General features: G+C 41.8%; 3 protein-coding genes and 3 pseudogenes across 3 annotated transcripts; 2 read left to right on the forward strand and 4 right to left on the reverse strand.

The window, feature by feature from the left end:
- Window positions 1-11,638: 11,638 nt before the first annotated feature.
- LOC133918013 (plasmodesmata-located protein 8-like) lies at window positions 11,639-14,151 on the forward strand (annotated as a pseudogene).
- A 379-nt stretch (window positions 14,152-14,530) lies between these two features.
- On the reverse strand, window positions 14,531-17,681 carry LOC133918015 (asparaginyl endopeptidase Rep2-like; annotated as a pseudogene).
- Window positions 17,682-33,969: 16,288 nt separating this feature from the next.
- LOC133919415 (hsp70-Hsp90 organizing protein-like) lies at window positions 33,970-37,954 on the forward strand. The gene is made up of 7 exons (XM_062363800.1): window positions 33,970-34,996; window positions 35,416-35,704; window positions 35,865-35,950; window positions 37,004-37,227; window positions 37,329-37,395; window positions 37,484-37,543; window positions 37,631-37,954. Exons 1-7 carry the CDS (start codon window positions 34,088-34,090, stop codon window positions 37,742-37,744), a joined length of 1,749 nt encoding a protein of 582 aa, XP_062219784.1. The 5' UTR covers window positions 33,970-34,087; the 3' UTR covers window positions 37,745-37,954.
- Window positions 37,955-39,524: 1,570 nt separating this feature from the next.
- Window positions 39,525-45,254, reverse strand: LOC133919416 (autophagy-related protein 13a-like). Its single transcript, XM_062363801.1, has 3 exons — window positions 43,778-45,254; window positions 40,184-40,353; window positions 39,525-40,014 (listed from the first exon to the last, which is right to left on the reverse strand). Exons 1-3 carry the CDS (start codon window positions 44,921-44,923, stop codon window positions 39,723-39,725), a joined length of 1,608 nt encoding a protein of 535 aa, XP_062219785.1. The 5' UTR covers window positions 44,924-45,254; the 3' UTR covers window positions 39,525-39,722.
- Window positions 45,255-55,549: 10,295 nt separating this feature from the next.
- LOC133917620 (RING-H2 finger protein ATL79-like) lies at window positions 55,550-56,293 on the reverse strand. The gene has a single exon (XM_062361498.1). The coding sequence runs from the start codon at window positions 56,239-56,241 to the stop codon at window positions 55,708-55,710; it is 534 nt and encodes a 177-aa protein (XP_062217482.1). The 5' UTR covers window positions 56,242-56,293; the 3' UTR covers window positions 55,550-55,707.
- A 9,722-nt stretch (window positions 56,294-66,015) lies between these two features.
- On the reverse strand, window positions 66,016-71,895 carry LOC133919417 (kinesin-like protein KIN-7C; annotated as a pseudogene).
- Window positions 71,896-72,089: the final 194 nt, after the last annotated feature.

Genomic DNA, 72,089 nt, shown 5'->3' on the forward strand with positions numbered 1-72,089 from the left:
AAACATCCTCCCAAAATCTTATTTGAGTCTCATTATTCAAGTTAAAGGAGTCCAGCCTGAGGAAATCATGTTTGACTGCCATATGGTCAATCCAAAACTGGGAATCTCTAAGCTTATGCTCCACTTGAGCAATTGTTTTGTTTCTCAAAAAAAAATTCTTAATAAATCTTGCCACACCTCTTCTTCATTTATCAGCTTAAAGAGCCATTTACTAAGCAAGCATGTACTAAGTTAAGGATACCTAATCCGTCTTGATCCTTAGGCGTGCAAAGAATGCTCTATTTCGCAAGTCTATACTTTTTCTTTTGCCCATCATATTGCCAAAAGAAATGAGAACAATAATAATCTAGTTTCTTTATAATCCTTTTAGGCACTTGAAAGAAAGAAAGTATAAACATAGGTATGCTACTTAAAATAGAATTTATAAGAACAAGACGTCCTCCATAAGATAAATGTTTTCCCTTTCAACAACTCAATTTTCTCTAGCATATATCTTCAATTTTTTTCCATTCCTTGTTCAGAAGTCTTTTATGATGCATCGGAATGCCTAAGTATTTAAAAGGGAAAGATCTAGATTTACATCCAAAAATCTGTGAATATTCGGCCTCATAATCTTTGGCTTTACCGAAACAAAATACTTCACTTTTATGGAAATTTATTTTTTTTCTCAAAAGCACACAACAAAAACTTCATATTATTGGCCTGGTCTAAATTATGATCGATAAAGATAATTGTATCATCAGCGTATTGTAAGATAGAGAGACCATTTTCAACAAGGTTAGGGATGACACCAACGATTTGCCCCTCATCTTTAGCTCGCTCAATGAGAATGGCCAACATATCCATAATCACATTGAACAAGATTGGATATAGGGGATCCCTTTGTCGCAGACCTTTTTTAGAATGAAAGTAGTGTCATATGTCATCATTGACTTTTATCCCTAGAATTCCTCTAGAAACCACCTGTTCTTTCCATATGCACCATCTAGGAGAGAAACCTTTCATTCGTCGGGTCTGTTGTAAAAAGGTCTACTTTACCTTGTCATAGGCTTTCTCAAAATCCAATTTAAGAATAACACCATCCCTATTTTTCCTATGCATCTCATGGATAGTTTCATGCAAGATTACTACACATCCATAATAAACCTCCCAGGTAAAAAAGTGGTTTGAGTTGCTCTAATGACTTTTGAGCTACTAAAGTAATTCTATTAGTCAAAACTTTTGCAAAATTCTTGAAGCTGACATTTAATAAGCACATCGGTCTGTATTGCTGAATTTATATTGCTTCACTACTTTTTGGTAGCAAGGTTATTACCCCGAAATTTAAGCTAAAAAGAGACAATGCACCAGAGTGGAACTCTTAAGTAAAAGCAACAAGTCTTCCTTAATTACTTCCCAAAAATTTTAATAAAATTCTGCAGGAAAGCCATCAGAGCTAGTTGCTTTATTAAGTTCCATCTGAAAAATTTCATCTTTAACTTCTTTTTTGATGAACAAAGAAGTTAACAAATCATTTTCAACTTCAGACACTTGAGGGATGCCATCTCGATACAATTCATCCAAGGTGAAATCATTCTCATCAGGTGGACCGAACAAACATTTGTAGTAATGTGTAATGTACTTTTTCAAGTTTTTCGTCTCCTCTATAAACCCTTCATGTTGTTCAAGTTTTAAAATTCTTGTTTTTCTATGCCGACCATTTGCTACCAATTAAAAGTATTTGGTATTATCATCTCCTTGAAGCAGCTCAATTGGTTTTGAATGTTGGAGCCATTTAATCTCCTACTCCCTCAGCAATTGAGCTAACCTTGTTTTAAGATGATTTTTAACTTCCAATTCCTGAGGTAACAAAGGTGCAACCTCTGCCTTCTTATCCAAGGAATCAAATTTATCGAACAACGTTTTCTTTTCTTTTATAAAAGATCCCAAATGATTTTTAGCCCAACCCCACAGGTATTGTCTAAATTTTCTAATCTTATTTTGCCACCTATCCAAGACTGTAGCAGCCTTATGTGTAACCAGCCTAATTCAAACTTGACCAAAGGTTGATTACCACTAAAAGTGGCCTCCCCTATGTCCAATAAAAGTGTGGTGTGATCGGAGATGTCATGATTTAAGGCTCGGACAGTCGTCAAAGGATATTTCTATTCCTATTCAATACTTGTTAAAATATGATCTAACTTCTCAAAAGTGGGAACTTCTCTATTATTTTCCCATGTGAACTTACGACCAGATAGTTCGAACTCCCTCAAATCCAAACTATTTATTATAGCAAATAAGAAAGAAAATCTACTATTGAAGTTGTCGTTATTTTTTCAGATGCGCTTCTAATAATATTGAAATCCACGCCGATTAACATTGGCAACTTTTTAGAGCTACAAGAATGAACAAGTTCAGTCAAAAAGCTTTCTTTGTACTCTAGTTGTGCCGCACCATACACAACCACCAAAATCCGACGAAAGCCATCCGCCTTGTTACGTAGTGCAAACTTGGTATAAAAGTCGCCAAAAAGACAGTCCAGCAATGTCAGAATACTCTAAATTTATTCCTAAGAGAATACCTCCGGATCACCCATGCGGTTCATTCCGGTGCTAAAAAAATTCTTGTTCCCCACAGAAAGTATTAAGACATTCGTTTGAAAAATGCTTTCTATTAGTTTCAAGAATAGCAATGAAATCAAGATGTTCCTCTCTAGATGACTCAGAAGGAAATTTGTATTTAGCGAAGTCGCTAAGACCTCTACTATTCCAAAAAAATCCTTTGATTTAGAACTTAATCTGCTTTTTGGGTTTTTTTTTTTTTTACTGAGAGACTTCCTCCCCTTCAAAGACTTAGTCGTCTTCTTTCTAGAGATGTCTCCTGATTCACCACTCAATAGATCATTGGCATCATCCATAACTTCCTCCATTAAGTCACCGCAAAGATGACCAAGAGCCAAGTTATTAAGATCACAATCATTATCCTCATCTTCATTTTCAAGAGCTATTTTATCTAGTTTAGAAATTTTTTCTGGAGTGCAGACAAGTCTATCCAACTCAATCATTTTAATCAGAGCTACCAATTTATCTATATCATGGCCCATAGTAACTCCAATACTATGAATATTGCTCGAAATATGCTAATAGGAGAAAGAAAGTATGGTATTTTGAATTGTACCTTCGACGAGCTCCAAATAATTCTTGGCCACCAGCCGTTCCAACGAGTCCTCATTAGTGGAGTCCTCTCTCCTCTTGCTGCGCCTAAAAGTTGTTGAAACTGAGCTTGCCAGAGTCACCACTGGTTTGGCCCCTCTACTTGCATGCCATGTAGTGTTGTCCTTAGTGCCCTTCTGATGTGGTGCTGGCCAACTGTCATTGGGCACTAGCGTGCCAGGCCCCGTCAGACCAAGCAGCTCTAGAGGAGTATTGTCGTCTCCTGCCCAAGGATCTGTGTTGCCCTCCAGAGGTGTAGCGTCATCAGTCCACTGCAAGGCATCAATCGAGTTAATGCCACCGCAAGGCACCAACGCGCCACATCCCTCCAAGACCAACGACTCCATTGGAGTAGCATCAGGCACCAGAGGAGCCACATCAGCCACCAGAGTAGACACCAGAGCAGTAGCGTCACTATCCATCTACAAAACAGCATTAGTGTTATGGTAAATCCCTGCCTCCAGCACCTCCTGACATACATCTTCATCGTCCTCCACCAAGACCTTGTATGGGAACTCACCCAACACCTTGTCCATGGCCATCTCAATAATCTCATCAACTTTTCCTTGGATGATACTCTGCAAATTTGGTGCCTTAGAAATAACATCCAAGGAAAGGTTTTGCATCATCTTACCTCCCAAAGCACTACCATCATCCTTATTATCTTCTTGAGCATCACTCCCACTGTCACTTTTTTATCTCTTTGTGCTTCTATCTTGCATATCCTTATTCGAATTACCTCCTTTATTCGCATCATCTTCTTTATCGTGGTGGTCTTGATCAGTCTCCATAAAGGAAGTGTCCATATTTTCTTTATCTTTATCCCCCTCTGCCTCAAACTTTAGTTCACAAAAGCGATCACCAATTACAACATCCATCTAATTTGGAATAAGATCTGGACTAAGGACAACTATGAAGAATTTGCCATAAGAGTTCCTGTTAGTGGCCACCATGTACACTTTTTGAGTAGCTCCAAACATCGTGCCAATTGCCCATAGAATCTAAAAAGTGTGTAATTCTTTCAGAAGGCCCATAACCCGCAACCAAAATTTAGGCAAGAGCATGCCCTCCTGTACTGTAGCAAATTCATCAAACTTAAGATGCAGTGCCAACTCCTTTATTTCAGCACCTCCATACGCCATAGTTCTCTGAAGCTCAGCCTTAGATGGGAATGGAACCACATCTTTGTTATCATGTTCCTTTACCTCCTAGCTCCACTTCCCAGGAACAAGCAACTAAAGGTGTGCAATAAGTTGGGCAGACATTATACATCCCCCCAGCACCTTAACCAAATCCATCTTGTGGTCCGTTCTAACATTCGCAATCGGTGCATGGGGTATGTAATAGAAACCAAGACCATCAGCTGCATATCTGACCGAATGAGCTATCATCTTTGGCTCCTTAAGAACAAGAAACTTTGGATCAGCATGGTCACCCCCTCACAAATTTCACAAAACAAAACCACAGTGCAATCTATCAGATGTTGTCCTTTAGTGCAACATCTGAAATAATACTTTTTGGGGGTTTTCTGCATTTTTGGGTGTCCTAGCCTCCGTATATGTAGCTACGGTATTCTCAATTATCTTTGAATTAGAACACAGGAAAACTGAGGAAATTTTTGTACCTTATTTGTGCCCAACATCCCCTCTAATCTTGGTCACAGCAGGTATGTTGGAGCTCTCATTTAACACCACTGCAAGATCGACCCTCTATTCCTGAGATGCTGAAGCAATCGAAGTAGCGATCCCCGTTGTTGCCTACGATGTATCTGTAGGCCCAGCTGCCGGCATCACCTGAGGCAAAGGATGCCCTTGTTGCTGGTTCATCTGTGGCACATGTGCGGTGGGCACTGGAGGAGTGGCCTGTTGAGCCACCAGGGGAGGTGCTAGATGATGAGACGCCAGATCCATCAGCCCAGTTGCGAAAGCCAGCCCTGCCGGTTGAACCAAGCTGGCCATCACGTTGCTACACAGGTGGCTATGATGGAATGTAGTGTTCACCGTGGCCCAAGTAATGGTGGCCACCAAAACCACGATGCAGAGCAGCACACGTCGACCACGCCCACGTGAAGAACCTCGACCACATTGCCCTCTGCCATAGCCCGGGCCACAGCCCCCAGTAAGGATTGAAGGCATGTCTGCTAAAGTACCTCATCCGCCTCTGCCGCCATGTCGACCACCAAAACCGCCACCACTTCCAAATCCTCTGCCATAGCCATAGCCAGGATCATCAAATCCAGTATTGATGCCAAAGTTCCCTCGCCTGACACCAAAACCTCCACCATACTGGCCATGACCACCGCCATAGCCACCAGCAAAATTGCCCCTGTAGCCACCATGATTTCCACCGTTGCCACCTCTTTCTATCGCCACTCGGTCTCTCACCTAGCCAGTGGCCGGCCCACCATGGTCTCCACCGAAGGCCATGTCATATCATAGAACGTCGACGTAAGTTGGTGAGGCCATAAATCAAGCTCCTAGAAGCCTGAGATCAGCCACCCGCTTCACCACTGCCTTCTCCCTCCAAACCCTAGGAAGTTTTCCGGTGCGTGTGAAAAAACAACCAAGGGCAAAAGAACATCGAAAGGTTACAGGTGTGGGTCCGCCTCAGATTAGCACAATCAATGTGGGGCCAGAGTGATTAATGGGCGAATAATGAGGATCAAGATTTTTTGAAATTTGAACATCTTCTTCAACCTCCCGCATCGCCATGGCTGTGCCCGTAGAGTTTTGCTTGACCCCGGCGGACTTCACCAAATCTCAAAGTCTAGTCTCCTACAGTGACATGTGTGGTCGACAATTGCGGACAACCATGTCGGCAAGTATTTCCACCGAAGAATGCCTTGGTGAGAGTGGGCTTCTCCATGGCCGACCCCTGGCCATTTGGTGATGAGCGATAGCCTTCACAATTTTGAGACAACGACTCTTTAGAATTGATGCTTGCCGGAGAATCTACCGAGCTAGCCTTGGCCTGCGCGAAAGGCCGCTGCAAGGCCGCCTCTACCTTAATGACCTCATCCACCGTGAAGCCCTCCACCGTAGTGCTCAGTAAAGTCGATGGAGATATAGTCACCGGTGTTGAGGTCTCATCTTCCTTCAAGACATCATCATTTTCAATCGCCAGAAACGCAATCGTGAGCCAACCGGCCTTTGGCCAACTAAAGGGTCCGACTTAGTCATGGCCGCCGCATGAATGGCAACCGACGTCCACCCATTATCTTCCGCAAGAGAGGTCGACGTTGTGGAACTAACGCCTTGGATATGCTTCCCTGGTGAAACACGCGCCACCAGATACTCCATCATCGCCTTCATTTGCGCCTTACAACACCTGATTCTTGCCTCATCTGCCTCCACCACACGATCAACCATGGCCATTCGCTTTCCAACCCATCGCCGGACCACCGGAGCCAAGGTCAACTGTCACCCTCTCATATTGAACTCCACATATATCAAGAGAGCTACACTAAAATGTAGGTGTCCAACTAAGGGATATGCATGTCATAACAAGGTGCATAGCTAGTCAAAAACTATACTATCGTCCCATCGACTAATGGGTAGGACTAGCATCATTTTTTTAGAAACTAAGTTGAGATGTGTCTTGATTTGATTGTGATGAGTCATTGACAACGTTGGATTTGAGCTGAACTTGGTTGGCATGAACTTGGTTGTGCGTGATTTTGTTTATGGCTAACCCAAGTTGGAGTTGGAGTTTCTGTTTTGTGTCCAGGAAAAATGAACTCACCGAAATATCCAGTGTTTGAGAACTTGGCTTCACCGGATGGTCCGATGTGGTGCTGAAATTGACATTGGAACAATTATGTGCTCAAGAAAAAATAAAGATCAAGGCACCGGATTGTCCGACGATGGGCTTACACAGCACCAGACTATTTCCTGTAGAGAAGTAATTTTCGGTGAAAAGGGGAAGATCTCATCGGATGATCCGGTGATGCAATGCTGGTAGCGTCAGAGTATTTTCCATTGCGAGGCAAAATTTGAAATTCGAGTTTGGCACCAAATCTAAAGAAGTCACCGGATAGGGCGGTGTGGAAGTTTGTGAACACTGGATAATACACTGGACTAATTTTTGTAGAGAGATTGCAGAAGTAGAGTTTGGCGGAGATAAAGACATCGGATGGTCCAGTGACAGGAAAGTGAGCACCAGAGCTTCACACCAGAGCATTTTTCATTGCGCTGAATGGAAACACACTCACCGGATGTTCCGGTGCTCAGTGAGTGAACACGCTGGAACATTCGGTGCTCACATTTTCTGCAGAATGAGTTCTGAATTTAGGATTTGTGTTATGGGATAACTAGAGATATCCTCAGAATTTGGAGATATGTGTTTTCTTTTTTCATGGTGTGCAGGTGATAGATGCAACTTGACGGTCGACAGTGAGATGATCGGGGCCAAGCGGGTGCTTGGTGCCAGATGATTAAGAAGACCAGGCGAAGTCAAGGGTGATCCTAGTGGTATATGTGGAGTTCAAGCAAAGCCTGGAGAGGATGAAGGATGAAGACGACATGTTACAAAGTCAAGCGAAGGGGGTGCTGGTGCAAATGACAAGACAACTCGATGGATCGAGAGCAAGAGAGACTTGCCGGTGATCAAGATCGTAAGATAGAGGACACACGTCGACATCGGAGCGCTTTCTTGAGTCAAAGCAAGTGGTGGTTAGTCATGCTTTGAGAAACATGCTAGGGTTTCGCGATTTTGCCACAAAACCACAGGATGACTGGAGGATCATATGTCACCATCGCGAAGCTTGCATCGAGGCAAAGCTAAGTCATAAAGAAGTCATGACCGTTCGATGGAAGGAGCAAAATCTGAACTAAAATACCCCGTGGTAGGTAGGAGTGTACTACCAGTGAAGGGTATTTTGAGAATAAGGAAACTTAAGGGCCAAGGAAGATCCTTAGGGCTATAAATAGAGGGGTAGAGCTATGGGAGAGTCTTGTGCCAGCCATTTAAGAGCCTAGTGAAAGATTTTAGAGGAGAGAATAGACTTAGTCTTTGTAATAGGCTAGAGCTTTTGTGAGAGAAACGACTTTGTAATCTGTCAAAAATAGTACTGACCTATGTGCTTAATGAAGTTTATTTTCTCACATGAGCTTGTGTTCATCTCCTTATTTTGGTTCCCTTGCCTTCGGTGCAAGTTTTTTTTATTTTCTTGTTGATTTTCGTTTTTGCCTTTGAGTTACAAGTTTTTAACCTTGGGAAGTTGTTCTTCTTGTTGCTACAGGTATAAATATTCATATACTCATGTATTTGAGAGGTTTTAAATCCTCTTGCCTCTAGATCATCAACTTAGAGAGTTACTTCTTTCGGTGTCTGTCTTTTTGCTTTGTTCTTCGTTCAAGTTTCATACTTTTGTGCTCAAAGACATATAGAATGGTCTTGAATAGAGCCTATGGTTAATATTTTATTCGTGGAGTCATGTTGCCTTGAAACTTTCCTTCTCCCTTTGTCTCTCAAAAATTTATGCTTCCATTTGTGTGTTTGTTAGGAGCGTTGGGTGAACAAAAAGTGCATCATCTATTTCATAAGAAATTTATAAGGCGTCTATTCATCCCCCTCTAGTCGCCTATCTCGATCCTACAATGGTATCAGAGCTGATTTGATCAATAGTTAACCTTAACCTGTTTTGTGATCTATAGGCGACATGGAGAGAAGTGAAAACATTTCGTTATTCGATGGATGAGACTTTTTGTATTGAAAGGTGCGTATTGAGGCTTATCTTTTAAACCAAGGAAGTACAATAAGGGAATTAGTTAATTCTAATTACGAGATCACTGCTGGTCGCATGACTCAGGTTCAAATCAAACAATATGAGGCCAACAACAAGGCTAAAAATATTTTATTTATTAGCATGAGTCAGAATAAGTTTGATAAGTACCAGCACCTCCGTACTGTCTGGGAGATCTAGACTACTATAAGTGTATTATATGAAGACACTAATCAAATTAAGACAATACGTCAAAGCACATACAACTAAGAATACCAAATGCTTGTGCAAGGGTTCAGTGAATCTCTGGATGCTATGTTTGCTCATTTTAATAGAATTTTGAGCAACCTTAGATCCACCGGTGTTTTATCCTACTCTGACCATGAGAGGGGGATCAAGCTTCTCGCATATGGGAAGTGAAGATCTCGAGCCTCTTTATCTAGTAGATTTTCTTTGTCGTCCCTTGTCTCTATCACAAAGGAGCAGGTGGACGTAGTTGATGATAAGGACATAAATAAGAATCATCTATACAAATCACACAGTTTAGACGGGTCTCAACTGGAGCTGTCCCACACGTTCACTTTTCAGATAGGTCTCAACTAAAGCGTCTCACGTCCCACGCGTTCACTTTACAAACGGATCTCAACTGGAGCGAGCATCCCACACATACATTATGTCCCCAAAACCTTCTTCAACCCCGATCCCTATCAAGTACTACAGCGAATGTGTGCAGAGACCGGTCCTCATCTTCTTCTTAGGTTTCCACCACCGCCGCCACCTCGGTCCCCCTCCTCCCTCCCCTTCGGTGAGCTTGCCAGTGGTGAGGAGGAGCGGGGACCGGTCCTCTTCCTAGATCTAGGCTGTATAGGCTTGTAAGAAGTTGTTCCAGTTTAGTCTTTCGAGTTTCGTCCTGGATGGGTGTCTTCCCCCTCCGAAGCCTTGCCCTCGCTGCCACCATCGTCGTCGCCATGTCCGTCGTCGCAACCGTGTCCGTCGCCAGATTTGTTGTCTTCGACCCCGAGGTGGGGAGGTAAGGAATAAAATAAATTCCCTCCCCTTCACCTACCTGGATCTATCCGAGCCCACCTTGGATATGGGCTTTTTCCACTCGTCGTTGCTGTCTCCTACTCCGGTCAGCCATCGTGGAGAAGCGGACAACTTCTCCGAGTGCTCCAAGAACAGAGAAGAAGCAACACGAACAAGTAGAGAAGTAGCAGCATGAACAAGCCGTCTCTACATCGACTCTCAACGAAGATCCGTGGATTTTGCACAAGGTAAATCAATCCTTTGCTTACACACGTGGGACTCGTGGGGATGGTTCATTTGTGGTTGATTTGGGTCTGATTGATTGGTTCGTGTTGGTGCAGGGCGCAGGTGGTGGGGTGGCCGTCGGTGAGCAGGAATTGAAGGAACGCACTCCGCAGGGGTAAGTTCATCAAGGTGGCCATGGCCGGTGCACCGTACCAGGAAAGGTGGACCTCGAGGCATACACAGGCTACGAGTAGCTGCTCGCCGCGCTACAGGACAAGTCCACCTCCCACTTCACCGTTCGTGAGTGCATCTAAGCTTGCTGCTCATGCATGCCTTGCGCTGTCGTTGTATGGGAAATAGGGATTAATCCCCTCAATTGGATATTGTGATTATTTGTGGGCAAAGTTTTCCTTTACTGAGTAGTAGAATCATGATATGGCTTATCGTTTTCTCCTGTAACAAGATTACAAGCTATCTCTTGATTTGTTTGTCGGATCTTACTAGTATTTTTTGGTCTAGGATCCATGAACTGTAGGATTTATACTTGTAATATTGTTTGTGCTACATTTTTTAGTTAGATTTCAACAAACCAGAGCATCATAGGAACATTGAGATTACTTGAAAGATACGTTCTCTCTCTCTCTCTTTTTTTGAGTAAAATGTTCTCTCAAAAGTTGACTCCAAGTCTGCAAGATGATTCTGACCTCCCAAATTTCTCGCTACAGAATGTTTGTGGAGACCTGCCAGCGTCTTCGTCTCATGAAAAGCTCTGAGGTGGTTAACTTAGCTATGTATCTGAACCTTTGTTTTGCGGAGCTTTGGTGGTGACTTGCTACATAGTTTGGTTCGGTGTTTTGTGGATATGAGTATAATTTTCCCTATTCCCTGCAGCGCCAAGAGCTGCTGAACATATCCACACTCCACTTTTCTACATACTGCTTCGAAGGGAAAGACAACTTTGCTTGCTGAGGTTCTTCTTATGTGTGAGAAAAACGTGTACAGCCATCGACTTCTGCTTTCGTTTTTGGTTTCAGCATGCTATTGTGTTTAGGAAAAGATTGAGGGGACAGTATGCACATTCTGTTGGCTGGTTTGATGCGGTTGTTTTCCACTTTCTTGAAGCAAAAACATGTAGATGAAAATTGTAAAGCTTGCTATTATAGTATTATAAACCAAGTTTGTTAATGTTCTTTTTTATGTGATGACCTCAGCTGATAGAAAGCAGATGAATGCAATTTTATTATTTTTATCTTAGTACAGACAGTTCTAAATTGAAATTATATATACTAATAATTTGTACAGACGGTCTGTACAAATTATTAGTATACATGGTTACAGTTTAGAACCGTACGTACTAATTATTATATAGAAAGTTCAAAAATCATATATACAAATTTAATTTGTATAAGCTTTTTTCACAGTGTTTCGAAAAATTATTTTGTACGAAGTTTTCAAACCGTTTGTATAGTCCGATATGTACTGCGTGCGGTACGACGCCAGCGACTTCATCGGCCACACCGACACCTCCGTGGCGTACAGTAGGTGCAGCTCCGGCACGAGCGGCGAGGCTGGGTTCCTGAGAGACCGCGATGCCGTCCTGGCGAAGCTGCAGGACGAGACTGCCGCCGCGGTGCCGACCGGGCACTGCAAGGTGAGCACCTCGGGTACGGTGCAACGGTGGTGCAGTGCCTCGGCGACATCGCGGCCGTCGACTATACTGCCTGCCTGGCGCAGGCGGTGGCGCAGCTAAGGGCACGTGCAGCAACGCGTTTGCCGCCGACGTGTACTTGGCGCTGTGCTCCGTGAGGTGCTAGGCGAACGGCAACGACTTCCGCTCTTCGCAAGGTTGCCAGGTTGGTGTATGCAAATGCAATGAACATACTGTCACGTACTAATCATCGTTAAAGAGCATTTTTAGGAGCTGAAACAGACATGTTTTGGCTGTTTTAACTTCTTTTGTTTATTTTTTTTAAAGATGCTATTTTCACACTTTTCGATTGATAAATTTCGAATCGCGCGAACTCGAATTTGTGGGACTAAAGAATAGTGATCACCCAAATCTTTAGAAGAGAACATGCGCAAGGGCCCTACTGATGTTCGAATTAGTCGCTGGTTGCAACCAGTGTGACTGATGAGTGATGGAACTGAGAATTGATTCCGAACTGGTAAACTTCCAAAGCTAATAAAGAGGACAGGGAGAATATAAACCCTGTTTCCCTGCATAAACTTTTCGCCCTTTTGGATCGATGTTACAATCAAGCACACCAAGCTTACCTAGCCACTAAGGTCCCCTTTGGAACAAAGAAAAAATGGAGAAAATTTAGAGGATTTGAATTCTATAGGAAACTTTCCTATGAGGCCTTTTAGAGGCTGGTTCCTATTGGAAATTCCTATTGGAAACTTTCCTACAAATCCTTTGAAATGACTTGTTCCATAGGAATTTTAGCAAGAGGTTCAATCCCGTGGAAAATTTTCTTTGTATCAATCTCTTCTCAAATTCCTTTGTTTTTCATGCGCCCCATCCAAACGCTCTATTAGAAATATTCCTGCATTGTGGATTCTTACGGGATTTCATGTGTCACGAAACTTTAATCATACGTTCTTCTTATTGCTGCATTTTTAAAAATCTTGCTTCCAAAGAGGCCAAAAAGGAGCAAAGTTGGAGCTTGCCCGGCGAACAGGGTGCGTTTTCATGAAGAGAAAGGAATACAAGGTAATTCCCTATTTTTCATCGTATGAAACAAATTGCCTTATTTGTTACTGCTCCTAATTTTTATTCCTTCCTCATGCACCGCTATTCATTTGACCTATAGAAAAGATACATTTATCCTTAGGGAGGAGTATGTCAGCCTTAATGTAGGCGTCGGTAGCTAATAGAAGTTTATGAATCTTTAGAGGTTAAATCTTAGAATGTGATATAGTAGGGAGTTGTATAATTTTTTTTATGTTTTCATAGGATTTTTGAACGTTGAATTTGGATGAATAGATCAGGAGATATATATTTCTGAAGTTGAATTGTTTGCAGACCATTAGGGGAGCTACATGGTTACATTGTGACTATAATTAGGTATAACAAAGACAAAATTAATTTTTATAGTGAATACTAAAGTTGTAGAAAATTTTGTATAGATAATTTTAGTGTGCTTATTTGTTGTGTTTTCCTATTATAGAAAAATAGATATGAAAATAATAATGAAATTGAACTGTAGTGGATGTATTAGTGCCATGGTTGTTTTGTAATACGATTTAGTTTAATATTCACAATACTTTCTAACTAGAAAATGTGGCATATTAAGTATGATTTCTGAATATAATTTCACATATAAATATACTTCTTGGTTGCAAGTTTTATACCAAGTGGATAATAAGTCGTTTAATATGTGTGGTGGAGAAACAATGTGTTTAACATGTGTGTTCAATGCCGTCATCCTCCTTCCTAAGAGTAAACGTGTCTTTTCTATAGATCAAATAAACGATAATGATGAGAAAAAAATAAAAATTAGAAACATTGACAAATAAAAAAATTCATTTCGTAGGATGAAAAATAGGAAATTATCTTATCTTCGGGTGACAAATAAAGAATTTTCTCTTTCATGAACCCCATTTGGAGTTCCAGTGACGACGTAGTGTCTGAATCCCCATTTGGATCGGTATGACCGTAGGAAGTATGAACAGCGGAATCTATTGCTAAAAAATCCACATTGAATCATCGTTTATAGTTACTATATCGTAGTCTAGTTGATTATACATCGTGCCTCTGTTTGGTGACAGATTATTCAGGAGGTGACGTTGGGAGGACCGTGGCAATAATAATCGGTATCTTGGCCGGGGTTAGTGCTCCTCGTGGTGTTCATCGCTTTCCTCAGAAAAACATGTAAGCCGTCTAGATCAACTTCTCTTCTTGCCTTGCTTTGGGTCTACTCGAGTCAAAATATGAACAGAAGAGCAGAATCTTACAAAATTACTGATGCTTCCAACGCAGGCTAGCTATCTCTCAATGTAGAGACTTACACAGAAGGAAACCGGACAATCTTAGTTGTGGTGAAGCCGTCGAAGAGGAGTACCAATTGCACGCAACTGCTTCGATTCAATCAGTAATGCCTGAAGCCATGATCACAATGAAGCTTGTAACCGTCACATGCATTTTATCAGTAACGTAGATTCACTAATCTTCTTGGATTTGTCTGAGAAGCAGTGTCATGTTCCTGTCGGTCCACTAAATATGGGCTTGTGAACTATTACTCCGGATTGCCGCCCTGCAACAACATTAGTCCACATATTGTTCTGGTTTCTGAACTGACGAAATATACACAAACAAACGATCAATATACACGACAACTGCATAGTACACAGGATGCAGGGGCGCATTCAGGTATATATTTTTTTTGAAAGGATTCAGGTATAGTTTTTGCAGTTCTTACAGATGGACCAGTCGTACATACGCATTCAGATAAGTTGGGGCAGAGTAGACTAAGTATTAATAGTGCTCCCCAGAGCTGCAGAAGATCAAGCCCTGTACCCCTGAACCAACGGGCTCAATCTCGCCGAGTTGAAGCTGCCGCAAGCACTGATGCTTGCTTGCTTCATCGCGATGTCAGTGATGCCGCTGTTGCATATGTTTGCAAATGCCCGCATGTGCTTCATACCGTACTGAGTGAGTGATCCACAATGGGACTCGAAAATTCGTACCTGAAGAAGCTCATTAAAATGAGTCAATTCATTAATTCAACACAAAAAGCGGAAAGCTAACTCTCAGAAAAATGAACTGTCCCAAAATGTCAGTGACTTATGGTACTTTATATCATCCTCAGTAAAACAATGCATTGAGTCTTGGAAGGAAGAGTGTCTTAATTACCATTCGCTTCAAACAATCCCAATCATCAACGAGAGGCTGGCCAGAAGGTCTAACGGCTTCAAGCGTTGAGGGCCCATTCTGAACCCCAAAGAGAAGCTTCCCGACAAAATCAACGCTGCCGTCCAGATGCTTCCTATGCGTTACTGTCTCACTGATCTTCCTCAGTACTTCCAGCTTCTCTTTAGATTTTTCATGTAACAGCTCATACTGAAACGAAGCCAAGAAATTGTAAGCAGCCTCAAGGCAAAAGACAGTACTAAACAGGCATTCACAGATTGTAACGCAAATGTGAATCCCCTTTATAGATTACATCCTTTTAGTCCGCTGACAGGATATGGGAATCCTCTACATAGATTACTATAGCAAGCTGACAGGATATGGGAATCCTCTTAGTCAGACGATAGCAAAAGACAGTAAACAGGCATTCACAGATTGCACGCATATAGGAATCCTCTACATAGAATACTTGTGTGGTATCCTCCTAGTCCTACTTAGTCAGCTGACAGGATACCAACAGACCAAAAATCCACTAAGTAAAACTTCAAAAGTTTTCCTGTGCTTCTTGAAAACAGAGACTAAATGTAGCACGTACACAAATAAACACAGAAAATAAGAAGTAGAAAAGAAGTGATATGTCCACATGCTACAAAACCATGTTACCTTAGTCCAGAACTACCCAAATTATTCGTAAAAAAGAACTACCCGAATTATCCATGTAAGAAACAGCTTTAGTTAGAAAAACTGGTTGGTTGTAAATTCAAACCATTTAAAGGTGCAAACACAATGGTTATCGAGTACTAGATAAATCAGTTCATTTTTACATTTCAGAAAGGAGCAGGAGGCTAATTGAATGACTGGTATAACACAATTACTTACCCTCTTCCAAAGGAAGATAATATCCGCATCTCTTTGGCTGACCGCAGCCTTTTGGCCTTGCCAAAGTAGCTTATTTGTGACGTTGGCATTCACAGGATCAAAACCTTGATAAAGGTAAAGCTTTTCACCCTTGAAGGTCTTATCCCCATACTCCATAACATGAGAGCCCACACCATAGCTGTTCGAGTCCGAGGTACGCTTCTTCACCTGTCCACAAAAATGTGACTAACTGCAAGTTTATCAGTGCAAATGAAATGGTAGAAGGTAAAACGATGGAGCCTCATGCTGATGCTTCCCTTCTAGAGTACTTGTATATTTAATTGAAAAGTGACTTATAACCAGTTTGAAAATGCCTCAACATTAGTTGGAATCAAATGTTGTAAATCAAGCAGTTATCCTGGAACCTGTCCATGTCAAGGGTGAGCATTGATCTTAACTGAGATTTTTTGTTAAGAATATGCAGGCTGCATCGTACGATTGCACTGGATTTGAACTAGTTTAACCTCCGTATGGTTTATGATTACCCCCACTAAGAAGTACCTTCGAAACACCAGCATAAACATCTTCACCCTCCGGATGGTTTATGATTACCCCCGGCCTTGGGTTGTGTGCACTTATTGGCAACGTCATCATACATAAACACCACAATGTCCTCCTCTTTTAGTGCTCCCTTCCGCAGTATTTGGTATGCATGGCATATATCAGCCTGCAATACACAAAAAACACATCAACCTTATGCAAATGTTCCATGGAAAATAATTGCTTCCTGACCTCTGTTTCCTTCTAAAATGGAGACGAAACAAGCCAAAAAAGAACATGAAATTTACCGAATCAGTCAAATTTTAGTAAGTGATGCATAGTTCCAGTAAAACTTACTGACTGCAAGCACAAGTACCTGCCAGCAATTATTTAGCTGTTATTTCTTTTGTTAGCTAAAGTTCCTGCCAACTTATGCTCTTCTTTCTTCAGTGGCATAATTTTTGTATCACTTTATTCTTGTCATAGAAATTTAGAAACAAAATTCGCGAAATTTCAAACCCTTCATGATCCCGAATTATGTTGCTGGATAAACAATTTTCCTTCCTGAAAACGACTTCTTGATAAGACAATAGCTTCCCAACAAACAGATAACTATAGCTTGGATAGCGAGGTGTGAATTACACACTGAACTCGGTTGAATCCACAACTAATTGTTCCAGAATTCAAACTAAGTTTTCGCAATTTTAGAATCCGAAGCATTCTTTAGCTGAGGCCCCCCAGAAATTGAACGCCTAAAAGTGTAAATTCATGGCTTCCCCAATAGTTGACCTGTATCCTGAATCACGCAACAAACTGAAGAACCTATATTTTCACACGACTCGTCATAAAAAATCGAACAACACGAAGCGATGACAACACGCTCCGGACCCTAAAATCGAACTCCGGAAGCACCCACGTGAGCAAGCGCACGCACAGACGTCGACGGCCTCGGATATCGCGCTCACCTGGTGCCTGTAGTTGCCGTAGCCGGAGGAGCCGGCGACAAGCACTGCCCACCTCGTCCCGACGCCGTCCTCGTCCTCCTCGTCGAGGCCAACACCGCCGCGCGTCCCGGCCGGCTCCTTCTCCCCCGGCATTCGAATCACCGGGTCCCACTCCCCCTTCTCCGCGTCGGCCCCCGCCGCCGCAGCAGCCAGCACAACCACGAGCAACACGAAGCACCGCCGCGCCGCCATCGCCAAACTGCTTGTCGCACTACCAGCGGCCGAGCGGCGGGAGGGTAGTCGGAGCGCGGCTGTGCGGGAGAGCGGCGCGGGCGCTGGCGCGCGGGGTGGAGAGAAGAAGTAGGCGCCGCGCCATGCCGCCATGCAGGGCGGCGGGCTCCCTGGAGCGCGGACGCGTGGGGCGTGAGCTGGCGCGGCGACTCGTCGCCTTGTGCGGGTGTGGCAGCCGCTTCGATGGTTTGGCGTCAGCCGTCAGGTAGTGGAAACTGTCTGTACTTTCAAAGTACATACACTCTTTACTGTGATATATCATATAATTAAATTAAATATATTCATTTACTACGAGTATACTTATATATTCTTCTAAGACACTTTAATGTACATAAAAAATAGAAAAGAAGTCCATCAACAATTTTATTAGATTTTGATAATACCTTTGTATTTGTACATAAAATGTAATACACTAAAAAAATGTGCAAATCATTAAAAAAAACTATAAATATCACTTAGATGATCTTATATACTCACATACTCCATATACATACTATTTATCACATGAAATACTCCCTACATAATGAGATACATATGTGAATATATATATATATACACACACACACAAATATTTTAAGATTACATAGCCGTTTGAAAAATAATAAGGTTTATCATATCGTCGCCCGTTTAACAGGTGGGAATAAAATGGATGAGACTTTGTGGATCTTAGCTACCAGCAAATTTAATAACCAGAAAGAGGAAGGTCTCGCCCGTTCAGCGGGCGAGATCTTCGTGGTTGTAACACCGCGTAGGCTCACCCAAAAGGTATTTTCCGTTCAGCGAGTTAGATCTTTTGAGTATTTAGGCCCGCGCAGCTAGCCCTATCGATATCAGCATCTCATTTCATTCTCATTCAGCCGAGAGGAGAGGGGAGGGGAGGGAGATTTGTGCGGCAAAAGCCCTGCTGGAAAAGAGAGGTAATTTTTTCCTATTTTTTTAACAAACTCGGTAGGATAGTAACTTTGATATAGGTTAGATGTTAAATCTAGATTTTGTTTTATAAACCTGGTAGGATAGTCACTAGACGTAGGTTAAAATGTAGATCTTGTTTTAGAATCAGGGTTAGATATAGTTCAGTAATTAGATCATGTTTATACATATATTTTAGCAATTAGATGTAGTATTTAGACATATGTTAAGTATTAGATGTAGGATTTAGATATAGTATAGTCATAATTGATAAGATAGATGTAAGATTTAGATATGTTTGATGTAGCGAACCGGGAATATATTATTGCAGTATAGATTACATGTTGAGCTACGCTTGCAATGAATTTTGCATTGTAGATGTAGTTTAGCATAATTCTTTCTATTCTATCGCAATAATGTTATAGTTTTTATCGATGGTTATCAGGTATGTCGGATATGTGGCAGTTTAGGATTTTTTTTCGGGGACAGTAAAATCTTATATGGTTCGAAAGGGATAGTATTGTCCATATTTAAGTCAATAGACAAGGGTATATCTAGACCAATGCACAAAAGTGTCACACACTTGTATCCCTGGTTGATGCGAGGTTTCAAAATAGACCTCGAGGTTCAAGAGATAATCATTAGCATTGTGAGCAACCGTTTCAGAGAATGTGTGTACTGAAAGGTGTTCCCGCTCTGGAAAGATAAAGTGTGATGAAGATGTCGATCCGGGTGGTGCACATTCATCGGATTATCCGACTGAACCGATCGATGATGCAGACGATGGGGAACAAATCCCTTCTCTAATTGAACAAATGGAGCAGAATGATCTTCAGACTGGTGAAACTCCTGAGTATGACATCTCGGATGATAAGGGCGATGCTTCGATTCTCGTGGACTGAAATAATCCAAACTTCAACAACCTTATGGTGAATGAGGGGAATCAAGTGGCCTGAGAATATACGCAAAATGAGGTGACCCAAGATGCTAGGTATCCTACCAGGCAGGCCATGAAAGATGTTGTGACTCAATGGACGACCTTGCTTCGATGACAGTTTTATATTTTCAAGTCAAGCAAGAATGAATATGATGTGAAGTGCACGAATGAGGGTTGCCCATGACGGGTGCACGGCTTCAAGGGGAAGTGGGTTGACTATTGGGATGTGTCAATTGTAGTCGATCATACTTGCATGATGAACGAACTTGAGCCTAGCCACAAGAACATCATCTCAACCTTTGTCACCAATGTGACGTATGCCTAGATTGTGAACAACCTGAACTATGTAACAGGGTCCATAATCAGGTAAATTGAGGAGGAGTACAAGTACACTATCAGCTACAATAAGACATGGAGGGTGAAGAGGGAGGCAATTGAGATGAGGTTCGAGACCTACAAAGTGTTATATGACAATCTGTCACATTTGCTGCAGACCATTGCTCGAAGTAACCCGGGGACGCTTTACGATATTGATAGTTACACATTGCTGTCCAAACCTGGCAAGTACGTTCTGAAATGATGTTTCTTCGCAATAGGGGCATGTATCCAAGCTTTTAAGAATTGTTGGCCTATTATATGCATCAATGACACTTTCCTTACCGGCAAGTTTACGGGACAGATCCTGACTGCTATTGGGGTTGATAGGAACAATCAAGTTCTACCGTTGGCCTTTGTATTTGTGCAGAGTGAGAACAGTAGCAGTTGGTATTGGTTCTTGTACCGTGTGAGGATGATAATTGTTGGTGCTCGGTGGAACGTATGCATTATACATTACTGACATACAAGGATGCTCAAGGAAATTATGGAGTTGCAAAATGGAATGGGCGATAGCTTGATTGGACCTGTCTGGCCAAATCTACAAAGTATGTGGTGTATGAGACATTTGGATGCAAACTTCTCTCCGCCAATTCAAGAATAAGAACCTCATGAATATGTTCAAGAGGCTGTGTGGTCAGAACCATCAGCGCAAATTTGATGCTCTTTGAAAGACACTAGATGAGCTAACGAAGAAGCAAATATAGGAGCATGCAGGGAGCCCTGTAATGGGACCAGAGGACGTACCAATATCTCTTGAGTCCCTGCCAAATGACATTGAAGTTGGCATCATATGGAAGAGCATGTCATCTACAAGGTCATTTAGTGAGTGGATTGAGAATGAGCCCAAGGAGAAGTGGGCTCTTCTCTATGACACAAATGGGGCTAAGTACGACATTATGACTATAAATTTAGCAAAGGTTTATAACTAGGTGATAAAAAGTGTGAGGGGGTTGCCGCTGGTGGGGATTATATAGTTCATACTTCAATTGACATGCAAGTATTTCAGGGACCGCTATGCATTAGTGCACACGGCGCTGAATAATGCTTAGTATGATTTATGGGACAAAGATGACTAAGTACATGGAAGACAAGGTGGAGAAGGCAAAGATGCACCAGGAGAAGATCATGAGAACTGCACAATACAGATACGAAATTCTATGCAGGGACAAAGGAAGGAGAGGGGGAAAGCATGAGAGAGTTATCCATAAGTGCACCATCTTTAATGACAGGTGTGTTTGCTCCTGCTACAAGTCGATGCTACTGCATAAGCTATGCTCCTATGTGATTACCGTGTGTGTTGTGATGGGGATGATGACTTGGAGGTACGTCTTTGACTATTTCAAGAAGTAAGCTCTGTTCGACACCTGGAATGAGGTCTATGGTTTCGGAATTTATGGTTCTTTCACGAAGGAACCTGGGCTCGATGCTGTGTTCATATCTGATCCTGATAAGATGAAGCAAAAGAAGGGGCGATGCAGGACTACGAGGCTATGTAATGATATGGATGAAGCAGAAACTAGACGTCGCGTGAAATGGTGCAGCAAGTGCAACAGAATAGGTCACACTTATAAGAAATGCACCGTTGGTGTCCCAAATGTGAACCCCGTGGAAGTAGGTCCTTTCGGATCTATTGCAAATGGGAGACGTCCTCGTAGTCGTTGATCGTCAGCTTTGTCGACTCATTGAGATCGATTAATGTTGGTGTGATCGATATTCATGTGTACACCATTGTACTTTACTATGTTAGTACCGAGACGGTCACAATGTGCGAGGCTATAACATGTCATGTCATGATTTGCTCACATATTTATGTATGATTTAAACAATCTATTATATCATGCTATATGTTGGACGCTTACTTGTTCAGTTCCCACAAATAAAGACTAGTCTAGACCAGTATAGACTAGGTCTATACGGTCGACACTTCTTACTCTTTGTTTGTTTTGCATGTAAAAATATAAATAAGTTGTGAACATGCAGGTATGGCGCAGCTGGAGCTACTCGACCCCCAAATCGACATCATGCATTGTTCGTACTGTATTGCGGTGCAGGCTGAGGACCTCCCGTTACTTCGACCTCGTGTGCCGGATGAGGTCATGAGGATTGACGAGTGCTGGATCTTGAGGTTTGTTAATTTTGAATTTACAGTTTCATACGGATTTAGACATGATATTGGTCGCTAACTGTAGTATGTTTGCAGGTTACGTGCTACTGGTTCCGGTCATGGTTACATGTTTTCTTCGTTGTTCCATGTGCAGAGATCGACGATCTCTGGAAAGTAGAGGCATAGGGTAGCTACATGGAGTTGCTTAGCAGGGACGTTAGTCAGTTCCCTATGCACGACTTCATCATCAGACAGATCGATGAGCTCGGTGCGTCGCTCCCGGGGACTTAGCCCTCCCAGGAGGAGTATGCCACTCCATCGCCCGCTGGCCGACCTGAGCGGCCGCTCATTCCACCAGACCGCCTGACGTACTCAGCTCACTAGGTGCGAGCGAGGAGGCACAAGGTCCCTAGGATATATGTGACCAGGGACCTCGTCCCTAGGAGGGGACGTAACTTGTACAATTTTATATCATTGTTAGTTTCATGGCATTATGTACTAGTACTTCGTGTTACTATTTTACGTGCACTTCGTGCTAGTATTATATTATGTGGTTATCATATCATGTTGGATGTTTATGTCAGATCTTTGTTATCAGCAATGTCTTTATTAACCGTGTTCTCGATCCATCCCAAAACATAGCATCATGCGGTCATATCCCCTTTCAAATCATTCACTTGCAACTTTCGAAATAAAAAGCCTTCGCATAAAAAACCCTACTACTATAACACTTGCAACTACAATAAAACGTTACATGACGGGGTACAATTTATTCAATTACGAACAACACGGTACAAGAAAATATAACAAAATACTAAGGTAAACATTATTAGCATAAACATTATGAACGAAATGACCCTTGAAGTTGTCTGTGCCTTATCTCCCGGTTCATCCAATGGTAATCGAATTCTGGGGATTTTGGTCTACGTTGTGCCGGTGTATACGGAAAATAATCAAAGCTAGGATCCCAGCCATTTGCCCCGTTGTCAGAGAATTCGCAACGGTGTGGAGTTCTCTAAGGAGTAAGCATGAAGTCATCATCGTCAAAACCAACCCCTTCGGTTGTGGCGGAAGTGGTAGAAGCAAGCCCTCTTGTGGTGGTTGTCGAACGACCACCTCTTTCACGGTGGCTCGAACCACCACCTCTATCGCAACAGCTTGAAGGTCTCGAATGACCACCTTTGTGTCTCCAGTTATGTTCTGGTAGGTAGCTGTCACCGAAGAGCATATACAGCCCTAAAAAGTTCTTGATGGGTTGGTTCAGCAACTCTTCATCATGAGGGAATACCTAGTATACAAAAAGAGCATACAAAAATATAAACGTGTCTTAGAAGTGCAACCAAATGAATAACTGATACATGTAATAATGATGAACATACCTTAATGTGCTCCTCGTACTGCCGAGGGTGCATAAATATAGTGTGGTGTGTGCTCGCTCGCTAAAACACTTTTCTATGTCAATAAATTTGCACACCCTAATATATCTTTAATGACACTCTAACAAGTGCATCTTTAGGTCCATAGAGGTCACAGAGCTTACCATTCGCCGTCATTCCTCCATGGTGAAACAGGGACAATGGGTCATGGTTTGTCATTTCGACAACACTTTGTTCAGGTTCTCCTCCTTAAACACATCGTCACCTTTTGCATGGGTCTCCTTCATAGTCTGTAGGGCTATCATTGAGAATTTAGATGTCCACAAGAATGTCTACTTGAGGAGGCAGCCATGGTGTGGTATTAAGTATCAGGTGCTAGTGGTTTTTTGGAAAACTGCAATGTCATGACCTTCTTGTTGCCTTGGCCTCGCATTTTATAAGTAGGGACCGATGGTGTGTGAACCAAGTGTAGGTATGTAATTTGGATATAGTGCATGCATTGGATGCCTTCCTGTAGCAAGTGGTCACTAGACTCTGAGTAGTCAGCAGCGTGCGGTCACATCGCTCTAAAAAGGTGGAAGCGAGAGGTTACGTCAATCTGAAACGCTGATAGTGAGGGGTCGCATCTCCCTAACAAGGTGGTAGCGGGAGGTGACTTCAATCTGAGAAGCTGGTAGCGTGATGTCACATGAGATTAAGAATTGCAGTAATGATATTGTAAGTAGTAACGTCTGAACATGTAATACATAGAAAGTGGACATGTATGAATATGTAAGACTAGACGTGTCGTATATACCCTTCGTCACGTAGCTGATGAAGGCAGATCATCAGAGGGAGATAGGAATATGTGCGGTAAAAAAGTATGTACAATAAATGTCAGTGATAATTAATTCGAGTACGATTACATAATACAGTAACACTGTCATACAGCACACACGTTAGAAAGTTACAATTTGATGTTCGTGACGTGAGAACTAAGTTGTATTAGTTGTGTATTACTTATGTTTCTAATGTAAGGACTATACAATAATTGATGCGTAATAGTTGTGTTCGGTACTTGCAGTTTTTAATATGTTTCCATATTGTTGGCCAGAATTTATCATTTTACCAATATATTTTTTCTAAGCTCAATGCTTCCATATGATTCCTTGTCTTCCATGTAGAGGCAACAATAACTCCTTGCAGAATTTTTGTAGAATCAAATGACCACACCAAGCAACAATTTTCACAGGAAATCTCTGATAAGCGTAATGCTACAATTTTTCTAGCTTTCACAGGTGAAGGGATCGGTGATGTCCTTCAAATAAATGAGTGGAGGGGTATTTATAACGTCAAACCCGCGCACTAGCTGTTAACCCAACGGCTCAGAAATGTTGTTAACATCGGATAATCCAATGAGAATAATAGTACTAACACCGGATCATCCGGTGAGTACACTCTCACAAACTAGCCGTTGGAACCCCACTCAAGCCTATGTGAATACCAGACACTCTGGTGTATACTTCATCTCCATCACTGGACTATCCGGTGAGTTATCCTGAGTCATCTGAATCTTTCCTTCTTCTCTGTGTAAATTGCTTCGGTGTACATCACTTCATCACCGGACTATCTGATGCCTTGAACTTCGTTCTATTTCTTTGCACTATTCATTATTCAGTGTATTATCCGGTGTAGCCTTACTTCATCATCGGACCTTCCGGCGTGTTGATCTTCAATCTTCCGTGACTGCAACCTTCTCTGGTGGAAATGCTCCGATGTGTATCTTCCTCTGATCACCAAACTATTTGGTTCGTTGTTCCATTCTGCCTTCTAGACATAAACACTCTGGTGTTGCCATGCTTTGAGCATCGAACTATCCGGTGAAGCTTAGCTTTCATTCTTCAGCACGATACCCTTCTCTGGAAGAATTTCTTTGGTGAGCACACTTGCTAGTCACCAGACCTTACAGTGAGGTCTTCATGCATTTCTCCCCTTTTGTCAAATATGCTCCGGTGAGCTCAACATCCATAACACTGCCGGTGAGGCAAATCTATCTGGGACTTCTCCAATTCAGTCCAACTTTATCTCGGTTGCGGTGGCTTCTTCATATATTGCATCCATAATACCTACTAACATATATTCTTAAAAAAATGTTAGTCCCATTAACTATATTATCATTAATCACCAAAATTACAATCATTGTCTAATAGGACCATCTTTGCTACAATCTCTCTCTTTATGGTGATTGATGATAACACAACCAAAGCAGTGAAAAATAATTAATAATACCAAATGTAAAAATCATAAGCGAGCATAAAGTATTACCACATTGTTTGGATACATGTTCTTACCACTTAGTCCCCTTTTATTATGGCTCCCACTTTCTATATCGTCATTATCTCCCTTGATCGACCCATGCAAGAGCTTCTTCTCCTCCTCATCTTTTGTCAACTTCGGCATTCCTATATATCTTGTTAGTTGTTACAATCTTCTCCACATTGTTCATCTTGCAAACTTACATCTTGCTTTGGTCATAAAAAATTTTCCCATTTGTCAACAATCTCCCAAAAATGCTATATGCACATGTTAAACTCAAACGAAAAAATATTGGAGCACATAAGAGAGAGCTTCACAAATCATGATCCAATTAAAATGATACTAATTGTATAGATATCACTACAAATGAATGATACTAATTGTAGGCTATAAAAGCATATGGATCATAATTTATGAAACTCACATAATATAGTCTAAACTCCCCCTATATATGTTCATACATATGATAAGAAAGAAACATATGCATAACTAGATAATATGTCAAGATAGGAAGCTTAAGCTATATTATGCATTGATGTAGCTTAAATGAATAAAAGATTTTATAATGATACAAATTGAAGCATTTAAACATTGCATATCTCTGTAGACATGTTGATTGCTCCATGAGACTACAATAGATACAACTTGCAACACATGCTTGTCTCAAAATCACAACCTATATGATATACTCCCCCTAAAAATATGCGTACAAGTGTTGAATACTTGTGAGATTTATACACTTATTATTGATAACAATAGGATTTATCCTATAGATTAGATCATTGCATATGAAAGATACCAATTGTAAAAACTAGTACCAAAAAATAAACCTACAACTAATAAACTATGTAAGTTGCTCATGGGTTAGAGATAAACACAAGCAACCTACCACATAAAAACCTACACTAGCTATTGCAATAAATTGAAATAAGCATATTCAATCCTAGATGAGGCAAATAAACTAGAAGCAAAAAAACAAAATGCATGAACATAAGTCTAGCTACCATTTACCTATTTTACTTTTGGATGAGAATTTGAGTATACGATGATTATGATTTTCATCAAAGCGCCCAAACTTGTATACTTAACTTTTTTTCTTTAACATTCACTTCATCTTGTGAGCTAAGTCTCCAAATCTCTACAGCCGCTTCAGGCTTCAAGTCTTCTTTGGACTTCCTTGGACACCCAAATGGGTTAGCTCCACCTTCAGTCCTTTCTCCTAACCATATGTGCAACCACCTTGCCATTATCTTTCTTTTTGAGCTTGTAGTGGTTGCTCTTGGTCTTGATCATGTAGTTGGGCTTGGTGTAGAGGTTGGACGTCTTGTTGGAGAGGTTCGACATCTTCTTCTTCTCTTTGATCTCCTTCTTCACTTGCTTGTATTGTAAGGACTTGTGGCCTTCTTGATGGCATTTGAAGCATGTCACGGTGGACCCCTCCGCAAGCTTCTTCACCATTAAAGCATGGTTATCTTGAGGAGGTTGGACACGTCCTTTGCCATTTGAACTCGCCAAGTCCTTCTTGAGCTTCTCCACTTCTTGCTTAAGCTCGTCATTCTCTTGTGCAATGAGGTTGTTAGATGATTCTACAATAACATTCTCAATACAAATCTCATTACAAAAGAGTGAGCTAGATAAAACAATTAAATCATCACAAGAATTAGAAGTATCTAACTTAGGATTAAAATTAAATAGAGAGATACATTGCTTCAAAAGGACATTAGTTTGAGATTCAATGTACTCAAATTTAGCCTTAAGCTCACCATGTTACTTGTTTAGCAAATTGAATTTGCTTAATAATTGTTCATAATTAGAAACAAAGGTAGCATAAATATCATCAAGTGCATTGAATTTCTTAAGCTCTCTAGATTATTTTTAAGGGTCATTTGTTGCTCATTGATCAAATAAAGGAGTTCATCATAGGAGGAAGAATCCTTATCGGATTTATCATCACTTACATAGCTATCCATACATTTGGCCATAAGACACTTGTGCGATGACTTATTGTAGCGAAAATAGCCCTATTAGGCTGTGATTGTGATTTTGGTGATTAATAACAATATAGTCATTGAGACTAACATGTTTATCAAGTATATGCTTTAGTAGGTCTCATGGATGCAACAAAAGAGAAGTCGTCGAAGCTGGAACAAAGAGAGGAATTAATTAGACTTATTCTATGAAATTTGATGTGATAAAATAGAATGGATTTCTATATAATATTGTAGATCTCTTCACAAGCTTTCCATAGAGCCAAAGATCATCAAAATCGGAGTTCAAAGCGAAAAATTATGCCTAAAATACATAACGCTGTTCTGCTAAAATTTGCCTGACCGGATAATCCGTTGCTCACATAAAAATTAGTCCGGTGCTACATAGGATAATCCGGTGAGAACAATGAAAAATAGTCCGGTGTTCATAGAAAATTTGAAGTGAAATCTTTTACCTCACCGGATGATCCGGTGTTCACAAAATAAACACACCGGACTATTATTTCCAGAGAGCTCCAAAATAAAGATATGCACATATGATAGTCCGGTGTATTTATCCGGTGTTCAATAAGTTATCACAGGATAATTTGGTGTTCACAGATGAGTCTGAGTGGGTTCTAACGGCTAGTTTCTTCTGCTACACTCATCGGATGATCCGGTGTTCACAAAATGAACACACCGGACTATTATTTCCAGAGAGCATCGAAGTGAACATATACACATAGGATAATTTGGTGCATTTGTCCGGTATTCAGTGAGTCATCACAGGATAATTCGGTGTTCATAGAGGCTTGAATGGGGTTCCAACGGCTAGTTTGTGAGAGTGTATTCATCGGATGATCCGGTGTTAGTACTACTGTTCTCACCAGATCATCCGGTGTTAACAGCTTTTTAGAGCCGTTGAGTTAACGGCTAGTGCGCGAGTTTAAGGTTATAAATACCTCTCCACTCAGTCATTCGAGTGTCCTGGAGTCCAGAGAAGTTCATATACACTTGATAAGACATCCAAGTCACCAAAGTGCTTAAAAAGTGATCATCCAAGGTGATTAAGCACAAGATTAGTGAGTGATTAGTGCTTATAGGCCTAAAGAGTGAGTTGCTAGGTGATTGCTATCTAAAGAGTAGATCAAGGAGTGATCCAATAGTGTACCTCTTGGTACGCTGACACCTTGGAGTCTTGGTGACTCACCGGCAAATTGTTGACTCTTCGACTTGGTGTGGAGTGGCGGCAAGGTGATATGCGGGGATGCAAAGACTCTTGCCTTTGTGGCTCAAACTTCGAAGTGATCATAGCGGCGAGGAACCGAAAGAGAGGCTAGTGGTGAGACCTTTCCTTGGTGGCTTGATGGCTCATCTGAGTGGAGGTCTTGTCTTTGTGACTTGGTGGCTCAAAGGCCGTGAGCGGGTGCCGACCGGGAGCATATACTTTGTGGAGCTCCAACGTGGACTAGGGGTGGCATTCATTCCATCGATACCACGGGAAAAAAAATCCTTATGCTGAGTTTTCTCTCTCTACCTTATTTACGTTTCTGCATTTACTTACTTGCAATTTACCTTCTTAGATAGGTTGTAAGCACTTTGATCGGTAGAGTAGATACACTAGATAAACCTAGAGCATATTTAGATAGAAATTGATATAGGTTTATCTTATGTTATTTTTGGAGCTAAAATAGTTTTAAGTGTCCTAATTCACCCCCCTCTTAGGACGTCTCCTCATCTTTGCCTTCATGTGTTGGCATTGAGCTTGCTTGCTTATGAGAGCAAGGTTTTTTGTATCGGATGTGGAAGAAGCTTCTACCTCCATGTTCATTATCATCTCATGGGCGGTGATCTTATCGAGCACTTGACTTGGAGTCATCTTCTTAATGTTATTATTGTCATAGATAATGGAGACTATCAACTTATACTTTGAAATAAGAGCTTGAAGTATTCTTCTCACCACTTGATCATCTTTAATTGGCATAAAAACTAACCTATTGATCTTATTGACAAGAATATTCAAATATGAGTACATGTCATTAGCACTTTCATGGAGTAGTTGCTTGATGTCATTGAGCTTAGTAACAAGCACATGATATTTCTCATTCGCACATCCTTTGTGTCTTCATGTATTTTAATGAGACTATTCTAAATATTATATGCATTAGTGAGACAATAAACACGATTTAATGCATCAACACATATAGATGATAAAAGGATACTCTTAGCCAATGTATCTAATTGTCTCTCCTTATTGGTGATACGAGGTTTCATTCCTTCTTCGGTGACTCTCCAAACATCTAACCCTCAAACTTACAAATAACAAGATATTAGAATTTTCCATGGGAGAAACTTGTGCGACTGAAAAGTGGAGTACTATAGAAATCCATCCCAACCCCGAACGTTACAACTCATTAGGCGGTGAAGCCTAACCGATCACAATAAGACTAAGACTCAAATACCATATGAATTGGCAAAACCTTGTGAAAGGTGTGAAGCTCTAACATAAATTGAAGAGCTAGATGTGAGCCCTAGCTTTGATACCAATTGAAGGGATTCATGACGTCTTAAGAGATGGGTAAATTAGGACATTTAAAATCTATTCAGCTTCAAAAACTACACACGATAAACCTATATCAATTTCTATCTAGATATGCTCTAGATTTATCTAGTGTGCCTACTCTACCGATCAATGCGTTTGCAACCTATCTAAGAAGGTAAATTGCAAGAATATAAATACGAAAACATAAATAAGGTACAGAGAGCAAACTCAACACAAGGATGTTTATCTTGTGGTATCGATGGTATGAATGCCACCCCTAGTCCATGTTGAAGCTCCACAAAGGATATGCTCCCAGTCGGCACCCGGTCACAGCTCTTGAGCCACTAAGTCACAAAGACAAAGGCTCCACCTGGATGAGTCACCAAGCTACCAAGGCAAGGTCTCACCACTAGCCTCTCTTTCGATTCCTTACCGCCATGATCACTTCAGAGCTTGAGCCACCAAGGCAAGGGTCTCCACGTCCCCGTACACCTTTCTTGCCGTCGCTCCACACCAAGTCGGAGGGTCAACAAGCTTGAGCCACCAATACCCAAGATGCGATAAGTCACCAAGACTCCAAGACGTCGACGTATCCTTAATCCCTTCTTCAAGCTATAACACCTAGTTACAACTCACACTAGACCTATAAGCACTAAACACTCTCTAATCTTGTGCTTAATTGCTTTAAATAATCACTTTAAGCACTTTAGTGGCTAGAATGTCTTCTCAAGTGTGTATGAGCTTCCTCCAGACTCCAGCAGCATATCGCACCTTCAAATGATCGAGTGGAGGGGTATTTATAGCATCAAATCCGCGCACTAGCCATTAACCTAACGACCCAGAAAAGTTATTAACACCGGATGATCCGGTGAGAATATTACTAATATTGGATCATCCGATAAGTACACTCTCACAAACTAGCCGTTGAAACCCCACTCAAGCTTATGTGAACACCAGACACTTCGTGTATACTTCATCTCCATCACCGGACTATCCAATGAGTTATCCTGAGCCATCCGAGCTTTTCCTTCTTCTCTGTGTAAATTGCTCCGGTGAAAGCATCCAGTGCACATCACTTGATCACCGGACTATCCAATGCCTTGAACTTCGTTCTGCCTCTTTGCACTGTTCATTGTCTGGTATATTTTCCGGTGTAGCCTTGCTTCATCACTGGACTTTCCGACGTGTTGATCTTCTATCTTCCACGGCTATAACCTTCTTTGGTGGAAATACTCTGATGTGTATCTTCCTCTGATCACCGGACTATCCAGTGGGTTGTTACATTCTGCCATCTGGAAAAAACACTCTAGTGTTGCCATGCTTTTATCACCGGACAATCCAGTGAGGCTTAGCCTTCATTCTTCAGCACAACACCATTTTTTGGAAGAATTGCTCCGGTAAGCACACTTTTTAATCACTAGACCTTCCGGGGAGGTCTTCAGGCCTCTCTCCCCCTTTGTCAAATATGCTCCGGTGAGCTCAATATCCACAACACCGGACCATCCGATGTGGCAAATCTATCTGGGACTTCTCCAATTCAATCCAATTTTGTCCCGGCTATGGTGACTTCTTCATGTATTTTATCATGAGACCTAGTAACATATATTCTTGACAAACATATTAGTCACATTAACTATATTGTCATTAATCATTAAAATCACAATTATGACCTATTGGGATCATTTTCACTACAATAGGGAATCTCATGCTCTAGTCTTATCCATGCCCATGCACTCAGTCCATGCACTAGCCCCCAGCCACCATAAATAACCCCACCCTCAACCATGGATAGACCACTCATTCCTCAGCTCTCTCAACTGCAATGTCTTTCTTGGCTTCACCAAGCCCACCCAAGAAACATTAAAGGATTTTCATTCCCTAGGAGGTCAAACCACCGATGTGCTTCTATGACGATCCTTGTAGGCTTCGCAAGTCTTAGGACATATCCTACACCTATGGCAGATGCTTCTTCATATGTGCTAACTACCGGTACGACCTGTCTTGACATGAACCGTATGAGTACCACCGGTATAGCGATATAGATCACTCATGTGACACTTTACATGCGGTTTCATGCACTGTCTTACTAATCTCCCATATTGTTTCATTTGTCTAGTCTCCTCCACCTATCAGTGACTTCATGGAATGGTTGGACATGGAGCAAATGAGCACCAGAAGTGGTGGGTTGATATGGAGATACGGTAGAGGAGGGAAGCTTACGAACGCTAAGAGCGAGCAACATCAGGAGGAACTAAGGCTGAAACGTCAGGAGGAGAAGCACATGAGGAAGGCAACGGAGGAGCGTGTCGCGGCTGAAGCACGCGAAGCAGAAAAGGAAAGGAAGAGGAAGATGGCCCATCGCGCTAAGACGGAGGCCCCGATGCCCTGAGAAAGTGCAAATATCCTAGGTGCACTCAGTAGAAAACATCTATTGTACCTCGATCTATTTTCATTTTCTAAGACTTGTTAGGTTTAGCAGTGGCACGCTATTAGGTTAGTCTTTAGGCTTACCGTATATGCCAACGTTTGTTGTCATCTCTTTATGCTTAGGTTTCATTCCCGCAGTGACGAAAAATCCCATATCCCATGTAATGTTTATCAGCGTATGTAAATACCGTGCCGGGTTATATGATATTTGTGCTTTATAACTGCTATTGTTCGACAAATTAGATTTTGTATTCTCACAAAATCACTTCATAAAAAAAATTCCACACAATTTTACACCAACTAAATAAAGAAATATCAACAAAATAACATCCAACTAAAATTAAGGATAGAATGAACCGTTTAGATAACTATATGCATATATACTATTTTTTGCCGAATGAATGTGCAATATTTTTTAATTTACCGAATATAAAATCTATATTAAAAAACTAATTATACATATATTTTTGTAATTGAATTAAATCGAATATATCGTTCGGTAGATGGGTGATACAAATATGTCACCCGTTGTAGGGCGAGATGAAGGTATCACCCGTTTAACGAGCAAGATCAAGTTCTCGCTCGTTAAACGGGCGAAACATTTCTCTCTCCAATTATTAAATTCGCGAGGAGCTAGGTCTTATAAAATCTCGTTCGTTCAACAGGCGAGATAACGATAGGGTAGATCTCATTATTTTTCAAACGGGTATTTAATCTTGAAATATTTGAAAAAAATATAAAAAAAAATCCTAGGTACCCCATGTGGGGTAAGCAGGGTTGGGCCGGGCCGGAAGATTCTCAAATCTACAAGCATCTGCGCTGGGCCCAGTACCGCAACTTATTTTTTTTAATGATTGGTGAGATTTCCGCCAAATTATATTGGTAGAGTAGAAATAGAAGTCGAAAAATACATCAGCCCATTAGGTCGACAAAACCAAGAGTTAAAAAGTGAAGGAGGAATAGGACGAGAAGCGCTTGGCCTATGCCACCGGCCAGCCAATTAGCGAATTATGGAGGTTGAGTCTCCTCCAGGAGATTTGAAACTCCAGGAACTAAAAGTCCGGTATGTCAAGGTCTACATCTTTAGCTCCGCCATGCACCACATCCACAGTACCACAACTTAAACCGGCCGAAATCTACTTTGGCCCATCAACCATGCAAAGCTTGTATAATGGGCCGGAATAACGGCCCAAATGGGGAAAAGAGGGGCAATAATGAGGCCCGATATCGTAGCGCTTTCCAATTCCGAAGGCGTAAATCTTGAAATCCGCAAAGGGAGCCCATAATGACACTATCGTACTCGACTAGTCCGCGGCGGAACCTTCCAGAACTCTTGAGAATTGGGATGCCACGCCGTTGGGGGGCCGATGCTGCTGCTGCTCCCAGTTTTATAAAAATCTCAACTGGTTTTTCGCTTTAATCCCCATCAAACCCCAGACTTCTCCGCACCCTCAGCCGCCAAGCCCAATCCGCCCTCGATCCGATCGGATCTGCACGGCCGCCATGGCCGACGAGGCGAAGGCCAAGGGTAATGCGGCGTTCTCGGCCGGCCGGTTCGAGGAGGCGGCGCGGCACTTCACGGACGCCATCGCGCTCGCCCCCGGCAACCACGTCCTCTACTCCAACCGCTCAGCGGCGCTCGCCTCGCTCCACCGCTACTCCGACGCGCTCGCCGACGCGCAGAGGACCGTCGAGCTCAAGCCCGACTGGGCCAAGGGCTACTCCCGCCTCGGAGCGGCACACCTCGGCCTCGGCGACGCCGCCAGCGCCGTCGCCGCCTACGAGAAGGGCCTCGCCCTCGATCCCAGTAACGAGGGCCTCAAAGCAGGGCTCGAGGACGCGAAGAAGGCCGCCGCAGCTCCGCCGCGCCGCGGGCCGTCCGGCCCCGACGCCATCGGGCAGATGTTCCAGGGCCCCGAGCTGTGGAGCAAGATCGCGTCCGACCCGGCCACGCGCCCCTTCCTCGAGCAGCCCGACTTCATGCAGATGCTGCGCGAAGTGCAGAGGAACCCCAGCAGACTCAACATGTACCTCTCCGATCCCCGCATGATGCAGGTGCTCAGCCTCATGCTTAACATCAAGATCCAGAGGCCCGAGACCTCCGGGTCGTCGCAGTCTACCCCGCCGCCACAGCCGCAGCAGCAGACGCCGCCGCCCGAGACGAAGGCGAGGGAGGTGGAGCCGGAGCCGGAGCCAGAGCCAGAGCAAGTGCCGATGGACTTGGCAGGTGAGGAAAAGGAGCGGAAGGAGAGGAAAGGAGCTGCTCAGAAGGAGAAGGAGGCAGGGAACGCAGCTTACAAGAAGAAGGACTTTGAGACGGCGATCCAGCACTACACTAAAGCCTTGGAACTTGACGACGAGGATATCTCCTATCTTACTAACCGCGCAGCAGTCTACATTGAGATGGGAAAGGTGAGGCTTTCATTTTACTCATGCATTGTTTATTAGGGATCTGATATTGAGCTCGCTTCATTGCTATGTTAATTTGCTTGGTTTCTGCATTGCGCGAATCAGTAGTAGACTAGTAGTTGGGCTTTTGAGGAATTAAGTTGAGTTGCCATTGGGAGGATTGTCATCTGATAAAATGTTTCATACTGACGCAGAAGATTGTGAAAAGCGCTTTAGTTGAGAAACAGTTATATTTCTTCCATATTGCTTAGTTTTAGGAGTAAGAGTGCATTATTATGTCTAAGTTCAAATTTAAGCTTCTTCCATGTTAGCTATGTGACTTGTGCATTATTATCTCGAGCCTTCTCTCAGTTCTGATAACCAAAGTTATCAAATATCTTATTTCCTGTTACTTGGAATATAATATCAGTTTATATCTCCAGTATGATGAATGCATTGAGGACTGTGATAAGGCTGTGGAGAGGGGAAGAGAACTTCGTGCTGATTTCAAGATGGTCTCAAGGGCACTGACAAGAAAAGGAACTGCTCTAGTCAAACTTGCCAAGAGCTCCAAGGATTATGATATCGCCATTGAGACCTTCCAGAAGGCTCTAACTGAGCATCGGAACCCAGACACTCTAAAAAGGTTAAATGAGGCTGAGAGGGGAAAGAAAGAGTTGGAGCAACAGGAGTACTATGATCCAAAGTTAGCAGATGAGGAGAGAGAGAAAGGTATGAGAAGCATTATATTGTCATCTCTAGTTCCCCCCATGATTACATTTGGACCTGTTTCTGGTGCTGGTTTTATGTTACGGATTTGTATTTTATGGAGTTTTGCTGAGCTGTTGAAAGTTGATGGTCATAATAGACTAGCTTATCTTATGATTTGTAGGTAATGAGTTCTTCAAGGAACAAAAATACCCAGAAGCAATAAAACATTACACAGAGGCTCTCAGGAGAAACCCGAAGGATCCTAGGGTAATTCTTCTACCTTGTTCTTATTATCTGTCTTTGTTTTTTGTACAGTGAGTGTACGCTCGTGATATATGTGGTGTTTAAGAGTAACATATGAAACTTTTGGGAATATTTTTCATTGGTATTTTAGTTATATGAATTGATTTTTGTGTGCTACTATATCTTCGTTTCAAAAAAGGAAAGTAAGTTAAGACTATCATTCATTTTCTGATTTATTTGCATCCTCTTTCTATGGCTGTTTTGCTGGGATTGGTTTGCCAGAGGGCAGGAGTGATGAGTTAGTTCCTTGGCCCACAGAGGTAGAGAAGTGCAGTGAGGGTAGAAGGGAGAATAGAGGGTTGAGACTAAGAATAGTGACTAGAAGATAGGAGATTTATTTTTTGGTTGATCTGAAAGATAACGATGGCTCTTATATAAAGCTACTTGACCTAGGATTCGGACTTTTAGCTCCAGAAATGGAATCAACTCATAATCTCTCTCCTATGCTCCTCGTGCTGAACTGCTGCTATGCTACCCTGTCTTCTCGTTGAACATTCAGATTTTCTTATCTCTAACAACGGCTTTCCTGATGAACTGCGGTTTGACTCCTTGACTCAGCTTGAACCATCTGCCACTGGTTAGACAGTGTCCACAATGATAACTAAAGGATCTTACACTTAACTTGAATTATCTGGAGAATGTCCTTCATCCTTGTTGTATTGGCACTAACAGAGAGAATCTTAATGTTTGTAACAGCACATGAGCTCTACAGATTGTGGTAATTCCTTTCTGTTACTTACAGGTTTACTGAATTATTCGGTTGTGTAACAATGATTTTATGCATTGCTCCCTATTAAAACTGTGTTAGTGACTTTTGCTGCTTAGTTGATTCTGGATTACGCAATTAACACCTGAGCTATGTAATACTCTAATCCATAGTATGTTTCTTAATTGATATTATTCTTTCTTTCTGATGTTATATATTGATCTGCTTGATGTTTTTGCTGTTTGTAACTGGGTTTGTGTATCAGCTTACACACAGCCTGTAACTCCCCTTCAAATGTTGTTTATCTACAGGTGTACAGCAATAGGGCTGCATGCTACACCAAGTTGGGAGCCATGCCTGAGGGTCTTAAAGACGCAGAGAAGTGTCTCGAGCTAGACCCTACCTTCACCAAAGGGTACACAAGGAAAGGTGCAATTCAATTTTTCATGAAAGATATTGACAAGGCGATGGAAACCTACCAGGCTGGCTTAAAGCTTGATCCAAATAACCCAGAACTGCTTGATGGTGTTAGGAGGTAGTGAAGCTATGCCATACCAGTAATCAAATCATTCAGTGTATTACATGATTTGCATAAACCTACAGGCTAACTTTTTTAACCATTTTTCACATTTGCAGGTGTATTGAACAGATCAACAAGGCCAACAGGGGTGAAATAAGTCAGGATGAATTGCAAGAAAGACAGGTAATCCTATTGATATACTTATGTGTTACTTTCTTATTCGCTGCTTCAGATTCAGTATTGTTAACTGGTCCTCATGCTGTTGCTGCAGAACAAAGCTATGCAAGACCCAGAAATCCAGAACATCCTTACCGATCCTATCATGCGACAGGTATCATAAAATCTCTGTACTTTGTTGAAACTTTGGAGAAACTGATAATACCTGGCTGTGAATGACATTATAATTCTTGTTTTGCAGGTGCTAACTGATTTCCAGGAGAACCCCAGGGCTGCTCAGGAGCACCTGAAGAGCCCAGAAGTTATGCAGAAGATTCAGAAGCTCGTAAGCGCTGGAATAGTCCAAATGCGATGATCAAGCACGATGCGATTGCACCCACTTGTTTGTGCCTTGTGCTTTGGTTTGTTAGCTCGCATATCCCTGGTCCCACCCCTTAAAAAAAGCAGCAACAGAAGAAACATCCTGAACTTTGATGGGGCGAGTCTTTCTCTGTAATTGGATTTGTAAGTGCAGATTGACATTGGATTATTCATATTTGTGGTGCTGTCTTACGGTTATAGGCGACATCTGTGTTTTGTCGAACCCAGGCATTCCACTTACTCCATGAACTGAACCTGGGTGCTAGAACAGTTCCATTGTTGATGGACCGGTGCCCTGGTCCCTTTACTTAGGATAAGACTACCTGCCAATCCGCTCTGCCGAGGTTGCGATCCAATTAAGGTAATGGGACTAGAGGTTAAAACCGTCCAAGATACCGGTTCTTGCAGGATGATATCATGGTAGTTTTTGCCGAGTTCGTTGATTGATTCATGTTTCTGGGTGTGTTGGATTGGTGCCCTGTAGGAACTTGCCTGGCCAAGAGGAGAGAGCCTCCCGGAAAAATGCCGGATGCCTCTTTAAATCACAACCAAGACCAAAGCCATCGCTTGGCTCCGGCGGGTGCGAGTGGCTTTGTTTCCTCGTTTCAATTGTTTGCTAACCACGATCGTCGATCGACATGGATTGACAATGAGAGCAATTTGCCATCTGCATGTAGCTCCTGACCCCTGACTAAAGCTGGGCATCCGCCAATTAGCCATTTCAAGGCAGTGCGCCATATGATGGAGCAGCGGCCGACTGGCCGTCCGACGAAGCCCTCGCGCCAGTATAGTTGTATAGAGCGGCCACCACCAACCAGGCGGAGCCACCGCGCCGCTCGAATTAGACGATATGGTGGTCGTGGAGAGATAAATTTAAATCGGTTCTAAAAGCTATTAAATTGATCATTTTAAAAAATATAATTTTCTCTTAATCTTGGTTAATATATTTTCTATTGTTTAGAAAAACAAAATACAGGTGTTGCGATGGATACATATTCCACGGTCAATTTAAAACATCTTTTCTTATTCCTATACAAATTCGCTCATAGTAATAAATGTACAATATTTCTTATAATTGATAATGATAGCTATCTATTCAACGTCTTAATATTGTTTTTTCTAATTCGATATTGGCTTACTATATCGATATTGGCTTACTATAGAAATTATTAAAAACATCTACAACTGAAAATAACTGAAGTTCAGATCAATAAATAGTAGAGCAATGTAACATAAATCATGACCATTAAGCATAAACGTTTTAAATTGATAAAGTTTGAAGAGAAAAAAATATTTTATTTACATGTATTCATAATAACCATGTGTTGTAAATTATAATTGATAATATCTAATACTACTAATTAAATCTTAAGTTATTTAGTTTTTATATAGTACTAATTACACACATAAGCATGCCCCCCTGCCCCCGTCTCCACCCCTGTCTGACACCTCCGAGTTTCAATCACCATCTGTCGTCGCTCCGCCCTTGGACACCTCCATCTGCCATCTGCTCCTCCTCCTTTTCCTCCGGCCATTCTCACCCAAAGCAGAGAAGACTCATGCAGCACCGCCGCACCGCCATGCTCTCGTGGCTCGCGAACCCGCTTTGGATGCAGGAGGACGGTGCCCAAGAACAGGGCCACGACCACGAGCAGCAGCATCACCACCACGTGCCGCTGTGATGTGCCTATCACAGGCTCCTAGTCCCAGCAACATGTACCCAATTGGTTTCGCTTGTATACAAACACTAGAACTGAGGCGGACAAAAGTCCTGCTTGAATTTAACAATAAGACGCAATTTTCACAACAGAATCAATGGCGACCTGCATATTCTCCTTTAGAAACAAGCACCAGTTGATAAGTTATATACATGGACAAGTCTGAAATAACAGTTACCCAAGATCACCATAGAGTTACTCTACCGGTTTGGATTCTTCACCTGTTAAAGAATGGAACCAAGGGCAGCATCGACGCTAGGGTTTATCCAATGAATCTTGCAGCCTAGATCTACTACGGGCTAGCAGGTTCTCCCTTATTTCTTTGAAAGATTCGAGCTCCTCGAATGCATCAGATGTCCTGCGGGACATGAAAGAGCTAGTGCTTCCTGCTTCAGTAGATTCAGCCCTTGATGTATGAGTTGAGCAGCTAGTATCTCGCAGAGGACGTGCAGACTTCAGCAGGTGGACAAGATACCCAACAGCAGCGTCTTGTGATTTATGGGATGACGAACCTACCTGATCCCCCACGTCCTTCCCACCGCTACTCCTGTAAAGTGCATATAATGACCATTAAAAAGGTCCCCGTACAATAAGATATTCTGAATATATACAGGATGCATATGTTGCTTAAGTACATAAACGAGCCCATAAATTCGGTTGGCATATGCAGAAACTACTATACATGATCCAGCAAAGAAGTAGGAGCCTAAACATACCCTGGTCGGGAATCTGGATCAACATCATCCACAGCAAATGGAAAATCCGCATCATCAGTATCATCCTGCATAGACAATCTGCTTGAACTTCTTGAGAAGCCAAGTCGTGGTGAACCACTAGAAGAGAAGATACCAGAGAACCTGCCAGATTCTTCCCTACTGTCCTTAATCTGCACAAATACCAAAAATGTCAAAGCTAATAAACTCTGAACACACAATACTAGCTAAATTCAGGCACTCAACCTTGCTTTGTCTAATATACAAAGAAATGCAAGGAGCAAGAGTAAAACTCATAGCTATGCCAAACCGGCATCCAAACAGAAAATTCAATTACTGGCAAGCACAGGTTATGGAGGACGCAAAAGAAAACAGGAATTAGAACATTATGATAACTAGCAAGGTGACCCAAGTTAATAGCGTGGCTAGCCTCGCTGCAATATTTTATCATAATAACCTTTGATTAATTGTATTTTACATGGACTATTTGTTTAGGTATTTGATTTTTATAATAATATGACTTTTTTCTAAGAACATCTAACGATCTAGATTAAATCAAAGAGTCCATATCAAATATGATTAATAAATAGCTAAATTCGGAATTTAAAATTATGGAAAATTAGTAGTTCAATTTCCATACGGTTTGGGAAGCAAAATATCTAAATATAGTCCAAATAAAATCAAATAATAATTAATAATAATTGAAATTGGGGTTAGAATAGAATAAAGAAGGATCCATATCAAATATAGTCTTAGAAAAATCAAACTATTATTAAAATCAAATACCTAAATAAAGAGTCCATGTAAAATACAATTAATCAATAGCTAAAATTCATAATTAAAAATAATAATTTTTTTTCAAAATTAATACTAAGATAATAGATTAAGAAGCACCGTGTAGCTCAAGGTCGTCACACCAAGCAGGCAGTAGGCAAGTCACAACACAAAGGCAAGGCAAACCAATACATGTATATGATTCGGTTGAGCTGTCTACACCTGACGCACGATTTTAACAGTTGATCAAAACTCATACGAATCAAACCAATACATGTATACGATTCGGGTACAAGTTTGAAGCATAAATAATTTTCTCTTCCACTAACATAATTTTTATCTCTTCTTCTAATTTTATGTGTTTTGTAACTAAATGATACTAACCTCATAAAAAAAGCTAAAGATATTAATTTTTAATCAAAGGTTATCGTGACAAAATATTGCAACGAGGCTAGCCACGCTATTAACATGGGTCACCTTGCTAGTTATGATAATCTAAAAGGGAATTTTCAAGACACATTTTGTAAACCAATCACAAACGGAATTGAATCCCAGTCCAACAGAAAAAGAACATATGGAAAACAAAAGGTCATAGAAAAAAGCAGATAAACTCATATTTTGTTGATTCTTTAGTATTGCATCTGCCAAGGATTACATCGGCTTAGTATATTCCCATGGCAACAGTTTGGCCATGCATCAAATTGTTTATACTATCATAGCATCTCGATATACTCCATCCTATTCCAAATACAAGTCCACCTAGCCTTCCTAACTATTTTAGAAATACAAATCCAACAAGTTCAAGGCACCTTTTTCACTTCCTTTTTATCAATGGAGTAAACACCTTACTCACAACATAGATTGACAGGCAATAGAGTCATTGTATCACCTACCATAATAACCGTGCATGAGTACAAATGGACTTATATTTGGAATCGGAGGGAGTAGAAGAGAACATGAAAACAAAATATCCAATGCAAAAGAACATCATCACTTTGTCCAATTTGACAGTTTAAATTTGTTAGAGCACACAACGGTTTGGCCCAGCTCACTATACCCACAGGTCGGTCTCCCCCCCCCCCCCCCCAACCAAGACCAAGACATGGTCCCAGGCCCAAGTCTCCCAACCAGAGCCACGAGTAAAGTCATGGGCCCACTCAATCCAAAAGTCTAGCCAGATGGGTAAATGATTCCTCCACCTTTGATGTCATTCTCCCCCACAATCAATATCTGATGTGGAATAAACCCAACAAAATTCATTCTCACTAGTCCTTACAAACAAAATATCGACTCGACTCGACAGCCTAGTCGCCTGGTCGTTCAACTAATCGGTGACTAATCGTGGTCAGTTGGCCGATTTTAGACGCAGACGACTAGCCTGGATGGTAATTTGGGCTTGGGAATTTGAGTCCTGTAGAATCAGTCTGTATATATGCATTGCAGTGTTGAGATATGATATGACACTAAATGGTCATCACTCCGAATTGCCAGCTAAACTTCAAGACAATTGAGAATTGACGTTTATTTTTAGAGGATACTATTTAGTAGAGATTGAAATATTGTAGAGCTTCATTTATGTATAGCATAATAGCAAACCAAGCTATGACATGATGATAATAATAAGATCCGATCGCAACAAGTAGATAAAAAAGAATGCGCAACATGTTGCTTCATCATCTTAGAAATCGTAGCTGTGTTATACAGGTATCATGCTGGAGAGAAATTAGGCATGGTATTGTAACAATATCAACAAAAAACAAATTTGGTGGAGCTAGACAGGGAACAACCAATACACAGCAAGATCGGTGTATCTGGCAAAATTATGGGGATCGTACTACACAACTGCAAAGATTACAAAGCTGTGGAACCCTAGTCCTTAGCAAATTCTTTAGATGGATCAAGTTGCATAACAGGATCCTAACTGCGGGCAGTCTCATGATCACGGGACGGCCTCATGATCCCCTATGACTGTGTCCACGACACAGGTTCAAAATTTGACAGCAAATTGGCTTGGTTTGTACCAGCTAGTCAGCTACATAGTCAAAGTTCTCCAGACTGCTAGTTCACAGCAACTAAATACATATCCAAAGAAGATTTTAGAGGGGCTATGGTTTACACTTAGTGGAAGATTTGGAAGGAAAGAAACAAAAGGATCTTCCCAAACAAGCAAAGAATTTCCTTCAAGTCACGAACAAATTCCAAGAAGCAAGAAGACATGGAACTACGAAGGCTCGTGTTACTGTAGTTCAGTTGTTAGGCACATAGCTGCTGCTTTTCTTTTAGCACAGCTGACCTATTGCCATTTTGACTACAGTAGTCAGCCTCTGCTGTTGCTCTGTTGCAGTGGGCTTGCTGTTTGTTTTACATCTAAAATTTGTAGTGGCTTTTGAATTTCTTTTTGCCTCTAAATGAATGTGAAACTCTGCCAGCCTATTTGGTAAAAGAAAAAGGCTACAATATTAGCATCCAACAAAAATAACAGTCCTTAAATTAAAACCATGATGAATGAACAAACTAACTAGATCTCTAGATTCATAGTTTCCAAACAAACTGATAGAAAAGACAAAATATTAACAATAAGCCTTTCTGATTTAGGACAAGTATTTTCTCCACATGTATTTTCTATTTTTCTCTATAGGTGTTTAATTAAGGACGAACAAATGAGTAATCTCTCACTACTTAGTGTGTCATCATATCAAATGCATCCGTAAACTGCTCGATCCAGTTGAGTTATTCAGATGTACTGATTCTGTACAGTCCTACGCTTTCATCTAAGACAATAAACAACATCACTTAAGGTTACGGACAACATCATGTAATCACCTTGGAACCAGACGGCAAATTAGCATAGAGATCGCCCATCCGGATGCCCTCCGCCCTCCTGAACGACCGGCTGGTCTCCGTCGGGGACTCCTGCATCCCTGCATCCCCTCGCACACTCTTCGGGGAAGGTGGAGGAAACATGAACGCTCTAATGGGTTCCGACATGTTCCGATGGTGCACAGGGCCCCTGCCATCGTCCACCTGCGGTATGCTCATTGGCGCAGTCTCGCCGCTAAACCTCGAGTGCAGGTAGCCACCGGCAAACGTGGGCGGCGAGGGCGTAGGCGATGCATACAGTGCCGGCGGCGGTGAGAACTTCGCCTGCTGCCCCGGCGTGTGCGGCCAGGGCGCAGGCGACGCCCAGCTGTTCGGGCGCCGCGAGGGCAGCGGAAAGGCCGAGCCGGCCGCCTCCGTGAGCGAGGCCGGGAAGGCACGCATAGGCTCGGCCGCCGGGCTGCCGACGTAATCCGGGATGATCGCGGCGGATGTGAGGGAGGAGACCTCGAAATTGAAGCCGGCGAGGCTAGGGAGGTACTGGACAGAGACGACGAGGAGGCCGAGCTTGGTCTCGACGGGGCCGAAGGGTCTGGTGCGCATGGCCGCCTCCTCTGCGCGGGAAAAGGGCGCGGCGAAGGAGCAGACGCGGTGGCCCATCTCGTAGTTATACACCTGGCCGGACGCGCAGAGCAGGCGGAAGACGCGGTACGCCGGGAGGAAGCGGAGCGCCGTGTACAGAGACCTCAGCAGCGTGATGCAGCGCTTGTACGCCCTGTTGACCGCCAGCCCCTCCCCTACCGCCGCCGCCGCCGCGGCTGAGGACCAGGGCTCGCACGCCACTGTCCACCGCTCAACCACCTCCTCCGCTCCCCCGCCGCCCGAGGGGGTCAGGTACACGTCCACCACGAGCGGCTCCCCGGGGGACGGCTCCGGCAGGTGCTCCGCCGAGGGCGGCGGCGGCGGCGCGTGGAGCGGCAGGTGGAACCACCTGTCCCGCCTGCGGAAAGCCGCCGCCGCGGGCGCCGAAGAATGAGGGCGCGGCGCGCGCACGGCGAGGATGGCGTGGAGCGCCTTGAGCAGGAACTGCGGCACCATCAGCTCCGCGCCCGCGCGCCCCCCGCCGCCCGCCGAGTCAGGCAGGCTCGCCATTGCCGAGCCCGAGACGGATCCCTCAACTCAGCAGCAGCAGCACCAGCAGTCAAACCCGCCCCCACCCCGCTGCCGCTTTGCATGGCTGCAGCGCGCAGCAACGAGACCGCATAAAATCTGGTGCTGGGAGCGATTGGATTAGAGGGGACGCAGATAGATCTGTAGGACGATGGGAGTTAGCTTTGCGCATGAACGAGCTCGTCGGGGGCTGGCCTTGGGATGAGTCGTGAGGAATTGGGGATGGATTCCTCTCCGGTTTTGAATCCGGCTAATGGGTCGCTGTTCGTGCCGTCACGATAGAACGAAAATGGAATTAATTATGATGGGGCGTTCGAATGATTTGGTGTCTTGTGATGTGTGGTGAGATATTTAGGTCATACTCCTATTTGGTTTGAATCTAATTTTACTATATTTAAGTTTAATTACGCCATAGATTTTTAAACAATTTAGTTGATTATCGTAATAATGATAAACCATATTTTATTAGCATCCAGACTCACTTGTCATACTCTCAGCTTTTTTTTACTAAATTCGATGCACATGAAATTAAAAATTTATTGATCATATTTTTCTTTATAAACCACACTAAATTAAAATTAATCATGGCATCATTATATATGAAGCAATCATGCTCTTAATTTCGCCGTAAAGGACCCTAAAATAACTGCGGGTATCTCGTCACGGACTTGCACGTGGATTCTCCAAATTTTGGTAGGTTTCAGGTTGGTGAATCGCAAAGGAGATTCAAATCTGAAGCTTTGGGTTGTCGCCGGGACAAATCACGACGCCGTGGCTGGCTGGTGCTGGCGTCAATGTGTCGTGCACGTACGTTTGGTCGTTGGTGTGTGCTCCTGGACTTGGCTTCGAGGCAACCGGAGGAAGGAGGAAGAAGGATGCTTCGAAGGGATGCACGACTGCCTCCTTTGATTCGCTCGTTATCCGCAGCCTCCCTTGCTTTGGCGTGTGAAGAATCGCAACACGGCAGAAGTGCATGCTTGTCCATTAGAAAAGAGCGCCGTGTGCTCGCGCTGGACTTTTGGCTTGGGAATTGGGATCGTGCCTTTGGGTTCGGTAAGGTGTGACGCCGATGCGACCATGTGGGTTTTGTCGTTTGGCTTTGGCGTGAAAAACAGCTTTTCATATAATGATCAACTTCATGGAATTAATGCTTCTCCGCCTACTATTTTTTAAAGGGAAAATTGCAAATACCATGGAATTAGTGCTTCTCAGTTCAAAGTTGCAAATACTACCATCCTACAAGTCTAAGCTTGATGCCATATGGACATATTTGTCATGGTACGAGCTCGAGTATTCCGTATAGGTTGCCAGTATAAGTAATGAGGAGGTATGGAAGGGTTCTATAATATATTAGGACTTAGAAAACTTCTTGTTTGGTTTTGAGGAGAGAATTGCAATGTCATATTTGATCCAGTTAACTTTAGTGTGCAATTAAATTCATTTTCATCCCTATATTTTTATGCTATCAGCCTTCATGAAGCACTTAATGTAATATTATGACCAAAAAAAAATTATATGGCATTAAAACCCTAAGGGGGCATTTTGCACAGGGATCAAAGTTGTGGGGGCGATAAATACAATTCTTACTTTAGTAGGGTATTTACAACTTGAATCAACTAGCAGGGACCTATTTGCATTTTATCTAAAAGGACTAGATATGCACAGCTTTGCACCCTTTGATCTTGTAGTGTGGTACAGTAGAGGTGTTGACTCCACGGTTTCAGCTTCAAGCTTGCCTTTGAAGCACCAATTTGCCGGCCAATATAAATATAAAACAGATTGTGTGGCATATGTTCTATTACAATTCCGTCGGTTTGTTCCAGCTCTTCTAGTCCATAGAAATATAATACTTTGATATTGCATTTAGTACAAACTTATAGGAAACTTAAAGCATTTCCAAACCAACATCTCTTGAGCTTAATACTATACAGTATACAATTAAGTCTCCACCTCCAAACTAGGACTAGTAGTACGTTGAATATTACAGTAAGAATTATTAGCACATAAACTGGTCACACGACATAATAATCTTGCGTGTCTGGAGAGGTTAAACAGAATCCTTAACTCCAAGCCACTTGCTCGAAATGACAATTTCCTCTTTGTTTATTCTGTTAAAAAATATTCTCATAAAAACGACTTCCGTTTGAACTGATGGTGCAAATTTATGTATTTTGATAGGATAAGAGCCAGAGTATCCTTTTCCGGAAAGAAGATAGAATGGGAGATTGGAGGACATCCGATCCAAACGTGCGCCTCGTGATCTCATCAAAACACTCCGATGCCAAATGTGTAGCTGAAGAAAGCCATTAGACCTAATCAGACGATGTGTTTCAGCCGGACAATTTTTCTTTCTCCGGTTTTCTGCTTAGCTACGTGTTGATTGTTTAGTGGCTTCAGTCATCATAAATATAATTGCTAAATGCGCCCCTCGAAACTTTCGGCTAACTTTCCAGCTATGTTGAACGATTATCTGTAGCTGTGTCTTCCATACACTGGGACGCAGTTTTCGAGCTGTAGACGACCTGCCTTCTCTATATTTGTAGGTAAAACATCCTACTCTGTAGATACTAAGATTATGTTTGTTTGGGCTTCTAATCAGTTTCTAGCCTCAAAAACTAGAAGCCCAAACAAACACCACTACTTCTGAATCCACACTCGCAGAAGCAAAAGCACACAGAAGTCCAACACGCAGTGTATTTTGAGGAAGCAGCTCGACGGTTGCTTCTGCGGGCTTCTGCGGGTTGAGATATGAACCTCCCCATCAAGTTCTAGGTTATTTACCCGTCTTTACCATCGCTTATATTGGGCAGTCGGTTCGGTTTTTTTTTCGGCCTCTCTCATCGAACTCGACTCGGGCGCTCTCGGCAGGATAGGCGACAACGGTGGCTAGGGTTTCGCCTCCTCCCTCCGACGCGCTCTCGGCCCGTCGACAAAACCGCGGCCCTACAGCCCCACGGCGAGGTGCCCTCCCTCCGGCAGGCGCTAGCAGCCGGTCCACGTCCACCAGCTCCACGGCCAGGTCCTCGTCTCCGACCGCCTCGGTGGCTTATCGGCCTTCGCGCTCGTGCTGCTGCGGCAGGCGCCCTTCCTCCGACGAGATCCATTCCTCCGACGAGTAGGCCTCCCTCCGACGAGCCCTCGGTCTTCCTCTGCCAAGACCTCCTCCTTCCAACGAGCTACGAGGTAACAGAAGCTTGCCGTCCCCAATTGATTGATGCCACCTTTGTTTAATTTTTCAGTAATTTGTATGGTCATCTACAATGGATGTTGTGAACCAAAATTTCAGCCTTTGGTTCTGTTGTAGCTATGGATAATTGTATGGTCATCTGCAATGGATAATTGTATGGTCATCTGCAATGGATAATTGTACTGTCTCACGCTATATTGTTCTCCTAATTAGCTAATTGGACATATATCGCTCAATTATATGTGCTGACAATATATTGTTCAACTAATTAGCTAATTGTACATATTTGTCAAGAAGGTATATTACTCAATTTTTATGCTGATTCGATATCCTGTTCCTTTCTATTTGTTTGCAATAGACATGCTACTTTAGGTGTATGTCAATGGCAAGTTGGCCGATAGTGGTATTGATATACAAGGAGTAGATGTGTATAATGAACATGCTATGTATATATTGGCATAATGGCATGTTCAGTGAGATTGTTCCATGTTCAATTTGTTTGTACTATTAATTCAATTTGAGAAATTTAGATGGACAAGGACAAGAGTGTTGCAAAAGCAGATTGGGATCCCCATAGTACCACAATTTTTTGCAAGCTTGCTGTTGAGGAGATCCATGCTGGTAATAGACCTCTTGGTGGATTTAATGCAAGAGGTTATCAGAGCTTGGATCAGAAGTTTTTGACTCAAACAGGGAGGAATTACACTTAGAAGCAATTAAAAAACCATTGGGACAACCTGAAGATCTTGTACACTTTTTGGAAATCACTCTTGAACAATACTGGGCTTGGGTGGAATGCAGAATTAGGAACAGTATCAGCAAGTCAAGAATTTTAGGAAGAGGCCACTAAGGTTATATATTCCCCAGCATTGTATATATACATTGCAATTTATTATACTATGAGGCCACTAATTTTATTTCATTGTCCAGGGACAAAATCAGAGAGAGAAGAAGGCGTTGCGTTATGGTCCACCAAATAACCTCAAAGAAATGGAGTTTATGTTTGATAGGAGTCATGTATCCGGTCTGTCTGCATGCATCCCAGGTGAAGAAGGCACTGGCAGCCACATAGATGTTGATGATGAGGATGCGGAAGGTATGGAGGAAGACATTGCACCCATGATGGCTGCTAGGACGCAGCAGAAGCGGAAGGGAAATTCTAGTAGCCCAACGAAGATTAGCCCAAGGAAGAAGGGGAAGAATCCTATGGTTACAGTCATGTCACGCATGGTGGATGATGTCATTAGCTCTAACTCGGTAACCTCAAAAGCATTGACTGGTGACTACACTCGTGAGGCAATTAGAGAGGTGATGAATTTGGCAAAGGAAGCAGGAGCAGTTGAAGGGAGTGATGAGCATTTCATGGCTACAAAATTGTTTGTGAAAGCTGAAAATCATGAAATATTTCTCACTTTTGAGACAAATGAAGGGAGGCTCAATTGGCTCAAGAGATGCTACGAAGAAAGGAAGAAATAATATCCTATTTATATTGATGTTTTATTTCTTGAAATTCAACTTTTATGTAATAATGTGACATGAGACTTGGCTATTTATGAATGTTGTTGCATGAGACTTGGCTATTTATGTGTGTTGTTGCATGAGACTTGGCTATTTATGTGTGTTGTTGCATGAGACTTGGCTATTTATGTGTGATGATGCATACTTGGACATATATGTATTATGTAATCGTTCATCTTTTATGTGTAATAATGTGGCATGAGACTTGGTTGTTTATTATTCATTCAAAATTTATATATTATCTGATTCTATTTGTTGCTTTGTAGATGAGTTCAAGTGACAGTGTTCAAGTGATGATGATTACGCTAAAAAAATTGGATATTGCATTGAAGAGGAGAAAGTTGGTTGTAGATGCAGCAAATATTTTTGCTATGTACTATGGTCAAACTTTCTTGAAGAAGGCAGCAAGGAGACAACCTAATGTGACTGGTTATGATTGGGTCATCAAAACTTTGAATCAACCTAGATCTTGTTACAAGATGTTTAGGATGACCAGAGCAGTGTTTGAATCAACCTAGATCTTGTTACAACCTAGATCCAGCACAGAAGCCAGAAGCAAGCATCTTCGGAAGCAGAAGCCTAAACAAACAGGCCCTAAGGCCGACTCCAACAAAGACTTCAAAGCTCTTGCCGCATCCCTGTGCATGTACGGAATGCCGTTTTTGCTTCCTATGCCAACTCCAACAGAGACTTTAAACGTCTTTTGCCGTGCGCTACAGGGATGAAGGCTCCAGCAGGTAGCGGCATTTTTGCAGCGCGCGGACGAAAGCCTCTATCACTGTTCCGTGTGTATGCATGTGGGTCCGAGAAAAGGAGGAGAGGAATAGAATGTAGAAAATAGGGTGTCTGTTGGAGATGGAAAAAATATAGGAGACTGTAATAGTGATAGGGAAGGCTGTAATAGTGTTATAGGGTGTGAATTTTTAGAGTTTCTATTGGAGATGGCCTAACTCAGACAGTATGTCTGCTCTATAATCGTACATAAGGATGGTAATATATACTGATCTGTTAGGTAATAGCACCCTGTATCCATACCTATTTTAAACAAAAGCAACCGCTACAATACTCACACCTAGCCACAGGTACAATTTTTATCCATACACATACCCGAGCGGATAATGGGTACCCAACAGGTTACCTACAACTGCTTCAGCATGCAGCAGCACAATAATAGCACTATAGCACTCTACAAGCGGCTAAACAAAGCCACAAACACAATAACAACTAAACAACATAAAAAATAATGACACAAATTCCAGATAGGCAGCAGCACTGCAACACAATAATAACATCACAATAGAAGCATTAAAAAGATCACAATAACAACAAATATGATTATCCTAGAACCAAATAGTCAGCACTCAGCAACACAAGTGCGTCAACATACAATTAGTTTGTCAGGCATCATACAAATAACTAGTATTTAAAGTACACACCAAATAGACTAATACCACATTACATAGACCATTAGTCCATCAAGTTTGAACGATACTAGACATTACAAGTTGAAGTTCATCACATAATAGTTATTACAACCAAGGAGATGCATAAATTAGTACAAAAGACATTGCACTTGCATTGTATACTTAAACAACACTTGAAATCCACGAGTCCAAGATCCCACTCGCACATCCTAGGCAGGCTCAAAGTGTAAGTCCCTACATGCATGACAACATCATATGAATGTTACTATATTAGTAAATATGAACATAAAAAAAATGAAGGTTAGTAAATATGAATAGTCACATGACTCATATGAAGACCCTCTTGAATATCTTGGAGACAAGACCAGAAGCTCGCTGGTTACTTTTGTTTTCCACCAACTACAAGATAAAAATGAAAAAATAGTTTGCAGCTATAATAAACTATGAATTACACAAAAGATGTACCTTTGTACTTGTTTTGAATCCAATTGTGTGAGCACATTAGAGCCTCTAACAACTGAGAAGTAAGCCTACTACGATGCTCACTAAAAACTCTCCCATTAGAGCTGAAAGCATATTCTGTAGCTATTGTGGTAACATCAATTGCAAAAATGTCCCTTTTTATCCTTCTTAAAGTAGGATAACGTGTTCCAGCCACCTTGTACTAATCTAAAACCTTAAAGCTCTTTGTTGCTAATGGAACCAGTTCATCCTCCAAGTAACGGTATAACTTAAATTTAAACCTCATGTCTATTGGCATTTTTACTTGCAACAGGTGCACTGAAGGAAGATAAAAAACCCATATTTTCAAATGAAGGTGCTAATTATTCGGTGTTATCTTCATTCTCTTCCACATGATACTCAAGCACCAAAGCACTTAATAAGTCTTTTACTGCAGCAACCTTATCCTCACAAACTTTACTAGTTGTAGCAAGTAACTACTCAAAGCACATAAGCAACATTAAAGTTTTGAATCAAGGATCAAGAATAGTTGTGATTCCCATTAGTCCTTAAATGTCATATCAATACTTATCAAAAATTTCTACCATATTAGTTGACATGGCTTCTACTAATGAATTACCACAAGTTGACCATTGCCTAATTTTTATTCTAATCTCACAAATTTAGGTGAAGTAAATATTAGTAGTGACATACTCACTACCAAAAAATAATTTTGTGACGTCATTAAACAGTCTAAGCCTTTCTACAACATCTGCATCAAATTACCATTCTTCCTCACTTGGCAAATAAGTATATTGCCTATCTACACGACTTGCTCTATTAAAAATAGCCTTGTAGGGCAATGCAATACTAAGCATTTTGAAAGTCAAATTCTATCTAGTCTTGCAATCAAGACCTATCTTTTTGTCAACACTAACTTTGACATAATTAGCTATCTTCTCGAACTTCTCTGTCCTTTCTGGTGTCATTATCTAATAAGCTACACTTTCACGAATATTCTCAATTACATCTTTTAGCTCTTCTAAGCCATCCTTAATAATCAAATTTAGGATATAAGCACAACAATGCATGTGTAACACTTCCCCATCATTCATAAGCTTACTTTTGCCAATCTTTGTCACAAGTAAAGGAATTACCGCATCATTCGTAGTGCAGTTGTCAAGAGTCGCGGTGGATATCTTCTCATCAAGATTCCATTGGACCAAGGATTCATAGAGTTCGTTATCGATGACTTCGGAAGTATGAGGAGCAGGAACATAAATGAACCTATATACGAAATCAAATTAATAGCAAAAATCTGCAATAAAATGCAATCATATTGACAAGTCACAATAATTACCTTATGATGATATTTCTAAGAGTCTAAGATTCATCAATGAAATGGGCTGTTATGGCCATAAGCTCTCCTTTGTTTATCTGAGGTCCACATGTCAGTAGTGATAGCCACCCTAGAATTAATTTCAGCTATATATTGAATGGCTTTCTTCCTCTCCAACTCATATTGCACCATAATATCGTCCGATCATTTCCCCAAGAAATACATGTCAGATACTCCGTCTGATGGGGTCAAAGTGCCCATGTGCTGATGGGAAGATATTTGTAAAGTGATAAAATCCTTCGAGTTCTCCTACACCTATGGAATGAGATTCTTCATATACCACAACTACAAGTATGATCCACCATAGAGAAGCACCAATGTTGGCTCCTGCTTTCCGGTAATAACTTCTTACCAAACTACTAAAAAAATAACTAAGATTTATCACTTAAATTTTGGTCTTCATTGCAATCGTCACCACCATATATGACTTCTTACAGTGGCTGGATACTAAGCAGTTAGAAGCATATATCTTCCTCATTCACACTGAGCATCACGCCGTTTAGAGACGCTTCCATGAGATAGAAGCCGACGAGATGAGGGAGGCTAGTACAAGGGCATTCTAGAGAAGTGGCGGAAGATGAAGGAGGAACATAACCGCATGATGGGAAAGACGCGTGAGGCGGAGACGAAGAGGAAGTGCGAGAGGGCACGTCAGGCGCGTGACGCAAGACCCAAAGCGGTAAGGAAGGAAAAGTACCCACACTGCACTCAGTAGACCAGATGTTGTGATCCTGTTGTTTATATTCTGTAAGGCATGTTAGGTTTAGATGTGGTACTTATTTAGGTCATAATGATCGTGTATCGTACATGTCAACGCCCGTGTATGTCGCATTTCTCATTAAAATTATCATGTTCAACTTTCCATTTTCGTCAAATCCGAGTATCCAAAATATCGCACAAACATATAATGTCACTAGACGATTCGAAAGCAAAAAAAAAAAAGTTACGACGCAAATTAAATTATTTCAACCAAAGCAAGGTGTCGTCGGTTTATGGTGTGACACTTTGTTATTTCTGTTCAACGGACGAGACAAAGGTGTGCCTATTCATCGAACAACAACAAGGTCTCGTCCGGTGAATGGGTGACACACGTCACTCACTGGTTTTTTAATTTTCTGTCAGCCGAGGGTCACAAGATCTCATCCGCTCATCGGACGACACCTTGCTTACAACCAATGAACGGACGATAGTAGTCCAATTCTGTCAGGCGAGGGTCACAAGATCTCATCCGCTCATCGGACGACACCTTGCTTACAACCAATGAACGGACGATAGTAGTCCATTACTGTTTTTTTTAAACGGACATATAATTTTGTAAATATTATATATATATATATATATATATATATTACCAAGCTGTCATTTATAGTAAAAAGTCCGCACAGATCAGTGGTATTTATAGTAAGAAATCATTCTGAAATAGTAAGGGAAAAATCACAAATGGTAATAAATTATAAAAGACTAAATAATAATATTGTGGATGATGCATATAATATTCCAAATAAACAAGAATAGATTAATAGCATCATTAAATACTACTGAATCAAAAAAGATCACTTTCAATATTAAATATTTTATTATTATTGTTACTATTCAAAATAGTATTTTAATAATATTAAATTAACTTTTTACTGTTGTGTATAAACAGTACTAAATAGTAACTAAATAGTATTAAATAGTATCTAAATAGTAATTCTTGATAAAGAATTGCACGCAGACCACGCACGCTGTAGCACCCTGTATTTAAGTATTTAGAGTTGAGCCAAAATTCACTTCAATTTTAACTTTAATAAATTAAAGTCTACGAAACAGTGCTCCGCCCAGTCAACATTCCATAGTGAGCTTGCGTCGCACGGTCCATGTCCCTAGCGTCCAGCGCATTTTCACCTCAGGCCAGTCCGCCTAAAGATAAAAGGCTGTGTCGTATGTGCGGGATGCGTCTCCTGCAGTCCTGCTTCCTACTCTCTCTAGCTCTTGGCCATTTCGCCTAATTTCACCAGCTCACGGTCGTCGGCATTCGGCAGAGTGTGTTCTCCGTCTCCGGCATGGTGAGAAGAAGCGAGCACGGGATGAGAAGGAATCAAGGAAACGGACGGCAATGGCAAAAGGGAAAAGCAGCTTCGGCAGGCTTTGCAGAATTGCAGTTCGTCGAGTTCGCAGCTACGTAGACCAGCAACAGTGTCCTGCCTGTACGTGCCACAGACGTGGTGCTTGGCGCCCAGACGAGCGCCGGTCCCGAGGCGAGCTAGGCCGGACCCCGCTGCATCAGACTGCCTCCAGCCCTCCACTGCGGCCACGGCCGGATGGCGATGCTTCCTGCCGCACCAAAACCCAACCAAAACCCACACACTGGTCGTAAAGTAGGGTGCCCCACTAATATTCCCGCAGCGACCTACGCAGCCAACACCACGGCAGGCTACTCTCTGCTTTGGCCCTTTCTATGCTTTCAGCTTTCGTCCTCACGCTCCTGTCTCCGGGGAATCCGTACCTGCATGCCTTGTCAGTTCTGCACTGACGAGCCCGGCATCGTTGCAATCTTTTACGTGAGCAGAGGATGCAAGCTTGACATGAAAATGGAGGAGAAATGATTGATTCGATTCATATGCACTAGCTAGCAGCTGGTAGTTAATTTGCATTTTCATCATACACCATAATGAAACAAACACCATGGACCGAAGGCATGGAGCACGGGAGCAGAGCTTGCTCCAGCATAACAATGTACTTGCCGTCGCTTCCTGTCTGTCACAGACAGAGCCCAGTGACGAAGGCATGGCGGCAACCTGATGCTTTGTGTTGGCTACGGCTCTCCCGCCCGCTCGCGCAATGGCCTGGACGGCGCGCGGCAGGTGGGGCAGGACGCGCGCGCCGCGAGCCATCCCTCCACGCAGGCGCCGTGGAACCCGTGCCCGCACGCTGGGAGCACGCGGACGCGCTCGCCGTCAGCCAGCTCGGACAGGCAGATGGCGCACTCCACCTCCGCCCACACGCCGGCAGTGGGGGCGCCGGCGGCCTCGGAGCTGGCGCTGGCGATGGCGGCAGCGTCGGAGGGGAGCTTCGGCTCCTGCGCCCGCGCGGCGCGGCGGCGCGCGAGGCAGCCGAGGAGGAAGCGGGCGGCGGCGTGGAGGGAGAAGGCGAGGAGGGAGACGCAGGCGAGGATGATGAGGATGGTGGCCACGTTGGAGAAGAAGGCCCGGGAGCTGGAGTAAGGCCCCCACGCGCCGGCGCCGGCGGCTGGAGGCTGCGGCTTCGGGGGAGACGGCGAGGAGGCGATCATGGACGCCGGCGTGGCGTTCATGGAGGGCGAGGCGGTGTGGTTGCCCCGGCGCGCCATGGCTTTATCTGGGCTGGCTGGAGTTTTGGTGCGGAGCAGTGTGTGACACCCGCGATCGCGAGCAGGTGCAGTTGTCTGGTTTCACCGATTCCTTCGGCTTTTTATGCTTTAGTGTTTTTTTTTTTCTCTCTGGTCTGTGGTCTTGGAGTAACAGTAGTGGCTGTAGCGCCAGTACTACGGCTCACAACTGCCAACCATGCCGGTGCCGAAAGCAGCACTGCTATCAGAATATGTGCATTCTATTCTTTCTGCTACCTCAGGAATCGAACTAGATTTGAACAATGACGGCAATCGCTCGGGCTCGTTGCTTTAGAAAACTAACCTGAAATGTTGCGTATAAATTCAGCTGCAAAATCCTAGGGATACCACCTCCCAAAACCAGCAAATGACAGTAGTTTAGCTCGGTCAATGTTTTGTCCTCCCGTACCAAGAAGGTCCTATGGGCAATATGTCTCCTCTAACTTTGAGGTCGCTCATCCTCATAGCCTTATCGAACGCATCAAAAAAGAATGGCAGGCCCATTGGTCCAGTTCCCTAGATTTAAAGTCCGAAGTGTTTGATACGCATAGGATGTGTTTAGTAGGTATAGTAATTGTGGCCGATGTAGTCTAGGCTAGCTCTGGACTGGTTACTCTTAGCAAATACTATTTTTTTTCTCTTTTATTTGTTATTTAGGATATTAACACGATCTCCAATTAACATGTTTAACTATTATTTTTTACAACTATTTATTGGTAAAAGTTAATAAAAATTAGATGATATTAAAGTATTTTTTATGATAAATTCACTATTATCATTTAAATGTGCTAAATCATAATAGTTTTGTGTATATTAATGGTTAAAGTTTTTAAAGTTTGATTGCACGTATTAGAGGATGATATTTATTTGAGAATATAGGTAGTATGGTGGTATTTGGTTGTTTGTATTGGCTAAGCTGGATTCGTGTAAGATGTTGTTTGGTTGGTTGGATAGGTATGGTTGTACGTAAGAGATGTTGTTTAGTTGGATGTATAAACTTTGGGTTTAGTTACCTCGCTAGTTGGATGGTAAAATTACCCATATCATTCATGTATGTAGAAATATTGTCTAAGTCCAAAATACTCTAAATTGTAATAAAAATAACATAAAATTTTATCTAACAAATCAGCAGGACATCAAACCAATTTGATCAAATATTGTGTAAGTCCAAAATACTCCTCATGTATGTATTAAAAATTGTTTCAACTAGAATATTATTAATCAAACAACATTGGCACTCACCGAAAGCAATAGTATCATCTTTATTACATAATTTAGATTATGATTGTTTACAGAAGTACATCACATCATTGAATTTTGGTGACAGGGAAATGTACAAAGTAGGCTATAGTTTCAAAGTCCTATCGCCATCGGTTTTAGAAATGGCTAACACTTGCACTTCAAAGTCCCAGTTCACTTCGACACATTTACATATGGACAATCATTCCACAAACCCATCAACTACTGCCTAACAAAAAATTTCACAACAAACTAGCATTCAAACATCAGATAACTCCATTCAAACAGCACAAGAACTGCATCTAAAAAAAATACCGCAAACCCCAATTGTGTACCCATCAGTGAATACATGCCTTGCATGTATGCATGAATCTAAAATGCATACAGACATGAGTCCAATGTATAATTGTTTTGCCTAAGTTATACAAGCTTTGTAAAAAAAATAAAGTGGAGTCCAGCAAGGTTTGTACCATCACATTCTAATTGTATGGGATGTTAGGATGTAAGGAGGTTATTAAAAAAACAATCAGGTAGGAGTCAAACAAAAGAAGCATTGTGCAGGGTATCACTGGTTCTAGTTCTTAGCTAGGTAGCTCTTCATCCAGAGCTCACGGTCCTCAACAGAGAACTGGACATAGTTCAACCTCATGGCCTTATTTCTGGTTAGGAAACCCAACCCAAACATGAGCTGCTCCCTACTGAAGCCTGGTGTGTTCATGACTGCCTGATACAGCCTAGGAGTTGCCTTAGAGTGCACAGTGGAGCCCATAACAGCAGCAAAGTCCCTGATGGCTTCAGTGAGACCAGATGAGAGCTACATCCTCATTGATGGTTCCCCTCTTCCTCTTGCCAAGTACAGAGCTATCTACTTTCTCCTTACTCTCCCCAAACTCCCCAGTCTTCCCCTCCTCACCATAGTCAGCTGCAGAGTTAGTGGCATCAGTGAGGTCAAATGGGTTGCCTAAGGGCTCATTGGATCCCATTGCAAAAATGCCTATAGCAACCCCACTGCCAAAGATAATCTGCATTTGTAGGTAGTTCTCTAATGGCACATTGAAGTAATCAACATCTTTGGGGTGGTCCTGAAGGGAAGAGTGCATGACATATTAGTGTTACATTGAGGTAAAGACGGCATGACATATTAGTGGAAACTAACAAATATGAGTTAAGCATGGACATAACCTTAGTATGACATTTATAGTGCTCAGGATCCAGAACTATCAAGTAGTTCTCATCCCAAAGAGCCCCACTAAGCTCCTTAAGATTGCAGATTTTGACTCACCTAGCCCTCCACTTCCTCAGGTAGTTGTACACTTGAGTACCAGTCACCTCTAGACCACTAAGTTCACACACCATCTTGTCTACTGAGTTACGGTGAACCTCCTTAAATCCCTTGTTAGTCTTGACCCATTGACCCACCAAATCAACAAACATCCTTAGAGCGAAGCTAGACATTGCAGCAGCCCAATTCAGCCTATTGCCCCCAGCATTACCCCCTTCATTCCCACCCTCAGCAGCACCCAAATTTGCCATCACCTAATTGGTTTGAACATAGAAAAATCAATAGTACAACAAATAATATGAACCAATTAAATGCAGATGGAAAACAACCCACATAATGTGAGTAAGGTAGTATCATTGAAGGTCATCATTGCAAGAGCCCATTGATCTTAGGAAGGTAGTATCTGTTCCTCATACATATTATAAGTAGCACATATTTCAATCACCAAATAAAGTTGGGCGTTATTACAGACCATGAGAGTTACGAAAATTAAACTCTTGAGCTGACCCTGTTCTACCACACTTTTTGGGCCCATAGGTCCCTCTTAGCAGACCAGGTATTATTGTCCATGGCTACATCTTTTGTGGCAACTTCATTGGACACATTTGAATTCCATGTTTCCTCAGGTGGGACATGTTCATCTGGCCCATGTCTAAGGATCCAGTTATGAAGGATGCAGGAGGCCAGCACAAACTTCACTTGAGTCCTATATGGGTGGAATGGTTTGTTATAGAGAATTTTGAATCTATTCTTCAAAGCCTCAAAAGCCCTTTCTACTGTCACCCTAAGTGATGAATGCCTCAAATTGAAGAGCTCCCTTAGGTTCTAAGGGTGATTCTCTCCACCATATTCTCTCAGATGGTACCCTGTACCTCTATATGGAGGAAGTCAGGCCTGACAGCATAGCCAACATCTACCAGATAAAATTTACCTAGCATTAGCAAAGGAATGTATGAGAGAATAGTTATTATGATCTGTTATTTACTAAATGTCTTTTTTTCTTACCTATATGCACTCTCAACCCATCTGACCTCTGAAGGGAATCAACTAGGATGAGGGCATCATGTGTTGATCCCTCCCACCCTGCCAGGACATATGTAAACCTAAGGTCAAAGTCAACTTCTGCTAGAATATTTTGAGTGGTGGTGTGCTTCCTTCCCAAGAATCCTGCTATGTGCTTCTCAAGGAACCTAGCTAGCACATGAGTACCATCAATGGCATCTACATAGTCCTACAATCATGTACATAAGCAGATGGATTACAGGAGGTCAACGAGGAATGGTTTTTGAATATATTAGGGTCGAACTAGTTGGTACCTTGAAGTATGGATTCCACCTGCTGCTTTCTTGAATTTTGGTTGGGACAGCAGTGGAAGTGGGGACTATCACCTGATCTCTCAATTCACCAATGACATACAAACTTGTGAGAAATACCTACTGATAGTTTCAGTTGATCTTCTAAAGGTCGGCTTGATGCACCGAAACCTTTGGTTGTGGCTAACAACATGCATGAACATTGCCACTTGCTCCTCTACTGAACTATGGATGCTATCTCTCAGAAGACCTCTACTACGAAAAAGGTCACAAAGTTGCATAAATGGAGCTCTCTTCATCGTAAGGAGCTCTACACGTTGTAGATCATCGGATTCGTAGATGAACCTAAGGTTGGCCTACCTGTCAATGTCCCTCTAAAGCATGGGTCCATAGGTAACACCATGTCGACGGCGAAGCAGGGCACACCTAAAACAAATGAATACCCACATTGCAATGACTACCACTAGAGCAGCACCCCTCACAATCAGACACCTTCGCCTAGTCCAAAGATGATTTAAATATGCTACTTAAAAATTTTCAGGGTTTCAACAATGTTCTCATGGCTGCAACTTGTGCCTCCCAGTGGGACAGAACATCATCGACCATGGGATCATGCTTAGAGTTTTGAGTAAAAATACTTTCAGGGTTTCAACAGCGTTCCCACGGCTATAACTTGTGCCTCCCAGTGTGATAGAACATCATCTAACATGGCCTCAAGCTCAAAGTTTCAAGTACAAAAACAAAAGAAATCACCACAAATCTAAAATCAATGCCACAATTCACCATGAGGATGAACAGATCTACCAACATTCTTCAAAATCTAACGAAAAGAAATCAGATAAACATGAAAGAGAGTACCAGGTGTTGAAAAAATGGGGATAAAACACACGAAATTGACCAGATCAGGACCCCAAGTCCCCTTTCGAGCATAGGACTTACCGGATCGAAGGGCACCACCAACAGGTCAACGGCGAGGAACAAAGATTTTTCATGTTCCCACAAAGCCTTGCTCGAAGGCGGGTTTTGCATTACCTAGGCCTGGCTTATGGGTCTCCGCAAGGAACCAAACAGCACTAAAGTGCACCCAAGTAGCTTGGCTAAGGGTTGCACACCTTACCAAACACAACCATAGTGAAGTGCTACTATACGAGTTACTCTCTCCTCCGATCTCAAATATAAATAAAAAAGTCTCTAATATAATACTATTTTTACAAAGCAGTATCAATAAAACTGTATTAATTTCAAACAATAAGAGTTATATATTATAAAAATATTATTCATGATAAATCTAGTTATACTAATTTTATGTTGTCGATCTATATGATTTTTTAAATATTTATGACCAAAGCCTAAAAGATTTGACAAGAACAATCAAAGGTAGTAATACTTAATAATGGTGTACGTATAGATAGACAACTTATTAAAACTAATCTGCTATAATCCGTAAATGAGACCCTCTTGTCTCTTTTTATCAGGAGGGAGATTCTTGCTACAAGGTAGTATCGTTAATGCTAGCACAAATAGCTATACTGTACGTAGTAATAGTATCAGCTCTCGTAGCTTTGTACTCCAATATAATGGTGTACGTACATACCGTACACGCCATTCTTCCGGAACTACTTTCGGTACACCATACTAGTACGCGTCAATTTAGGTGCGACGGAACAGGCACCTATACACGGCTATCTCGCTACTGTCCTTGGAGTACGATGCTGTACACTCACCAGCTCTGCTCTGCTCGCCCGCCGGCCCGCCCCGTCCGTCCCTCGCGATTGGAATCGTGAAGAGGGCACGCGCTGGCGCACGGCAAGCAAGCGGTGGAAGCGCATGGGCATGCGGCTTTAACTTTAGACGCAGCAAAGGCGTGAACTCATTGTCACGGCGGCCGGGGTTCATGAGTCATGACTGCCGGCCGCCGCGGGGACCAGCTAACGATCAAGGAGAGGGGATTCGAGGTCATCGGGCAGCGCCGCACTGGCCACCGGCGGGGATAATGGAAAGTAGCAGCTGCCCCCGCGCGTGCTTCTCCTGGAATTTCCCACCGCCGAAGCTTTAACTAAAATTTTGACCAGTGTGCTTATTACAAATGTAAGCTGTAATTTGACGTGTGAGCTAATGTGGTATATGTGTATTTTCTGTTCTAACATTCGATATTTCATCCTGGTAAGGTAAATGAACTGCGACGCTCGCTCATTACTCACATTTCACTCCTCGTATAAGTGCTCGTGCGCTGTAACAAAAATATAAATATTTAATACAGTAACATTAAACATAAACTAACGTACTAAAATATGGATGTATCATAGTAGCACTGCTAAAAAGAAGAAGATTATTTGTTAATTTTTCTTCTAATTTTTTGATTTTTTTTTATTAGTAAAACATATTACATATCAGTAGCCGGTAACAAGATGAGAAGACTGTAGAACGAGAATGAATGATAAAAGAGGATAAATTATTTAAATTTTAAAGATTTTTATTACATGAGAGAGAAATGGAGAAAAGAGATAACGTGAGAACTAACTCGTGTTTTATATCGTAGAGATTTTACTAACATGTGTTACAAAACTGCTCCTCTAAGCTCCACGTTTTTAGCCGCTCACGCATGAGAACTTGCAGGAGAAGCACTCAAATAGGCGCGTCAACACCAGAGTTCTAAAATTCGTTGAAAGCCGCTTGAATATGGTGAATATCGGTCAATTTGGTGCGCAACGCATTTAAAAATCGACCGATTTTCGAATTTAAGTTCAAAAAAATCAAAAAAAATAAAAAATCACAAAAAACCTAAAAATAATATTGTTTGCATCATATTTCATGAGGAGTGAGTTTAAGAAAAAGAAAAATACTAAAATAAGTCGTATAAATAGGATGATTTGGTTCATCACGTTAAGTAAAAGCTTAACATGAAAATACATTTTTTTTTGTATGAAGTATCTTAAGAGGATCTTTAAAATTATTTTCACTTCATTTAGAGTTTTATTAATTTCTTCATGATTTTTACAAAGTTCACAAGCATAAAGTGAATACATGTTGATAAACAACATTGTAATTAACTTTTTAATGTCTACCATTATTTTTCCTACATAAATAATAGTATAAGTAAAATAATAAAAGCAGTTTCACTAATTTTGGAGGTGTGATGAATTAGTTATGAATTAATCTAGTTGCTACATATTTACACAAGCATGCATGATAAAATAACTATTTAATGAGTTCATATATTTTTAAAAGACATAGTATCACGTAAGAAGACTAAAAAAAATTGGTTCCATGATTTTTTATTAGCAAAGAATTAATTATATATTTAACTAGATTTAGCAAATATATTTTCTCACAGAAAATATTCAATTTTTTATGAGTATAAATACTTTAATCATGTAGATCATTTTATAAGGAAACTAACAAAATTTGTTTTACTTGATTTGAAGCTCAGATGAATTAGATATTGATTTTACAATGTTGAGCTATTTTTTTTCTGTTGAACTTAACTGTAATACGGGAAATTCGTTCGGTAAATCAATAAAATCAAATGGTTTTAGAAAAAATAGTCCGAAATATGTTCAATGTAGAAAATAGGGTCAATTTTCGATCCAAATCGACCGGTTACTAAATGTTGATTTGATTGATTTTTTTTTTCGATTTACAAATTTGACCAATAGAACTTTGAGTAAATTCCCATCAAATTTTAAGTGATTTTTGAGATATTCATGATTTTCGAAAATTCTCTAGGGTCCGGTTTTTTAATGTTAAATGAATTGGTGAACCCTGGTCAGCACGTTCCGCTGTTGCGTCTGTTGCTCCTTCGCCGTTCCGCTTCCAGCCTACAGTCCTGGCCACGCGTGCCTCAAAGCACGGAAAAATTCAGACTAAAGTCACTGGTAAGGGAAGGAATCCAGGAAACATCATGGAGTAGCATTCAGGAGCATTGATGTCTAGAAAATGACACTCATAAGTTGAAACTCAGTTAAACCAGGTCATTTTTTTCTTTTTCTCCCACTTTCTTTTATTTTTAGACCTAAATTGACTTGTACAATGACTGTTTTATTCTTGTCTCTAACAAGGATTGAATTTTCACTTTAAATTAGTCTAATCAAATTGGATAAACTATACATATGAAGTTAAAAAAAATTAGCATGACCTTTTTACATATTTGTGACATGTTAAATATTATTGCGCTTCAACCATTACACATGCACAAATGAAGTTTAAAAAAATTTAGCATTACCTTTTTGTATATTTGTGGCATGTTAACTATTATTGTGCTTCAACCGTTACACATGCAAAAAGGTCGTTCTATTGTTTTTAACTTCATATGTATAGTCTATCCAGTTTGATTAAACCAATTTGAATTGAAAATTCGACCATTGTTAGAGACACGGACAAAATAGTCACTGTATAAGTCAATTTAAGCTTGAAAATAAAAGAAAGAAAGAGAGAGACAAGAAAATGATGTATTGTGACTGAATTATAACATATGAGTGACATTTCTTATATGCCAATGCTCCTCAATAATGTAGTCTGAATTTTCCATCGAAGCACCAGTTGGCAGTTGCACTGGTACATGACGGCACGTGGCACGTAGAAGCTCCGCACGGCCGCTCGCCCGTCCCCACCTTGAACACGTTACCGCCCCTGTACACCACCAGCGGCGACGGTGCCACCCAGACGGTGGTGGGGGGGCGGGGGCTGCCTAGCCGGGGACGGCGTCGTACCGCGGTGCCTCTTCATTAGCCGCGTCCGTGGCAGTTATTACCAAAGATTCGAGACCTTATGAGAGAGTTATCGTCTGAAATAACAAATTATCTTCACAACACCAATCAATTTCTTTCAAGGAGATAGATGAGCAGTTGCACGGACTGGACGTGAATATGGGGGTTGGTGGTTGCATGGCTACAACATGCAAGAGACGGAAGGCCGAAGGCCACGTCACAATCGGAAAGGATTTTGAGGAAAATAATTATCTTCACCTGTCTCTTATCTCAAAACGGTGGTCCGCCAAATCCAATTAACACTAATTATATATGTTAGTTAATAAATTTATAAGAGAAGATACCTAGAGCATCCTACGTATAATTTTGAGTGAGTTACATAAAACTATAAATATTTTATTATTTGTAATATAAAAATACAAATATTTAAATAATAACATAAAACTACAAGTATTATGCACTAATTTCATATAAAATCTGATTTTAACTAAATTCATAAAAAATGGTCTTATATTTCTCCAAAAATTCTAGAACTTTTTATACATGTTTCATAATCTATGTGCAACCCATTTTAATTGAACTCACGTAAAAAGTCTGTGTAAAATTTAAACTAAAATTCTGTAAAAAAACTACTTTTATAACACATAATAATTGTTAGAGCCTCAAATGAAATCCCAAAAATATGAGAAAATTTACTAATATTATTCTTATATGATGAAATAATATATAAAATTATTTTCAACCCTAGGTTATATGGTGAAAAAGTGAGTTCCTTTGTAATTATATAAATAGAGCATTACAAAAGTGCTCATTTTTTCACCATATAATTTAGATCTGAAAATAATTTTAAAAATTAATCCATCATATAAGAAAAATATTAATGAGTTTTTTCATATTTTTATGATTTTATTTGAAGCCCTAACAATTATTAGGAGTTATAAAAGTAGTTTTTCTGAAGAATTTTAGTTCAAATTTTATATAGATATTGTGTACTAATTTACACAAAAGCTTATTTTAATTAGAATAATCTAAAAGATGGTTTTATGTTTCTCTAAAAATCATGTTACTATTTATAATACTTATAGATATAATACTTGTAGTTTTATACAATTCACTCTATAATTTTTTTTAAAGATTTCGAGACACGGTCTTCGACACGCAAAAGAGCCTTCCTCAAGATGGCCAGTTTTTTTTTTCAACTGAACACACGCAAACCTGTACGGGGTAAGCTCACCGGAGCCTTCCGCAAGATGGCATGATGAATTTAGCATTGCATCACACGTTAACGTTATACAACGGCCGGAATTACGGTCGTACGGTAATGTCGTTAGCAATGGAGGCCGAGCCGGCGGCGGCTAGGCAGAAAAAGCATGCACGAAGCCAGCCACCGGTAGCAGAAGAGTACAATCGAAGGGCCTGGTGAATGTTCCTAAAATCCTACAGGTAAAAGAAAGAGGAAAGTTACATCTTTTTGGTCAGTGCGGAGTCGATGATCCAATCAGCCGAATGAAGGGATCCCAAATCTCCAGCCGTTGGAGGATCGCCGCCGGGCCGGTGGCGGCTGCTGTGGCGCAAAGCTGAGCCCAAACATCTCCCTGAGGACCTGCCCCGGCTCCAGGAGCCCGATCAGCTTGGCCACCAGGGAGGCGCTCTCCCTGACATGCTCCAGGTCTTTGGTCTCGGTCCAGAGGCGGCGGGCAACCTGCAGCTTCCTCTTCTTGGAGTCCAGTGAAATGCCCCACTTGATGTACAGGTGCTCTCTTTCCTCCGCTGTGAGCCACTTCTGCATTTGCCTTGCGAGCATTTCCCGTTCGCGTTGCAGCTTCTTGGCGCTGCACGAAGCGGAACAATGGATTATGTGTCGTTCTAAGGGGTGTTTGTGTCCATCATCAAGGAAAGGGGGAAGGGGAAGGGGAAGGGGAAGGGAAGAAATGAGTACTGTGTTACTCACCTCGCAACCGGGGAAGAGTTCAAGCTGCCCACTACCACATTCCTAGGGGTGCTTCCACGAGAGTAAGTATCTCTAAGGAATGATAGCCTCCGAAGCTCCACTTCCATGTAGATTGCGTCAGCCTGATCTCCCTTGAATAGCAAGAAAAAGTTGGTCCTGTGGACCAAGGAAATACTGCATGCATGCCAAAGCTGGATGATCCCTTGCTGTTTCTTCTCGAATTCCAATGGCCAGTGAGAAGGTGACTGTGAAGCGTCTAAAATCGGGCCCAACCCTATGCTCTTTATGGTGCCGTCTTCATATTCCCCGTTTGCATTCTGAAACATGGATTAACAAACTGAGCTGATAGAAGAAGAAAAATATTTCAGCTTCAGATTAATAGTATAGGCTTGGTGTTCAGTTTGAGCTAGCACTCTATAAATAAATAAAAAATCTAAATGCCACTTTTAAAAGTTGGTAAAAATTATCAACTGAAGAAAGAACAGAACTGTACTTTCACCCCTAATGGGCATAATGTACAATTCAAAACTGAAGTTAGCAACAATTTTTTTTATCATAATTTATCCCAAAATTTCTTTTGAGATAAGAATTAATTGAGCTTTACTGACAAGAGCATGAATGCTATTCACGGTAATCAGATAATTTCGTACCTGACCAAGTAACTGTTTCTGATAATGAATCTGAGCCATCTCTTTCAGTTCAGCAACAAATTCACGAATACCGGTAAATTCTGCATCGCATGCACCATTTGTCTTGGTTGCACCTTTTGAAGTGCTAACATCAGAAAGTACGGATCCTCCTCTTGAAAGAGTCTCGCTTTCTGCATCAGTATCTAGTGCAGAACCCCTTCTACGGTACCCTTCAGGTCTACCTGGGAAACCCACCAAACTTCTATGCAGTGGGGCGTCATCATCCACCTCCATACCATCAAACATAGTAGAACCTGTTAGTGATCTACAGCTCCTGCTTCTACTAATTACTCTAGTGCCTGAAGAGTTGCGTGTAGAAGATCCTAGGTCTCTGCCAAGACTGACAAAAGGCCTTCTGATATTCTCCAAATGCTGCTCCGACGTGATGGGAGATTCACCAAGGAGCCTAGTTACCATGCAAAATATAATTCATGTTTGAACCTTGCGGGCTACTGCTTTCACCAGCTGACATATCCAACTGTTCATTTCCTCCTGTTCCACTGGTCTCAATGCATCTCACTTCCTTATAAAGATCTGAATCATCATGAGAGATCTGAAAACTATCATCCCAGCTGATGCCTGGGGGCATTCCAATTGATGGAGGACTTCGGGCTGAACACTTCCCTGAGCCCTAAGTATATAAACAAAACAAATGCATCTGTAAAGAAACAAGAAGATGAATAGCGCCAATAAGTAGAAGTCATGGATGTATGTATACCGAGTTCTTTGGGTGGTCCCCAACAGTCTGCAGCAAATTCTGCAACCTAGACCGAGCCAAATCACGTCGTGACTTGAGCTCTTTTATTTCTTTCTCCATCTGCGAAGGGGCCAGGACATAAAATATCATGGGCACGAAAGTGAAAACGGATTTCAGAAGAAAAAAAAAAGGGACCGTGCTGAGCACTGAAACTCAACATGATGAAAATGGCTTAATAAAAAATTCAAAATATAAGTCATGCACAAAGACAGTGGTTTTCAGTAAATTTCCATGTATCAACTGTGAACAAAGAGCAGAAAGGTATAGACAAAAGGTCAGAAGAAGACATTACCTTTCTGATTTAGTTGTCCTTTTCCTTTACTAATGCTTCGCGATTGGAACGTGAAGCTGGATGCCGCAACTCACCCTCCAATCTAGCAACTTCTTTTTGCAAATGCTTAACTAGTGCTTTATCAGACATGACCACATTGACCTGAGCATTTGTAACTACTTCCTTCGCACAACTACCAAATAACAGGGTATTTCTTGATTGCTCAATATGGCTAGTGGCTGGGCTCAGTGTACAGATAATGGCAGTTCTTGCATTACCTCCCAAAGATGGTTGTAATATGCGTGTGAGCTTGGAATCTCTGTACGGTATGTGTGCATTACTCCCCATGCTGCATAAATAAAATGACCAACCTAAATTTTAATCACCAATAAAGCATCCATACAAAATTAAAGAAGCAAGTTCTCATAACATGTGAATAGAATAAATGTGATGCGAGTAAAGATTGTAACCTTAGTTTTCTAATGACAGTGCCAAGGGCAAGCAAACTTCTATTAATATGACAACCTTCTTTAGCCTCGTGCCAGCAGACAACGCCTGAGATGCACGCTCACTTCCTGCCAGATCAACAAAGTTCTGCATGGGAATAAATGGTGCTTACACTTATTTCCATGCAACAAAAATACCACAAAATATTTGCTGGATGTTCTTACCGCACTAGCGACAAGTGTAGTCGACTTGTCCTTCCCTAGGAACTCCCGAGCAGAACTTTCAACAGTCTGAATTAATTAATATAGATGTCAGGAAATAGCATACTTCCATGCAACTGATGAATGTAAACAAGTAAAGGGCAAACCAATCTGAGTATTTGATGAGATCTGGAGCTTTTTTCGTTCAGAAAGGTCTCCCCTGTCCTTCTTTGAGCTGTTGCAAGCATATATTACAGATAAGCACCAACTACAAATAATGCAAGACACGATAAGTAATCAATATAGCACCTTCACACACAGAAATAAGCCCTTTGAGGTGGTTCCAGTCCCTTGACACAACCTCTGTAAGGTTCTCCACATAGGTGCCCTTCTGTAGAACAAATAGCACTGAACCATCAACAAGTGCAGATATAGCAGAATAAAAATGTACAAGGCTAATAAGGAACCCTTCTCTTTCACCTCTGCATCATCCCAGAGTCTAAGAAGCGTGTTTTCTGCACTCAGAAGATCCCTTACAACTTCATTATATATTTCAATTGCGCAGAACTTCAGAACAAATGCTCTCTCCTCATGCTGGAAAAAAGAAAAGGCATGCTTCTTAGGCAGTAATTCTGAAAGAAGTGTCTTTTGAGGACTTAGTTTATAACTGCAACCAAAAAAGTAGACCACAGAACCTGTGGATGAGGATTTAATTACATTGTTAATGTAATCATATATGTCTGCTACAATATGTTCTGTTACTCCAGTCATGGTATATGTCTTTCCACTACTTGTTTGTCCATATGCAAAAATACTTGCTGTCAGAGAAAACAAGCTCCAATTTAGTACAAATGTTTTGACATTTGAGAAATAGTCATATGCTTGCTTGTATGGCTTTATACTCACAGTTAAATGCCACTAATTACAGAGAGAGCAACTTCCTTAACCCCTTCCTCATAGACTTCTTTGGTACAGCAGTCAGAATGAAATACCCTATCTGCAATTAGAACATTTGCATTAACAATGATAGATGTGAGCAAAAAGAAATGGAACATATGACGTCAACTTAGAATAATAGTAACTAGCAACTGTACACTATGTATAGCTGCCAGGATAAGCTTATTCATAGAGAGGAAAATGCAGGACCTAGCATGCATGTGCTAGGATTGGGTGAGGTTATTTCATATTAGATGATGCCCGAAAGAAAGAATCCGAAGATCTAGGATGGTGTGTCGTACCAAATTTATACAGAAAATGTCAGGCAATAAAAAAAGTCCTCTTCAATCCTAGATTTCATGTTCGCTACCAGGATTAATGGACTTTCTTCACCACTTTAATATTATACAAACATTCTTTACGAAAATAAAAAATGATATAGAAATGCCACTGAAACTACCAAAGTCACCCCTGATCATCTGAGTTACTCGAATAGAATTGAGTACATCAAAATGCTTCAACAATATGTCAACAACAAAAGATGGCGATCTAATATCTGTTGTAGTGTTATCTGGTGGTAATCCAACTCTAAGAACCAAAAATGTAATACGACAAATACACATAAATTTTTTTAAGGGATATACTGGTTCAGACTTGGGCATTATGCCAAGAACCACTGGGTTACAATAAAAGAGACTACAAATTTCCCGAATACAATTTGGATTAGTTAAGTTTAAGCATATAGAACCACAAATCAATGGCCAACTGCAACAATTGCATCAAAAGAAGGGGGCACGGTGCACTGACCAAATGTGTATGCAGTCGGGACAGTGGGTCGGTCCGGGAAGGTGCTCCGGAACATGACGGTGGTGTCATTGATGCATTCCCACTCCGCAGGCTCCCCCCTTGCAATCTCCTTCTCGCTCAGCGGCCTCAGTCTCACCAGCATCTGTATCCTGTCCAGCTTCCCCGCGCCTCCTCCGCTGCCATTGACCACCTCAGGTCCAGCTACTTTATCCCACTGCACCAACTCATCACCCCCAATAGCCCCCATTGCTCTCCCACTAAGTCCCCCCTCCTCCTACCCTTCCTCTCCTACACTGCCTGCCAAAATTGCACCATCATAAGACACGAGCAACAAGCAAAGCATATAAAACCCAAGCGAAGAGCAACCCTGAGAAGTTAGACAGGCGAGACGCACGAATCCGTCCTACTCCAGTGGATTTGAGTGCAGGGCAAGGCTATGCAGCAGCAGCAGTTGGTGGAGGAGAAGGCAAGTATTTCTGTGGACCCTAAATTCCGGGCATAATTATGGCAGTGGTTAGCACGTCCGATAGGCAGATGATTCTACTGGAGAACCACCCGATTAGTCCTAATCTATCACTACCCTGACCTCGCAGCTGCTCATGGCAGCGTCCTAGCCATCCTCCTGCCTGGAGAATTCATAGGTAACAAATATGTGTGAAAGGTGATACAATCCCCCAAACCTAACAACCAAAATGGTACCCGCCCCCTCAACCCCCACTAGGATCGCATCATGAACCGCCACGAAACACAGCAACTCCTCTCTGGTAGCCGGTGGTGCTCAAGCAATAGCAGCAAGGGAGCGGGAGATTACCGGGATTGGGCGAAGACGGTTGGCCTCGGAAGTCAAATACGCCGCTCTTCTCCCGGTGACGGAGCGGCTGAACTCGGCGGCGACGGCCATGATTGGAGTGCTACCTGTGGTTCCTGGGGAAAATTTGAGGGAAACGCGGGGTGCTCTGGGTAGGAGAGCACTCCGAGAGCGGCGCCTCACCGCGTGCGAGAGCGGGTGCTGCCCACGACGATCTTGTGTTGTTGAAAAAAAATCTCTGAAGGTTTGGTTTGGTTGAAAAACATCCTAAAAATTTTTAAAAATAAAAAATAACATAAAAAATTCTAAAAAAACTAGAGACAATTTTAAGATTTTTTATAAAATTTGTTTTCAAAAATAATATCCTTTGCATCATATTTTATGGAGAGGAAGTTTGGAAAAAAAACGTGCAACTTATTTATTA

Source organism: Phragmites australis, chromosome 5, assembly GCF_958298935.1.
Source record: "Phragmites australis chromosome 5, lpPhrAust1.1, whole genome shotgun sequence".
NCBI classification, from domain to species: domain Eukaryota; kingdom Viridiplantae; phylum Streptophyta; class Magnoliopsida; order Poales; family Poaceae; genus Phragmites; species Phragmites australis.

What these genes read in the sequence shown, in the direction of transcription:
- LOC133919415 (XM_062363800.1), top strand. Translation starts at nt 34,088, where the DNA reads ATGGCCGACGAGGCGAAGGCCAAGGGTAATGCGGCGTTCTCGGCCGGC. An exon ending in GAAACCCGAAGGATCCTAGG is followed by an intron (nt 35,951 to 37,003) that starts GTAATTCTTCTA and finishes GTTTATCTACAG; the next exon opens with GTGTACAGCAATAGGGCTGC. An exon ending in ATGAATTGCAAGAAAGACAG is followed by an intron (nt 37,396 to 37,483) that starts GTAATCCTATTG and finishes CTGTTGCTGCAG; the next exon opens with AACAAAGCTATGCAAGACCC.
- LOC133919416 (XM_062363801.1), bottom strand. Translation starts at nt 44,923, where the DNA reads ATGGCGAGCCTGCCTGACTCGGCGGGCGGCGGGGGGCGCGCGGGCGCG. An exon ending in ATTTGCCGTCTGGTTCCAAG is followed by an intron (nt 40,354 to 43,777) that starts GTGATTACATGA and finishes GTATTTGTGCAG; the next exon opens with ATTAAGGACAGTAGGGAAGA. An exon ending in GATCCAGATTCCCGACCAGG is followed by an intron (nt 40,015 to 40,183) that starts GTATGTTTAGGC and finishes TGCACTTTACAG; the next exon opens with GAGTAGCGGTGGGAAGGACG.
- LOC133917620 (XM_062361498.1), bottom strand. Translation starts at nt 56,241, where the DNA reads ATGGCGCGCCGGGGCAACCACACCGCCTCGCCCTCCATGAACGCCACG.